The following is a 70,459-nucleotide window of genomic DNA, read 5'->3' on the forward strand; positions in this document are numbered from 1 at the left end:
ACCAGATATAGCTCTGATACTTGATCCTGCTGTTGCTCTAAGGGCTTATGATTTTTTACAGGATTCACGAAACATCTTGTTTGTTTTCTTAGCTAGTCACTGTTGTGATGCTTCATTTTAAGGCCACAAGACCATCTGCATCCTCAACATGACTCATATATCCATAACCTGTATGAAAAGGATTTCAACTTCATGCCAGCAATAAAAATCGATCACTGGAAAATGTATAATTTGAGACCCCATCACTGTCAGGTTAAGTGCAATAATCGGGTTCACTGCTTTCCAGTGCCAGCATCCTGCAGGTGCTCTGAAAGTTGGTACAGGCACAAAGCTACCATTACTCTTTTCTGAAACAAGTGACTCCTATCTTCTGTCTTCCTGCTCCTCTGTGCTGCTTATCCAAGAGTCACAGGTCATTAGGGTTGTGCTGTTATGGAGGTGGAAGTCCAGCTCTACATCACCCCTTTTTCTGATGATCCATTTGGTGCTGATACAGACATGTTGCTAATGGGCCCCTTTTTTGACAAAATCACTGTTGCAGATGCACATTCAAATCTCCATGTGAAATGCTTCCTGGCTCTGCTGGATGTCTGATGGAAAGGACAGCAGGTTAAATTTTCCTGAAATCCATGGCATTGGGCTTCCCAAGGTCTTCAGACTAACAAAATATTAACATTTTTTGCTTGACAGTGTCATCATACATCAGGGGTGAAATGTCTAATTTTAAACAGCATGTCGAGTAACACAGTAGACCTCTCAAGGCCTTGGAGACCTCAGTGATTTTCCTAGGAAGATACATTAATGATAAGAAAAGATCAAAATTCAGTTAAAATTTAGTTTCTCATGCCATATTGCAAGGTAGATCCAGGTATAATATGTTCCTGCAGGCTAATCTTTCTTTGGCCAGGAAGAAAAGCATGGAAAAGAGAGCCATCCTTGTGTCATTCATCTCCTAGCAAAAAAAAAACAAAAAAAACAACAACTACAACAGCATCAGGTCTGTAGACATTACTCTTCCACACCCATGACCATTCCTGGTGAGCTAATATGGTGAAGGAGTTGTACAAAAACGAATCTGCAATTTTTATGGAGAACTGCAGTGATGTTAATCAATCCAGTGTTCAAAAACATATTGCTAGAGTGAGCACCTCATAAATTTGAGGCCAGGTAACGACCAAATGCCCAGAGTTATGAGATGACAATTCAGAGGCTGACAACACCCGTAACAAATCAGGGTGCTAACTTGTTTCCAGGCCTGATGGTGATCAACATACCAGACCTTGAATTATTCCCATAACCTTTCCTCATACTGTAATTTGAGCAGCTAAAAACTAAAGAAATGACTGCATTTTACCCTACAAAAAACAGAATGTTGGCTTCCAGATGGTGTGATGCATTCACTTCCAAATTCAGCTGTTCCTCAGACAACAGCCACTAAAATCGTGTCACAACTGTACTGAAAGAAATGACTGTAATTGAAAAAGGTGACTTTCAAGGTTGTGTTCACCCACTGTTAATTCTTTTTTCCACTGCTGTCACCGCTTTGTTCAATGCCTGGGAGCGATTCCAATATCACAGAACAAAGATCTCCAGCCTTCTCACTGCATCTTTTTCCCTTTTGCTTCTTTAAAACAAAAAGGCCACTAGGTCTGGAGGCGCTGGGAGCAGAACACCAGCAAAGGCAGAACACTGCTTATGATACTGTAGAGTAGATACTCTAGTTTGAAGCTCTAAAGGGTCATAGCCCAGCTGCAAGAAAACGCAACTTTATCAAAACCAATCACAGCTGGGGAGGGGAGGAAAAACACATCATGCTCTCATCACAAGAAAAGCTACTTTGATCCACTTTCAAAACAATACAACAATCTCACTTGCAACTCTCATCACACAATGTACATAACTAAATATATTGAACAAACCAGACTATACTTGTCTTTCTCCCTCTCTCTGTTCAGCCCTTGCAAAGAAACATCTCATCAGTCCTGCTCTGTGGTGTCTGAAAGGATGTAGATTTTCTTCTCATAATTTAAAGCCTTGGAGGCAGTCTGCAGCTGTAAGAACAAGGCCTCCTTCCAGTGTAGGGATGATACAGAATAGACTCTAAGCATGGAGACAATTTTGATCCAGTGAACAGAGGAGACACGGGGAGCATGAGGTATGCACACAGGCCTCTTTCTGCACTTGAGACAGGGAAAGAGGCACAAAGGCAGCCTTGCTCCTAGTTCAGGGCTGCAAGCGTGGTAAGGATGTGGCTGCCTTCCAGTGCAGAATGGAGGGTGCCAAAGAGAGCCCTGGCCTCATTTCCCTGGCAGACTTCCAGAGCCTCTGAGATCGGGTACTGTTTATGGGTCCGTTGCCCTGATGAAACAAACAATTTTTGAACAAAGAGTCCCTGGCTGGTGGCTGCAAAGGTTCAAGGGGGCCCAGTTTGCTTGTTTCTCTGCATCTTTTCCACTGCAGCCACAACATAGTATGCAGCCCATTGGCATGACATGTCCACAGTGACTTCAAACCACGAGGGACATTCTTGTTGGGAAATCGTTCTGAAAGAGAGGAGAGAAATGTCAACAGGAAAGCATCCACAGAATGGACAATCAGATGGATGTAGCTTCAACGGAGATACAACCAAACAGCAACAACTTGTCAAAATGACCTTTTTCTTTCTGACAAGGGTCATTGTGGCTCATCTCCCTCTCCCCAAAAAATACAGGCTTGTCAGCATTCACTAGCCCAGAGGGGCAGGATGTTTTTCACCTGCTGGTATCCCATGTGACATTGTGTGTCTTTGACATGCATGGCACACATATCCATGAGCAAACACAAAGGGGAGTCTGTCACCTCACAACAATGCCCCTGAGGCCTCTGTGGAGTTCCTTGCCCTATAGGGGGCTTTTCACACCTAGACTCCAGGCTCTGCCCTCTCCTAAACTGGAGAGCCTCTAAGCAGGTTAGCAGCTCCTGCCTTTTGGCTCCCTGCTCAGCCTATTTGGATCAGCATCACCAGTCAGGGCCTTACTGTTTTCTTGGGATCCTTTTTCCTCTTCTTGTCAGAGGCATTGAGGTAGGCCTGCTCCCTGGCCCGGTATGAAGGGCCTCGGCTCAGCTCCCTCTCGCTGTACGGAGGCAGGGTGTCCTCCCCTTCTTCCTGCTCAGGTGGTGGTGTCTGCTGCTGCTGAGATGAGTCAGATTTGTAGGTAGAAGGTGGTGACCAGGCATAATACGTTCCCCCTCCTCTCTGGCTGGGCTGTGAGCTCAGCTTTGAAGGGGTTTCACAATGGTCACCGCTTTCATCATAGCTCCGGGACTTTCTCTCCAAGACGCTGCTGAGGTAGGAGTGATCATACTTCTGGCTCCCTCCGGGCGTCCGGCTCACCAGCCTGGGCAGGTGCTTCTCCTCATGGGCCCGTCTCCGAGGCGGGCTGTATGACCAGCCCCGCTCCGAGTCCGTCAGTGGCTCTCGGTTCCCTCTGCTGCGCTTAGTGTAGTACTCCTCCATGGAGCTATCCTGATGGGTCAACCCTCCACCACGGCCACTGCGTGACTCCGACCGCTCGAAACGCCGAGTATCCTGGCTGTCTGCCCGCCGGGCCCGCTGGCTGTAGGACTCTGCAAAGGCTGCCAGCTCGTCCATAGAGACGGCTGGAACTCCCACAGAGAAACTCTTGCGGGACAACATCTCGGATTTGGATCTCTGCTGGCTGGAAGAGAGAGAAAACGGTGTTAGAGGGTGGGAATCAGCTACACTCATCCTCTCGGGTGCCTTCACAGACAGTGGAAGGAAACAGGCACTGTTGGGACATGAATCATCTGACCTGCTTTCATCATCTCCTGTAGCAAGAGATGTATCGCATCCTAGAAGTGCCTACTTTTCTCTGCTGAATGTAAAGGCAGTCTATTGTGGATAGCTCAGACTCTACATGCCTACCCAAGATTAACCCCAGGATGCACGCCCCTTGTCCTTCACTAATCAGTGCTGGACTTGATTCCCCTTGCCCCCAGCACTTGCAAGAGCCCTTCTTGGGAAACCCAAGAACCTGGCCATAAAAACTCACAGGAGGTAAATTCTGAAACAGGTTTACAGTGAGTGAACTGGAACACTAGCCCAGTGTTGAGGGAAAGAAATCCCTGCCACTGCTTCTGGGAGACTAGGCTGCTGGCATATGAGGGAAAAGCACATGGCACCTCTCTTCTAGGTGCTAGAGTACAAGTGCTGTGATTCCTAATAAAGCACACCAGCACCAAAAATTGACCAAGAGATCAGGTACAAATCTGAATAGAGAACTATGGGAGCTCTGTTTCTCCTATTTATCTTGCTTTTGCATCCCACCTAGAATGGTATCAGTATCTAGCTTTGTCCAGCTTAGCAGGCTTTAAGCAGACTAGTGGAAATCAGATTCATGCTGTCCTCATCTAATGACATCTTCCCTTTCTATCTTTCTCTACAGCTGCAACCTCTCCATCTTGCAAGACTGGATGGGGGAAGGAGGAAATGGAGAAAAGCTCCCAGTACGTCTGTCCCTTCTCCTTTCTTTATCATTTTTATACAGCAGCCTCCAAAGACAGCACTCCCCACCTGTGCCGGAAGCTGTCCCTCTCATCTCTGTAATCAGAAATCGCCTGAGATCTCGATGTGCTGCCCCCACCGATGACTCCTGCCCAGTACTCAGAATCACCATCTAGGTCTTCTGCAGGAGGCAGAGGTTTCCTCCGTGCCTGGCGGTAGGACTGCCTGAAGTTCAAGTCATCCTCATGCAAAGAGCTGAGCTCAGAGACAGTGTTGTTATCTGCAGGAGAAGTTGTAGAAAATAAGCAAGACAGGCATCACCTAATAGCATATGTGAGGATGAGAGCACAGGAAGTCTGTAGTAAACCTGGCTACAGCTTTTTGAGAAAGAAGCTAAGCTGCTCTCCATTAGAAAAAATTCAAAATGGAACCCAAGGCTCTCCTCCAAATCCTTGTGTGATCCTGCCTAAGGCTCCTGGATCTCAGTTTGGAAATAGAGCTGCTGCCAAATCTACAGGTCTTCTGAGCTAGTAATCAGCAGCCAGATGGGATATTCCAAGGGTACGTCGAATGGCACAAGGTGCCTGCATTCAGACAGCTGAGTTCAGCCTTCAAGTAGAAATCCCTCCTCAGCCCAGATTCACCAACACGTGCGAGCTCTCCACCTCCCTGAGGTGGCACATGGTCACAGCAGTTGTGCCACCTCCCCGTTTCTTGGTGTGAGACAGGCTGGCTTTGGATTTGGTCTGATTTGCCCAGTTAAAACAAAAACAGCCCCCTCAAAAATAAAAAAAAATAAATAAAAGGATGTTTAAAAAGTGTAAGAGACTGTCTGAATCACTGTCAGTCTCTGCCTCATCAAGCACATTGACATCTGGAGGCCTGACACACCAATCTGGAGAGGTCTTTTTATAGTAAATCTTGTGGGTGGAGAAGACAGTGTACTAAGCAATGACTGTTTTAGAAGTACATATAATTTGTTAGTTATGCCTAATCTGTACAAAGCCTCAATTCAGTGTCATTCCCCAAAGCCCTTACCACCACTGATCTGAAAGATCTCACACGTCTGTTTTAAACGAGCCTCTACCACTGCTCGTCTGCATTAGTACTACATGAGTCGGGTGCTGCACGGAGGAACTGAGCCCCCGTCCTGCTGCTGTGCACTGTGCACAACACAGACACAGTACAAACAGCGGCACTGCAAGTCCTCCTCACAACCCTTCCTATTACAGCACCTCTGCCTCTTAATGCAAGGAAGATCCTCACTTAGGTTTGTACTCTGACACCCCTTAGCATTTTCTCAGCCTTTATTTATACAGCCTGCAAGAGACCATAGGAAAACAGAAGTTTCATGCAGATGCTTTCTTGTAGTCACTTTGCAGGGCAACAATCACTCCAAACGATCTGCACTGTTCCAGCCACGCTGCAGTCACTGGAGCCCATAAGACATAATTTCAATAAAATCATCCCTTTCCTATTTTGCCATGCTCAGAGTTTGGAGGCAGCCACGCTGTAAGACACGTAGAAATTCTAAGGGCTATATCGCCAATTATTATCACACCCCCAGGTTGTAAAAGGCTCGAGTACAGACCTGTCTTTTCAGACAATGATGATTCAAAAGTTCAGTGACTCAAGTTGCCAATTTTTGTAGTAGCTTGTGTTCCCCACACTTTGTTTACTCTATGAATTTGCAGAGTACTTTTCAGGTCAGTGAAAAAAAAAAATCAAACCATTCTAGTTCCTCACATCGCTCTCGCATCCTCCTTGCTGGGTCAAACTGAGCCAGCTCCTTCTCAACATAGTACAGCACTTTCATGGAGTCCCTCTCCTTGTCAGTCTGGATCCTGTACCCTTTGCGCACTGCTACGGAGAAATGAAAAACAATTAGGGAAAAATGCATTTAAGTTCAAGGAGACTTTCAGCCAATACTGCTTCAATAGCTGAGCTCTTGTCTGCAGGCAGGTAAGCTGCAGCCTCCAAAACAGTGAGTCAGTCCTTGCTTCAGGAGAAATTTGTCTGTAAGGTGGGATGTGAAATTGTGAGCAGCTGCATCATTAATAAAGTTTGCAGCAACAGCAAAAATGGCTTGTAAGTGCTCAACCTATAGGACCACATACATCAAGTGGTGACATTGCTGCAGTGATTCCACCTCCTACAGAAGATAGCAAGGAGAAAAGTAGCACTCATTTCCTTTCAGTGATACAGGAAGGATTTGTCATGGTACAAGAGAAACAGGCCCAGAAAGTCAGGCTGCTTCCATGCAGCAGGGGCAGCAAACCTGCAGGGGAAGCAGGTGGCTGAGCATTTGGGAGCTGTCAGTCAGCAGGACCAGCCCATCTCCCCACCCAAGGACTTCTGCTCACGCAGGTTGAAGAACATGTGGCAGAAGCTCCACAGGATACCAAAGGAAACAAAGTCCCGACACTGCTTTGGTATTTATACCAATTCCAATTAAGGGGCCAATCAGGTCATTGGGTAACTGGAACTGTTTCCTCTGTCGTTCTTTATGTTTTACAGAAAAGGTAGGTCTCACGCACGTGTTAAGCTCTCAATTGCTGGGATTACTCCATTTCCAGGGGAAGTATGGACACCTTTTTTTGGCTTTGCCATCTTTGTGTGCATAGAAAAGACACGCCTGGAGCTACAGCAGCTCTCTGGCTCCAAGCAAAATTTATGGCTAAACTGGCGACCTCAAGGCACGCCTACAGCTAGCAAGTAGAAAATATGCCTTTCTGGAACTATGAAGAAAATATGGTTTCTATTGCAGATTGTTTAGGAAAGGTCTCAGCCCAGAGCTACTCCAAGATGGACAAGAACGTGGGTCTAAGTCCAAAAGAGTGAACGTTCAAAGCCTCACTGGAGTACTGTCGTGAGGATGTCACTTATCACTACAAAATGAACCTGTCTGCCTTGCAAGGGGTTGGTACATTCCCCTGCACGAACACTGCAGTGTTGCACAAGCATACCTCTGAAGCACGATTTTAAAAAACAGCTGGATGGTGGTAATGAGCCAACCTGTTTCTTCTATGTTTTATTCCATACCTCGATGCACCATGCCTTAACATATGGGTTTGATAGTAACTGTATAGTATGCACTGTGTGGGTTGAACAAGGACTTGCTAGCAGTATTTTTAGGCACCTTCTGTCCTCAATGGCTTTGCATGTGTCTGTGCACTATTAAATAACCATGCTCTGCCTCAGAAATGGCTGTGCCATAGAAATGGGTGGAACAGTTCCTGTAATAATCCTGCACACTGCTGCAGAAGGAAAGTGCTTTACTGTAGGTTTTGACTGTGTGCATGTAAAGCAAATAATCAGATCTTGAAACATTTCCTTGTGTGTTTGCACTTGTAAAAGGTATTACAAGTTAAAATGTAGCACGGGTCTATCACAGTCCTGCTTTCAGTGTGTCTCCAGAACAAACCCAGATAGTTTAGCCAACAGCAGTCTGTGTTTTTATTATCACCACAAATGCACACCGTGTCTTACAGAACACGAGGAACCCTGCCTCTGCCTTCCAAAGCAGAAGGCCAGCATGACTCTCTGAGTGAGGCTGCCTCTGTGAGGAAGGGTTGGCACAGCGTGAGCAACAGCATGGCAAGTTCTCCACTTTGCCTCACCATTGTAGTTGAGCTCTGCTCTGATACAGTGCCAGGAAAGAGGCCTCATGCTATTCTTTCTACTATATGTCTCCTGGGAGCTCAGCTGTGCCACCACCTCATTTTTACACAGGCAACAACCAGCCATCAGCTGGAAATGACTCTGACCTACTAATAACCTTTGGGGACCTTGAGCAGCAGCTTCCAGACTCTGGCTCAGAGCCAGTGCTCATGCTGAGGCTGTGTCAAACATCTATTTGGGCAAAGTCTACAGCTCCTGAAAGTGATAGGAGAATTAGCTAGGTTTCATGCTAACTTCATGCTTGACTTGCTATTGCAGCCATGTATCAAAAGGAAAACTACTTTTTTTGTTAACTCTGTAAGCATCTAGAAATTAACTTTGGAATTAAATCTGCAAAGATGACCATGAGCAGCTCATTATAAGTATTTTCCATTATAGATAAGGCATATTTTGTCTCTAGGTTTATTTATTAAACACTTCCGGCAACAATTAAATCTCTTTATTATTCCTTTGTGTGAGAATCAGAGATGCTATTGCTTCTTCTTCATACCCTTCCTCTTCTACAAACTGCCAAAATCCTTTAATAAGGCCTGCATATTTTTAAGCCCATCTCAATTATATGGAAATGAAGACAAAGGAGTGGTGGTTTAACATCCCTGCAAGTCACAAGGAATAGAATGTTCTTCCCTGTTAATAGTGTATTTTCTTCTTCGGAGCAGTTTATGAATTTCTAATGTTTAATCTGTGTAACTACGGACAGCTTTTTTTTTAATTCTTCTGTGGGTGGAACCAAGTCAGACAAAACTGTAAACTGTTTTCCTCCCCTGAAAGGACAGCACTACTGTTTTTTCAGGCAAGCGTTGGGAATTAAATGATTTCTCATCCTTCTCATACTTCTACTTTTCATAGGAGAGGTCGGGAGTTCAGCTCTCGGATCAAAGACTTCCCTACATGCAAGGATTAGAGAATCTGTGCAAGAGTCTCCAGGCAACCATTACATTTAAAATAGGCAGAGCATACATCCTAAGTTCTGTGTTGCCAACCATAAAACTATGAGAACTGAAATTTCATTTTTCTGTTCAGACCTAAGTTTAGGACAGAGTTTTTAAGCTTCACTGGAGCTCTGTCGCATGGTATTTACGTAACTAACTGTAGGCAATTTTTAAAATATCCCCACACCTTAGTTTGCTCACCCGACCACCTCACAGGGGTTACCTACAAGCACAGGAGTTATCTAAGGCAAAGGCTGCCCTTTGCAGACTGGCAAGACAGGATTACAGAATCCTCCAGTCTCCATTCCACAGCACTTCTGATCCCACTGACCAATTTTAAATGAACCAGACAGAAGGAGGCTGAAGTCTCAAAGATACCAAGTTTTTTGCAAGTTTCAGATCAGACCTATCCTGGCTACATGGAAGATGCAGAAACTGTAATTAGTGCTTCTTCAGAGCAAAGACCTCTGTTACCCATTCAACCATTAACTGTTTTGTTCAGCTTGCTGTGTGGCCAAACAGCAAACACACAGTTTGGAAGAGCCACATAATTGTTTTCTCTTCTACCACATCTACTTAGAGGATTTGCTGGCATGATGGAGGAGCCTAAAAGGCAAGGAAGAGGATGCAGGTTGATACCAATCTTTCTTATCAGCACAGTTCTAGGAATGTACTTCATGCACAGCCCCCTGCAAGACAGGAGGATGATCCAGGCTAAGGGTTCATCCATACTACTACAATAAATACTAATTAGTAAAAATAAAGCTTAAGAAACTGTGCTTTCTCTCCACAACTGTTAAAACTCAGAGTAATAACAGAAGTATTACTACTACGGCAACACGTAGTATTACCTGTCAAATCCTGAGTTAAGGGCTTAAGTCTCACCACTTCATTTTTGGATTATATAATAAATGCATCTTTCTGTGCACCATGGATGCCATGAGCCACTCCATTTTGTTTCCAAACACGTCTATTGTTTTATATTCTGCATTTGTGCTCTGCTAGTAAAGCACAGCAGAGAAAGAGTATTGGGTCTGTGATGTGACTCTTTCAAAATCCCTCGGGTTCCTACAGTCAATGCCATGCTCTACATGCAGTGATGTTTAGCACAAGAGAAAAAGGAAAAAAAAAAAAAACACCAGGCTGTTATTCACTTTCCAAGAAAGATTTTTCAATTAGATACATTCTGCTTTGGATCAGTGACTGATGTATATCCTATTTCAAAATGTTGCATTCCAGGGCTCTGTTTTGATTTCTGTGGGGAAAAAAAAACTGCCTGACTGTTGAAGGAAAATACTTGTAGTGATTGTGGAAAGATTAATGCAATGACTGGGGCAGGGGAAGGCTGCAGAAGATTGTTCCAAAAGCTTAATTACTTGAGAATGCGAATGCTACTTGATCGTGTCTTTTTGGAACTGTCTTATCAACACAGTCATGAGTAAACTTAGCAATTGATAATTAGTGCAGTGCTTTAAAATCAGACGTGGCTGGGTCAATGGCAAACATACTGTTTCAATGCAGAGACTATCTTGCTAAGAGTTATTTCTTCTCCAGAAAGTTTGAGATCGGGCAACTACTCTGAACCTGAAATGCTTGATGTGGCTAAATACTTCATACATCCTGAAGGCAGCTTCCTTCATAACAGAATACAAGACCCTGCACCAAGACAGAGCCACTGTGCCAATACTCTGACATCAATCCCTAACTCCCTTCTAGTTAGAAGAATTCCATCACTCACTGTTCATAAATGAGAAGGCTAAATAAGCCAAGTGACCTACTAACTTCCATAATGTAAGGGAGTCTCAAATGTTCTTGGGTAGAAATGACAAAGTAGCATTGCTACAGGGACAGCGCAACATGCTACAGCACAAACTGCTGCGGGAGGGCAAGCAGTGCCCTACAGAGCAGCAAGAGCAGTTTACCAAGAAAGCAGAGCTTCTAAGGCATTGACTCTGAGAGGAAAACAGCCACTGCCTCTGCTCCCCTGAAACCATTCACCCTTTTTTACCCTTGCTCCCAGTAAGTAAACCGAATGCTGCAAATTACCATTTTGGTTTCCTCCGCCACTGTCACTTGGGGCCATGGGAGGTGGGTGTGACTTATCCATCAGCACAGCAGGAGATGGGACACCAGCTACAGGAACACTGGGGATGTAGTATGGACCTGGGATGGAGGAGACCGCAGGAGGGTACCCTGCTTTTGCTGCCTTGCCTGCAACATACACTGAGAAAGAAAAAGAACACCAGTCAGCATCGCACCAGCTTTCTCCAGACCCACATGTCACGTGACAGAAACCTGCAAACCACTGATGCTGGTGACACCCCAGCAAGAGACAACTGGACAAATGAAATGGCAGAGCCTCACCTGATTCTCTCCAAGCCTCAAAGGGCACAGGGGGAGTTTGAAAATGCATGTCTCAAGTGAACACTGTAAGATGTCCAGCAACTGAAAGACATCCAGCGTGTCTGAGACAGTACTTCTGCTGCCACAATTTAATGGCAGTTCAGCTTTTGAAATAACTGATGACTCAAGCTGCAGGAATGAGGCTCATGAAACTTGACAGGTCTGATTGACTGAGAACCTTACTGGGTTGCAAGGACTTTGCAGTGTTGCAGAGGGCAGCTGCTTTTCACTGTTGGGAAAACACCTCCCTGGATGGTCTTAGTTCTGCCCCCACAAAACTCACTGACATGATGACAACTTCGGAAGAGGAGCACGACACTATGGAGAAGCAGGCACAGCTGCCAATGTAGGGAGGGCTTGGAAAATTACATTTGTAATTAACTTGAGCGCTCAACCATTGAATAATAGGTCAGATGTTTCACTCCCCAGGAACTAGTTCTTCAGTTAGGCGAAGTGCTCAGGGCAAAGGAAGCAATATTCACAGATTCTCTTCCTGTTCTGCCAGGAAGCAGAAGAGGTAAGAAAGATCTGCACCAGCTTGGACGAGGTCACTCACATGCCCGCGGACAGCAGCAGGACTCGGGGCAGCAGGGGCAGCGGACGTAACAGCAGCAGCTGTGTGGACAGCACTGGCACCAGCAGATCCCGATCAGGAGGAAGAATAGAAATGCTCCCAGGATCACCAGGCCCACAAAGACCCACTCTGGAAAAAGAAAAGAGAAAAAGAAAGTTACAGGATTGCACATCACTGGGGAAAGGAATGGCAGTAACATTCTCCCTGTAGAGAGCACAGGGGTGGAACAGGCAGATGGGGCCTTTAGCAAAAGTGGGCTCCCTCCTGGCCTAGGACTGCATTGATACAGAAATGGCACACACAGTCAGAACCAGGCTACTGGAGCGTAGTCCCTTCCCGCCTGAGAAGGAGCAGCATGGTTGCAAGAGCTCTGTTTCCCCAGTATGAAATCCCTTTGTCCCAGAGCAGACCTACTGAATGCTGCAGGATGTGCTGCATTAGCATTTGGGTCTCATCTAAGACTCATTCTTCCTGCCCATGTTCATGCCCTGCTTGTGCACTTGTTCCCTAACTATATTCTAATTTTAATGGGACAAACGATGGTGAAAAGCAGGCTATAAATAGCCCAGTAAATGAGCCAGGCCTGCCCCTTCGCAACTAGGCCCACGCACACAATTATTCTTTTGAATGTGCGAACGAACATCCTATTCAGGCGCCGCAGCCAGCCAGGAAACCTAACAACCACCTTTTTTTTTTTTTTGTTATTTTTGCTAAAGCCTCAGATGAAGTCTGTAAAAGCAACGAGGTGGAAGAGCTGGCCACAAAAATCATGTGTTTTTGTCATCTCCGTTTACATGATGTCAGAAGTGGAGCAAGAAAAGAACCAGAACAAGACTGCTGGTAAGAGAAAACCTGCTGGGAAGGCCTCCAGAGGTTCCCAGGTGGTTGCCCTTGGAAAGCTGCGAAGAAGGCAAAGAAAGAAATGGTAGGGCTGCTCAGCTATGGAAAAAGCTTTCTGAACAGAATTCAAGTGTTCACTACAGGGCCTCCTGGTACACTGTTATTTAAGCTGCAGAAGGTTGCTACGATTCTTGTGAGCACAGAATCAGTGGATAAATGCAGTACCCCTCACCCAGGTCACTGAGCTGAAAAGGCCAGGAAAGATGTTCAGCTCAGAACAACCAAAATGCAAGATTTGTCTACTTCTTAGTTCTTAAAATGCAAAGACAAGAAATCTCATTTTTGATCTATCCAGAGCATTCCAACTGAACAGAAGTAAAATTGTTGCCTCTGTTGGCATTTTCCTTCATCTTTTTACAAATCGCTGCCTTTATTAAATGAAAGTTTTAATTTCAAAATTCCTTTAAAATTCCTTAAAAAAAAAGTCAGTGAAAGACCTGGCAATTACAAATCAAAACACTTCATTTCAGAAGTGTAAAGTGAAATGTTTTATGTTTTTTGCATACTTTGTTTTGCTCTTGGCTGAAACAGCTGAATTTCACTTAAATTTGCATTAATTTTGGTCCTTGTGGAATATTTTTTTGCTTAGTCTATGTCAAGAGAGAAAAAAACAGCTAATGAATAAGGGAATGGCTGGAGGGAAGCATTCATGAATGGAAAAGTAACAGGCGATAGGAAATTACCAGTCCAGTTCCTCAGGTACTGGTTCTAGGAACCACCTTATTGTTTTCCTGAATTACTTTGACAGAATATAAGAACATGCAGCTTGAGAGTAAGAGATAGTGAAACACAGTCAACAAAGACAAGATTGGAGGCTTGCCGATGTGACTCCCATCTTCAAGAAAGGCCGTAAGGAAGACCCGGGGAATTACAGGCCTGTCAGCCTGACCTCGGTATCAGGGAAAGTTATGGAACAGATGATATTGAGGGAGATCACACGACACGTGCATGGCAATAAAGGGATCAGACCCAGCCAGCACGGGTTCACCAGGGGCAGGTCGTGCTTGTCCAACCTCATCTCCTTCTATGACTGGGTGACCAGACAGGTAGATGAGGGAAAGGCTGTTGATGTAGTCTACCTGGACTTCAGCAAGGCCTTTGACACGGTCTCCCACAGTATTCTCCTAAGGAAACTGGCAGCCCGTGGTGTGGACAGGTTCACTCTTCTCTGGGTGGAGAACTGGCTGGAGGGCCGTGCCCAGAGGGTAGTGGTTAATGGAGTTAAGTCCAGCTGGCGTCCTGTAACGAGTGGTGTCCCCCAAGGGTCAGTTTTGGGGCCCATCTTGTTTAATATCTTTATTGATGACCTAGATGAGGGAATTGAGTGTACCCTCAGTAAGTTTGCAGATGACACAAAGCTGGGAGGATGTGTCAAACTGCCTGAGGGTAGGGAGGCCCTTCAGAGGGATTTGGATAGGCTGAACAGCTGGGCTGAGCAAAATGGGATGAGGTTCAATAAGACCAAGTGCCGGGTCCTGCACTTTGGCCACAATAACCCCATGCAATGCTATAGGCTTGGGGCAGAATGGCTTGAAGAATGTAGAGAGGAAAAGGACCTGGGGGTGTTGGTTGATGCTCGGCTCAACATGAGCCGGCAGTGTGCCCAGGTGGCTAAGAAGGCCAACAGCATCCTGGCCTGTATTAGAAATAGTGTAGCCAGCAGGAGCAGGGAGGTGATCATCCCCCTGTACTCAGCTCTGGTACGGCCGCACCTCGAGTACTGTGTTCAGTTTTGGGCCCCTCACTACAAGAAGGACATTGAGGCCCTGGAGCGTGTTCAGAGAAGGGCAACAAAACTGGTGAGGGGCCTGGAGCACAAGTCTTATGAGGAGCGGCTGAGGGAGCTGGGATTGTTTAGTCTGGAGAAGAGGAGGCTCAGAGGAGACCTTATTGCACTCTACCACTTCCTGAAGGGGGGTTGTGGTGAGGAGGGGGTAGGCCTCTTCTCCCTGATAAGTAATGACAGGACGAGAGGGAATGGCCACAAGTTGCGCCAGGGAAGATTTAGATTAGACCTCAGGAAGCATTTCTTTTCTGAAAGAGTGGTCAGGCACTGGAATGGCCTGCCTAGAGAGGTGGTTGAGGCACCATCCCTAGCGCTGTTCAAGAAGCGTCTAGATGAGGTGCTAAAGGACTTAATTTAGTAGTTGGGTAGAGATAGTGATAGGAGGATGGTTGGACTAGATGATCTTATAGGTCCTTTCCAACCTTATGAACTTATGAACTTATGAACTTATAAGACTGGGATGTCTTGCAGCAAGGGCAAGTTGTCCTTGAGCCTACAATAGCAATCACGAAACACAGTAATATGCTGACTTTCAAGGTATGCAACAAGAATTGCAGGGTTGCATGTTCAAGGACCAAGGACAGCTTCTGCATTGATGAGGACCGCATTACTTGAAAACAACCAAAAAAGAAGGGACTAGTCCACCACAGGACAACTGTATGATGCTTACGTTATACATCCACAAAAAAAAGCAGAAGTAATCCAATGCCCCATAGAGGAAGAATTTTCAGGAGTGTTCAGGAATGCTTTTATACAAGGACTCTGTGCAACTCCATCTGAAATTACTGACATTATACAATTCTGGTCATCTTTGTAAATGAAAAGATTGACTCAGGCTGGAGCTGATGCAAAGCAAAGATTCAAGAGCGATGAAGGGATCTGACAGCCTGCCTTGCACAGTGAGAGCAGAAGCTTGCTGCATAAGTCCATCAAAAACAAGGCTGAGAGCAGGCATACCGGCTGCCTGGAAATATGCTAGGAGGAAAAATAGGCATTACAGTTTAAGGTCCTAAATAAACAAGCGTAAACAGGCTGTGAGCAATGCAGATGGAAGCTAGCAGCAGTGTATCAAAGGAAGACATCCAATGGGAAAGAGAAAGGACAAAATTAGGCTACTCTTAAATTTGCTAAGCTTTTGAGAGTCATAAAATTACAAGGTGCTTAGGATAACAAGTAAGATAGAGAGCCAGACTACTTTTTCCAGTCCTGTGTTTACTAATCTATGCCACTCTGAACAGGAAAACAGCTCAGAGGCTTCTTTTATCATGTTCCTGTTGAAAAACAACACTGCATGATGGAAGTGGCCACTACACAATGAAGAGCAGGTGTCAGTTCTCCAGAGCTATTAGTGAACTCTTCACTAACAAAAGATAATATGACGAAAGCCCCGGAAGAGGAAAAAAAACAGCAAGTTTACTGTAGTTGTCCTTCTGAGAACGTTCTAGGAGTACAAAAAGATGTCTGATCAGTACCTGCTTTATGCACTGCAATATTTTCACTCAGCACCAGAAGATATTTGAAATCCGGTCACAGGGACCTATGAGCTAGGATTTGATCTCGCAGAAGTTAGACCATTTGCCCCTGTGGTAAGGTCAAGAAAGCAGTAGAGGAGCTCGCTGGCTCCTCCTTAATGCAAAAATCTGAAGTTCAAACAGCTCTACCTTCAGTTCCCTAACGCTTGATGTAACACCCATTACCTTCTCTAACAGCTCCTCCAGAAACCATTGCATAACCCTGAGATTTAAACATTTACCAAGCTGAAATGCTATGTGGCCTCACTGTCTGAAAACAACTGGCTTATGTTTAAGAGTATCTGATTTTGTTTACTTAGATGATGTGTGATTTGCCACTGCCTTTTATGCTTTCTTGTTCATACACATGCAGTGGGGGTACCAGAGAATTACCTGGTCAACCCATAGGAATTTTATACCCATTCAGTAAGACTGTAATCAGAGAAAAATAGTGTTAAGAAACAGAGAATCAACCTCTACCTATGCTGAAAACATCAATCTCTCTCCTGCCACAATGAGCTTCAAAGGAACTTTAGGGTTACTTCAGAGATGGGGGAGTTATCTGTCTTCTCTCCATTTGCATCTTTGGGACAGCTTTGAAAATAGCTGCACACATTTAGGTGGAGATATATTTTTGCAGACGTGTGAAAGAATGCCTTCTTGGGCACTGTCGGGGGATGATCATGACTCTAGGGCTAAATGTTCCCACAGCTCTTCCCTTTCAAGGACAATGTGTTGCTGTTTCTTCTTTAAGGAGTGCTAGAATTGGCAGCTCTTGTTAGTATGGCTTGTGAGGGATCTGTCATGAGCATAGAGCTCTCACAGCTGGTCCAACCACCTGGTGTTACCTAGATAATGCCCTGACCACGTAACACAAGAGGGACTGTACCACCAACGTGGCACTAGCCAGTGCTCTATTGCTAGCACCTCCTGTGCTACCATCTGTGGTGATGGCTGTATCAGCACACGCAGCACAGAGCTAAGCAAGGAAAGCTCCTAGCGAGCTAGAGCTGCTGACATACAGAGACATATGGGCACATGAGGCTTTCAGGGTCTTCATAGGCTAGAGCAGTGTTACCTTTGCCTTAGCAGAGAGCTTGATACAAAACCTCTTCTGAACAGTGCTGGAATTTCTGCTGTCACACTGATCCTGGCAGGGCATTAACATCTCTATGGGTCACCTCCCTAAATGCCTGTTCCTCTCCCAGGTCCCAGATGCACTCCTCAGTTTTCAACCCAGCACACATTCTCAGTAAGCAACAAGGTGTTTTTTTCTTTTCTTCCCCAGATAAAATACACATGAGTGAAATGCACACCACATACAAGATGCTGCAGAAGGATAACAGACAAGATGACAGAATACTGGGTAGTTAATGGGTGAAATGGCTGAATACCTGGCATAATCTCCACAGCAAAACTGGGCAAGAGATCAGCAAGCAGCCCTGTTCTGCCTAGAAAAGACAGAAGGAGGAGAACAAGGAGAGAGGTTACTGCAAGAAAAACACACTTCCCAGCCCCTGCCTCAGCTTCCAGCCCCCTTCCTCATCAGCCCACTTGCACTCCTGTCAACCACAAATGTCACCACAGTCAGTGCCTGGTGTCTACCCCTGCACCTCTTCCATTTCTCTGGCCTTGCACTTTGTCTTCATCAGCAGAGCTGCATCAGGAGGAATAATCTGGAGAGGAGTTGCTCTGATTTAGGCACAAAATGACAAGAATAGGGAGGTCTCCTTGGCATAACTACAAGGCAGAATCTTGCTGGAGTTATATGCTCTGCACACACAAAAAGCTTCTGGACATGCACAACCACCCTCAAACAGAAGAATTTTGTTTACTTTAAAATTATACAGATGTAGTTTAAATGGTGTGAAACATCTTTAACACAAGGCCCTTGACAAGTCAGTTTCATGTGTTCGACACCTGTGGGTGGAGCTCTCCATGTGGGGCTCTGCAGCTTCAGAGACAGCTCCAGGAAAGGAGTCTTGAAGTATGACTGCGAGTATGTGCTGTTTATTTCACGATGCACAAGCAACTCGATGAGACTGTATGAAGTCAGTCCTCAAGTGAAGCAAATTAACCAGGGAAGGATTCCTATACAATGTCATGGAATCACTTTGCAAAAGGAAAACAAAGCAAACTAACAAAGAATTTGATTTTTAATTTATAAGTGAATACAAAAAAATCCAGGCTCCGTGGCAGCTTGAGGCCTATTTGTTTTGGCACTGAGTGTCTGGGATATTTCTAATACACAGCAAACATCCTACACAGTGTTCAGCTAATTTACACACATCTATGCATTGGCAGAACATGACCGTGTGCATCTGTGCTTTGTGCTCCTTTAAACTGCACCAGGTTTGTGCTTGGCTTTTTAACTACATATATAAGGTAGGAGAGTTGCACTTGAGAGAGATGTGTGTTGTGGATGGACAGTAGCAAAGGGTAGCTAAGGACTAGCCAGTGCACAGGCTACCCCACACATACTTCAGGTCCAGCACTAAGCAGCGTTCAAACACAATGATGAATTGGATCCCAAGTTCCCTGGTCTCTAAAAGATTGCCACCCTCCATTTTCCTTAAATGCTTCAGCAGAGCTTCAGTATATACAAAAAATCCACCAGGACGCCTGCTGGAGCCATAATAAACATCCTCTGAATGTAGGCAGTGCTTTGCAAACAGTTGCAACTCATCAAAGCTGTCTAGTGCTAACTGTAACACCATCATGGGTGCTCCTGAAGCCTTAGCAAAAGATACAATGCTGAGCATTCAGATAGTTGTTTCTCATTTACTACTTTGAAAAGGACTCCTGCCACCAGCACACTGCAATATTTTCATCTACAAATAGTTTCAAGACATTGATAGCAGAAAGGATCTACTGTCCAAACTGCTCACAGCTAGCTCATTATACAAAGAACTTATGTATGTTTTCTTCTCTCTAAAGATGGGCGTGCACGTAATACATGCAGGGTAGGTCCTGTGTGTTACAGTCCAAGACCAACAGCAGGCATCAATGGACAAACAACTAGAGGTGAACAGCTAATGCAAGGCCGTTCACCTTGCAATTCTAGTGGTAAGGTAGTGATAGCACCATAGAGCAGAAGCTCCATCTCTCAAGTCCAAGCAGCCATGCCTTGTTTTGAACCTACCCTGAAAGTTAGTGAGGCACTGGAACAGATTGCCCATAGAGGTAGTGGATGCCCCATCCCTGGAGACACCCAAGGTCAGGTTGGACAGGGCTCTGAGCACCTGATGGAGCTGTAGATGTCCCTGTTTATTGTGGAGGAGATGGACCGGATGGCCTTTAAGGGTCCCTTCCAACTCAAACAGTTTCATGATAAAAGCCTCAATCAAGGGCTTACAGTGCCTAGCAATCTTCTAGGGGAACCACACACTCAAGACAGAAAAGCATTCCCTAAAAACAACAGTACTGTGATAAAGAAAACCAAAGCAGTTTTCCTGTGCTACCTATATCAGGTCACTGTTTCCATCTGTGCAGCCTCAGTCCTGCTGGGGAAGTTGCTGTCCCAGTCCTGTGGGCACTACTGCTACCTGTTAGGGATACACAAAATCCTCATAGGAGGGATGCCCCTCTGGGTGGCTATGTTCCCACCAGCTTCCACTACATCTCAGCACTCCCTGTTTCTCTCCCGGATGAATTCCCTGATAATCCTTCCCCCTGCTGCTGCTCTGCTCGGGGCCAGAAAGGCCAGGCCTGACCATAGGGCAGGTTGCCACAGTGACGGGAGGCTCCAGGTGGTGCCCCTCACAGAGGCTGACCTCCCTCAGCACCAGCAGCAACAGGCATCCAGGAAGGGACCACAGCTGCTAAGCTACAGCATGACTCCATCCACAAGGACTATGTCTTCCATGCAAGCTCCCAGCACTAAACTCCCTGCAAGCACCATCAAATGAAAGAAGGAACAGAGAATATAGAGGACCGTTCTGTTTACTAGGGTCGTCCCAGGCAGCTCTGCTCGAGCCAAGACCTTGTCCTCATGCGAGCACAGATCTGGGACTTGTTCCCATTTCTGTTCCCACAGTAGGCACTCACACACATCAGGGCTCAGCCGGTCCCAGCACAGAGGCAGGCCACCAGCCCCCAGCCTGCCACAGCACAGCACAGCAGGAGAGGTGGAGGAGGGATGGGAAGGGATAGCTGAAGGGTGCAGAGCAGGTCCTGATGGTGTGGAGGTACAGAGGTGTGGGTGAGGACAGAAGTTGATAGGCAAGAGAAGGGCAGGCTAGAGTAGGAGGACACAAACAGTAGTGAAGCAGGGAGAAGCAGGAGTCAAGCAGTTACTCAGCAAGAGTCTGCATTGAAAAGACGTGAAAATAATGAGGATAAGTGCTTAGCCAAAAGAGAACAATGGCAGGAATAAAGTAGGCGCAGGTGCAGTCAGAAGCACAGCAATTGGGTAAATATGAGAACATGGTAAATACTGGCTCCTGCATCAATGCAATTCGTATCTGGTAAATGCAAGAATAACCAATGAACTGGCTTCCTGCTGGGGGCTGCCTCTGCAGCTCCACCTGCGGCTGCGGGACCACAGGAGGCAGCAGCTGGACAGGAAGCAATTTCTCCCTCAGAGGCAGAAGGATCTGCCAAGCTGTGCCACAGCCAGAGGCCGTGGCACAGGACACAACCCCAAGGAGGCCAGAAAGCACCAGAGGGGAAGCGTGGCACTTATAAATCCATCGCTTTTCCAGGGAAGCTGCTGTGAGATTTATTGGGACAGCACGGCTCTCTGCAGCAAGTTCCTCCGCACTCGTCTGCTCTCAGTAAACTTCACTCTTCCTTCCCATCCTTCCCTTCCTGCTGCCAACTGGAGGGGGAACAGTAGCAGCCCTTCTTGGAGATCAAAGTTTTAGCAGGGAACAAAGACCTCCAAGGAGGCTGTTGCCATGGCGACCTTAGTAAGGGAGGCCTTTAATCACACCAGCCTCCTTTGTGACCAGCATGTGGCTGTCGCTGGCAAATAAGAAGGAAAAGAGGGGTATAAAAACCTAGGCAACAAGTAGCACTCCTAAATGGTGTGAAATAAAGAACTAGGAGTAGCCTGGCCTGGGACAAGCAGGAGAGAGAGGATTGGAGCTGATTACAAAGAAGGCAGTGCCCAAGGAGGACTGCGCTGGGGGTGGGGAGGCTAGCAGCCTTCCTGGTATCCCTTTGCCAGCTTTCCCAGCGCTGTGCCCCTGCCTGCTGGCACTGCCCACCCTCAGGGTCAGAGAGCCCTCGCTATGAAGGTGCCCACGGACACCTCCTGGCTGAGACCTGGCCTTCTCATCCCCAACACACGGCTGGCAGCACTGTGACCAAGTGCTGGCTTGGATGCTGCCAGAAACCTTTCTGCCAAACAGAGCAAATCCAGAAACAGCCCTCTCATCAGGGAAAATTCTGCCAAGAACTTTTCCATCTCCAAAACCACACCAACTTTTATTACACGGTCTCTCCCGGCACATAACCTGCTTATATTTGTATCAGGTATTGAGTCATTTTTCTAAGTAAGAGCCATCTAATTAGCAATGCGTGCCATACACATATGTCCCAGGGGAGATTTATCCTCTCTGAAAGCTGATGCTCATCTCTATTAGCACATCAGGTACTGTGCAATATGCAGCACATATTTGTGTCTACATCTATTCCTACCTACAGGTATTAGACATGACAAATTTTGGTTTTAGACTATGAGTACTGGTTGGTCATACAAACTGCCAAAGATCTCAAAGATGATAAGTGGCCAGGAGCATCTCTCGTATGAGCAAAGGGTGGGAAACCTGTGACAGCTCAGCACAGAGAAGAGAAGGCTGAGGGGAAGGATCTCATCACTGTTTATAAATATCTAAAGCACAAGGAGTCAAGTACATGGTGCCAGGCTCTTTTCAGTGGTGTGCAGTGACAGGACAAGGTGTAACAGGCACAAACTGCAGCACAGGAAGTTCCATATAAACACAGGGAAGAACTTGTGAGGGTGACAGAGCCCTGAAGCAGGCAACTCAGAGAGGTGGTGAAGTCTCCTCTGGAGATATTTCAAGACCTGTCTGGACACTTTCCTGTGTGCCCTGCCTTAGAATTTAGCATGGGGGTTGGACTGAATGATATTCAGAAGTCCCTTCCAACTCCTATGGTTCTGTGATTTCAGTTTACCCATCAGATAAATTTTTAGCTTAATTTTTCTTAATTTTTAGAAATTAAGAAAAACTCATGGGCTAATTGAAGTTTTTTGTATTTTTTAAATATAATATTGTAGAAGCTGAGGCTAAAGCCTCTACAAGATCAATTATAATGTAATATTTCACTAATATATCATTGATGCTGCACTGCCTGCTGAACTGGTTGGAGAAAAAGTAGGCAACAGCTGTTTTCAAAACACAAAGTTCACTAACCAAAGTATCAAACCAACAACTGAAATTAGCAGATCACTTTGCTGCCTCTCCAAGGAACTTGAAATGTTCCTGGATTTTAAGCCATTGTGTCTTAAAGCATGTCTCTGGAAGCATTCAAAGCCAAGCCAGATAGGACCCTAGGCAATCTGATCTAGTGGGTGACTATCCTGCCCACAGCAGGATGCTCTGTTATCTTGTTATGCTTTCTATCACATCACAGGTCCCTTCCAAGCCATTCTGCATCTAAACTATGCACAGTCTTGTAATGCAAAACATTCCTGAGCTTGCATAGACCTATGCATTTCATGGGAGCTGCTGCACCTGGCTACACTTACACCACTATTCTATAGGGTAACATGTTGCCTGGGAAGGGAGTTTTGCAGTGCCCTGCACCTGACGTGCAAATTCTGTCTCTCAGGTAAACTTAGTAGGTTCCATGCAATTAAGCTTGACTGCTTCCTGATGTGAGCTGAGTCACCTAGGATGGAAAGCTCCTGATGCTGTGCTTCTGATTTGAAGGTAACTCCAGGCACCCTGCATCCATCCACTGGTGCACTTGCCATTTCCTTCAACAAAAGCTGCACTGAATGATTTTAATAAAGACCATGGACATGCTCATATAAAAAGCAGTGCACAAATGCTATGAATAACGATGTGATTAATAGCAGTGTATGTTTCAAGAACCAGGTCACTCAGCTGCTAGTGAAGAGACTGTGAAATTTAGGATTCAGCTTTTTTTGGTTTAATCATATATCAGTTTAAAAAAACCAAAAACAAAAAACTATGAAGTTGCAAATGGATTCACTAGCCCAGCTGTAATGTCAGCAAAGAGTTCTAAAATAGCAATAAGATAGGAGTGTGGAAAACATTGTTTGACTCCTATTCAATTGCTAAGCTCTAAATCACTAATTAGCAAAAGTAGAGTTCATACCATTTCTAGCAGGTTAGACTCTGGAGATTCCAAACCAAAATACAAATGTTTATTTAATAAAAGTATAATACCTTAAATTGAAATGATTTCCTTTCTCTACATTACGTTCACCCTCTTCCTGTTCCTGAGGCACAGAGGTTACTATACTTTTTCCCTCACATGCACTGATTTCCTTATAAAGGGTTGAAGTCCCTGACAAAGCAAAATCTACTGAACAGTTTTTTCAGCAAAGTATATAAGTACATGCTTAACATCAGGTATGCTTTATAAATCCTACCAGCTTTGCTGAGTATGATTGGATGTACATAAACGCTTACATGTTTTTCTGAACTAGGCTTGAAATGAAGATAGAGCATGGGATTCTCTGATGCTACCCTATAGCTGTCCAGATTGTGCACATGCCAGTGTGATATGTACACGTGACAAAGCTCAATACGCAATCCTATCATGGCCTAGGTGAACTGGCAACAGAGACTCCTTTGGAAAAGTACAAAACAAACTCAGAATTGCAGGAGTCTCAGCATTTTTTTTCTCTACAAAAAGAAAGGAATATCGTAATTTAATCAGGCATGGGATTTGGCCCAAAGTTATGACAAAGCAGCTTTTGACCAAATTCAATGTTGTGTTTCACTGTGTAGAAGCACCATTCCCTACATCTCAGTAAGTTTCTCCTCATGTACTGTCACTACCAATCAGTATCTACCTTTTGATTCTCCAACCTTCAAGGTTTCTAAATGATGACAAGCAGCATCTTTCTCTAACCTAAATGCACTTTACATCTTAGCATTAACAAGAAACCAAGAAACAACCAGAAATGTTTTCTTTTCTGTTCTGATTTTTGTCTCTGTACTCTGATTACGTATATCTACTCAAAATTCTAATCTAGGCATAAACCATGCAGAAGCACACAAAGTAAGCAGTGTAAATAACATTTGAAAGACCATGGCAAGCACAGAGCAAACAGTAACGTGTGGTAGGAAGGGCAAAGTCTGCAAGAGGCACTATCTCTGCTGCTCCACTGTCTCTAACAAAGAACCCAGGTTCCACTCAAAGAGCAGCAAAAAACCCTCTTATCACATATCCCCTAGGACTACTCAAGTTCTCAAATCTACACCTATATCACTATCTCTGCAAGTCACCAACATCTCATGGAGCAATGAGATCATACACACACACACAAAAAAAAAAAGTCCTAGAAGATTGCAGAATATTAAGGAATATTGTATTTCACCACTGGCAGCCTTCTCCACCCCATCTTCCTCTAGCTCCCTTCCCCTCTGGGGAGAAGTAAAAGAAAAAGAAGAAAAAAATGCCAGTACAGGTAGGAGAAGACTACAGTGTGAAGGAAGGAAGATAGGTGGGTAACCTGGACTCACTCTGAAAGCTGGAAGGTTACCTCTATACACATTACCCATGAGAAGAAATACACACAAGCTGTGCCAAACAGCACGAGGCAGAACAAAGTATGCCCATAGTGAGTATGCCTTTATGCTGCTGCCAAACTTAGCAGAGGGATGTGCAACAAGCAAGGTCAGACCCAAAGGCTGTCACAAACAGAAAATGAGATGCAGTCAAGATAACACAGCCTAACCTCCATGTCTCTCCCAAGATAAACACAATGAAGTGCAGTCAGAGGGATCATGAGGCCAGTTTCAGAGAAGGGAATTTCTCTGTTCTCCCTCCACCCAGTCTTCCGTACGTGCTGAAAACCAGATTCTTCCCGTTACCATGGTACTGCATCATCACTGGTGTCTGAACACAATCATAGATGCAGATAAGACACCAAAAGAAAGGTGAAGAAAGGACACAGTTCAGCAGTCCACCATCACACAGTTACAGTTTAGACTATTTAATAGCTACAACTTCACATGGTAGAGACCCCCACACAAACTAACACAGGTTACTCTTGGATCTGGTATTAATTAGTATATGACACATAGTCATAGTGTAGGTTTAGAAAAGAGAATTAACATTTGTTTGAGAGATCCATTCTGTCACCTGACTGACATCTGAAGGGATGAGTAGAGGAGATGGCACCATCCCTAACCCAAACCATTCAATCTGCTTTATTTCGCAGTGATATTTTGCAGCTCTAAACATAAATGTCAAATTATCACCTGAGCCTTGTTGGTCTCACGTTCTACTGTATGCCTTTAGGTATCACAATGAACTACAGGCCCAAGCTTTCTAATGTTTCCTTCACAGGATGTGCACGTTCTGTGAGCCCAAAAACTCATACAAACATGCTGACCAGTCAAGCATATACTGGTGTCAGCAGATCTTAAGGCAAGTAGAAAAATCTGGAGCAGTACAGTACTACAGCTGGCTCAAGCAAACTCTACAAACACCCCCAAGAAGTCCAACTCCACTAAGCATTCCTCCTATAGCTGGAATGGGTGCTTTCTTTTGAATTATAAAGTCAACTGGACTGCTGAAGCCATAGCTGAAAGCTCAACTTGCAAACAGGTAAAAACCTGATTCTGTTGGCCACACTGCACAAGGAGGCCTAAGAGATGCACACACAGCCCATACTGCAGAGAGGACAGGTCCTTTTAATGGCAGTACTAGCTTAGACCTGATTGGGGTGATCATAAAACTGTACCTCTAAGTGTGTAAGTCCAAGTAAACAGGAAGAAAAATATCCCAAATTGCCACTCTCAAGCAGATAAACACAGTGCTCCTTGGCATTCACACAGCTCAGAAAAGTATGACCAAGGGAAGCTTAAAAGACTGCAAACACATATGATTTGATGTCTTCTGAGGGAAAGACTTGGTCTCAAATGTTCACTTTGCTACAAGTTTATTGTTTTATGCCTTAAAAATAAGGGTTCTTGCTTCCTCAAGACCAGCATTTTCTGTAGTCATTTACACCTGTTTGATGTGTGAGCAGCGTGGGCGTAAACATTACTATTCTGGTTTGGCAGCACTTGCCACCCACTTTGCCTAGGTGTGAATGACTGCACAAGGTGCAAGGCAATGGTGAAGGCACTTTAGGGACTGTTTTACATAGATTATACACCCATAGTAATATAGTGCACAGATATGTGGAGGGAGAGCAAGAGAGCAGAAGGAAAGACACACGAGCTATCTGCTGAAGATGCAATCTGGCAAGAAAGCTTACCAAGTACAAGCAGCTCCACTGATTCTTCATTCTTGCCCTCCACATCATCTGGTGTGATAATAAGGCAGTAATAGAGCCCACTGTCTCCCCACATCAGCTTCCCAATCTGAAGGTCAGCATCTGAAAGTCAAAAAAGAAAAGTCAAGGTTCCCCTCCAATGCCAATTGAACAAGTGAGTCCACCTTCAAGTCTCAAAACCAATTCATTTCCTTACGATGGGTGGTTAACCTTATCCAGAACATCCAAGAACTCAGGAAAAAGTGGAACAAGATCAAGACTCTGTGGCTGTAAGTGGCGACACAGATAGTGCCACAGAAGTTCATTCTGCAAGTACCAAGAGCAGAAAAGGTAATCAGCATCATTATGCCTTTCCCACCATGTAGGGTCCAGGGTCCCAACAGTATTTGTGCTATAAAGTGAAGCACCAAAGATAATCAATGACCTTTGGGTTCCAGGGCTGCTTGACTGAATCCTCAATTCCTGTCACACAAGAGCTCCCCTCCTGACACCTTTCCTAAGGGAATTAACTCAACAACTACTTCCAGCCTCCGGTACTCCAGATTGCCAAGACTTATTTCCAATCCCCACCACAGATCACCAGAGTAGGAAAGTTACCATGGACAATGCTGACATCTCTTTCCTTATAGAAGTCCCCTATAGTGACGGCAGATCCTTGCTTGGAGGCCACGACACGGACTGTCCTTCTACTGTCCACACAGTCCAGGTAGGGATCCCAGTCCAGGTTCCTCTTGCTCATTGTTTGTAAACCAGAAGTTACCATACCTAATGCTTCTCCCATCCGGTCCTGGCAGTAAGATTTATACCTCCACTGTACCACAGCTGGTTGGGTGGAAGAAGTAGAGAAATGGCAGCGAAGCAGAGCAGGCTGAAACAACATGGCCACCTTCTTCTTCTCAGGCACAGTGACTTGCAGTCCTTCCACTTCAGCTGAAAGACAAAAACATTAGTGTCATATGCCTTGGCACAGCTTCAAGAGGGGATTATGGCACTTTGTCATGTCGTCATTCTCCCCACGTGCACAAAATTGAAATGATCATCAGTTTTGCTAGGGTGCAATACTCCTCAGCATATGTAAGCAAAGGCTGTCAGCTCACTCCCTGAATAAGTAACAGCCACAAGGAAAAGTACTGCACAATAGGACTGAACGCTCAACAAAAGTATCCTTATGCTCTGTAGTGACACCAACATAGTGTTGTGCATACTCACACTTCTATGGCATTTTAATAGGTCGGGAAGAGGTATTTCAGGGATATATTCCACTTCAAGGTCAGCTAAGGGGTCAGGTTCCAAGTTCACACCAATCCTAGTGAAGAATAACTGACCCTCTCCTAATTTCAGTGTCATCACATTTATTCTCTGAAGGTCATGCAGCAAGCAGCACCACCCTCAGTACAGTGGTGCTCAACAATGCTGATAGCTCAGCCAAACTAGAGACACAGGAAAGAGTAGATCCAAATAGCATAGCTTCTGCCACAGTTGGTGTGCGGCACTGAGAGGAACTGATCCATGTGGGAGGCATGGAGAAAAATGGTCCAAGCATCCACATTTTCCACATTCCCATGGAGGAGATAGATCTCAACGCATGCTAATGGAAAAGCTGCATTTTGGAGCTGATTGTATTAGGGCCTGAGAGAAGATACATGGGAAAGAAATACATATGGGATTGCTGCCACATCCTTGTGTAGCTTTAGAAGAAGCCAAGAGATGGTGAGCAATGCCAGCAACGAGCACTTAGAATAGCAAGTTACTCCATCTACCCACAGTGAAATGGCCAAAACCTCCTACGCATGCCCCTCTTTGCTTCCTGGCCTCCTGCACTGCAGGCAGGGATGACTGAGGAAGCAGTTACACAACACTGGAAACATATGCAGCCACCCCTCCAAGCCTGGATGAGCCAAGCAGTGGAGGCACAGAAACAGCCCTGCAGCAAGGGGAGAACTGTGAAGGAACAAGTTTGTACCTACGGGCACTCTCTGTACCTGAGGGACAGCAGGGCCTGATGATGACAGCTCGTGTGGAAAAAGGAAACCAGTTTCAGTATGGTGGCAGATCCCTATGCACAGCAAGGATATACCCTGAGGCACAGAGCACACTGAAGAGAACAAGCCACAAGGAAACATTAAAGGGAAGAAGGATGAAGAGGAAACCTACATTGCATCATGAGGGACTGCTGGACTTAGGTGAGGCTTAGGGAAGAACACACAACTGAGAACATAGCAAGACTTCCTTACGGGAGGAAACAGTAGGAGGGAAGAGCAAATGACAGAAAATAAGAGAATAGAGTAAGGCTAAAGCAGATTTAGGGTAAGTAGATGGCTTATGCAGAACAAGGAAGTTTACATTAATTGGGAAGGGCTGAAGGTGTCTTAGCCTAGGTCAAAATAGTCTCAGAAGGCTGAAGCCAGCTTACAGCAGATTAAAAAGATGCAAAAGGAGAGGAAATGGAATCAACAAAAATATACCATCCACAAAAAACGCTGAAGAGGAAGAGAGCTTGCAAAAGAGTCTGAAATGACAGATGTCCTTAGGATAGGGAAAGAACGACAAAGACGCTAAAGCAGTATAGTTGAAAGCAGAGAGAGAAGTACATCAAAGGAATGACAACAGTAGGCACGAAGGGACAGAGTCCAGTTGGAGACAGTTGCAGACCTGAAAAGCAAAAGCAAGCAAATATCTCGTGATCAGGAGTCATAACCAAAAGAAAGCGAGAAGCTTAAACCAATACCACATATAATTTCAAAACATTATCAACATCCACAGTACAAATCACAACAAAGCCTACAAACAGCAGCTGGGAGATAAAAATCACAATATGGACAGCCCCTAGGGAGAAAGCTTACTTCAGAAAGAAGAGGTAGTCACTGATACTAACAAAGAGTTACTGATGTAGGCAGGATGTGACACTGGGGACTACTAAGTGAAGGTCTGTGGTGCACAGGAGTGCTATGGCATTTGTAAGAACATTGTATTATGCACGTAATGAATGCATGATATTACACATATAGCACTTGTGCCATATTGAAATTGCAGAGGAGATGTCACTAGTTTTGCTAGAAGTGCCTGGACTCAAATCCAAATGCTTAAGCGTGTGCTCTCCAGAGCACCATGTACCACAGTTGAGGTCCCAGCAAGACACTGCCACAGCAGAGGCAGGGAGAAGAGGCCTGAGGTGTAGGCAGAAATAACTCCAGCAGCACCAGCTGGAATGTTTCTGCTGGGCCTCGTTTCCAGGGGCAAGAGGGACAGAAACATGGGGCCATGCAGCACTGGGAGAACGACACCACTTGGTTCTCATGGTGATCCAAGTGGTGATGTGATCTTACTCCTTCCTCTTCAGAGACCCATGCTTCCCAGGCTGCATCTGTATTTAAGAGACACGACACCTTGAAAAAATGAACGGGTACAGGCTAGACATGTATCTGTCGGCTCTGCACTTGACCCCAGGCAGCCTGTGGCCAAAGCCAACACGTGACATGAGGTGACCAAGTGACTCATCATATTACTTCAGCTTCAGGGATAAAGCACTGACACAAGGAATATTTAAATTTTTCCCTTGTAAACGAAGTACACTACTCAGTAAACACAGTGCTTTCAGCTATCCATGTGCTGCAGCAACTCCTTCCCTGTTAATGAGATTAATGAGTTTGGTGAGCCAGGGACTGCTTTAATAAATGATTAGCTGAGCTTTAGCAAATTCTCATCTGACTAACTTTCCCCACCCCATTCCCATGTGAATGTCTATATTGAGAAAAGAAACTTGCAAGCAGCTTTTGGGAAAACACAAGATTTCCTTTTCTATTCAAAAGCATTTGGGAGATGCGCAGTAAGTTATCTGGCATCTTCTGCATCTTATCCCAAGGTCTTTCTTAACTTGTAAAACATTCATTTCGGACCTTTTCCAGAAATAGCACCTGAGAACAACACAGTGCCTCAGACAGAGACCAGACCAGTGGAAACTCTCGATCTATTTGAGTCAAATTGTATATAATTACATAGGGTTGGACTGGGAAATTATACACCTGTTACTTCCTCTGCCAAAAAAAAAAAACCCAACAAAAAGAGCATCTAAATCTATTCACACAATACATCGCTGCTGTAACAACACCCAGCAAAAGGACAGCAGGACCCCAGGCTGCCTGGTGACAAGATGGCAGCTCTGCACCTACCACAGATGTCTGTGCACACACGGTATAGAAGCCTCCTTAGGAATTCCTCAAACTCAAGAAGCAATTGCTGAGCTCAACGATCATAAAGAGACTATCCAAGATGCTAGAAGCCTCAGGACAGAAATCTGGGCTGCTTACATAGCAGAGCACAAAAACAGTCAAAGATATGAATAAGGATGACAAGCTTGGTGACAGCAGATTGCAGTGGCTCTGTCGAGTTTAATATTAGCAGGATTAAAAAGAAATGGAGCTGTGCTCTGCTGTGTTTTGATAAACATGGGCAGAGCAAGATGAGCCATTATTTCAAAATCATTACAGAAACAAAATGCTTACACTTCAGAGAGCCAACCTGTTTACTGTGAATTTCAAAATGTTTGAACTTTCACAAGTGAAATCAAGCTCATGGGAGCCACAGCACCATGTGACTATTTTATTCCTCTTTTTCTTTCTCCCCTAAATCCCCAGAAAAGTTCTGCAAATATTAATCAAGTACACCTTAAAAACACAGATATCCTGACCATCAGAAAGTCAGAATCTATTTGTATCCATATTTTCCTCTGACTGTATCCTCACACTATCCTTAGATTACGTGTGCAGACTACACAGTCAACATTATATACATCAATTACTAACACATTTTACTGCTGATTAAAGAAAACTCCAGGAAGTGATTATAGAGGGGGGTATCCATATGGGCATATTTGAATCTCGTGAGCCTGATCTTCCTAAGCACCTTCCACAAGTCAGAAAAAAAGGAAGGGTAATTGAGAGGTGCAAGCTTTGGTTCTTCCTTTCAGTTGTCCTTCAGACTTAAAAAGACTATACTTCCCCAAGGTGAGATGGTTCCCAGGAAGATTCAGCTTCATTACCCAGCCTTAAGCTAGCCTTTATGAATAGAATACAGCCAATCTGAAGCACTCATCTCTGTAAATAATGACAAAGCCAAATACTGTAGTTCAAGGTAATGTGTCTGCATCCTTCTAGCATATAAGAGTCAACCCCAAGAGAAGGCTGTACACATAATTTGTCAGGTCAGCACCTTATCTGTGTATTAATCACATCTCTTTCTTTGCCGTTATCTGGCCCACATTTGAATCGGCAGCAGGGCTGATGCTGAGAAACTACAGAATGACACCCCACAATCTTAGGCACCTTTACTGATATGAGTACCAGAGGTGCAACCAGGAGAAGGACCTTGGGCCCTAAACCAGGCACCTCATTAAAACTACTCCTAGTTTACAGTTCAGGGCTTTGGCAGAAAAGCGAAGTCCATAGGAAAGAGACACCACTCCTAAGCTAATTTGTATCACTTCCCCACACAAAATACACTACTGGACAAAAGGATACTAGATCCCTTAAGTTGGATATCAAGAAAATTTCTTCTCAGAAGGAGTAGTGAGGCACTGACACAGGCTGCCCAGGGAGACAGAAGAGTCATCATCCCTGGGGGTGCTCAGGAAAAGGATAAACATGGCACTGAGCAATGCGGTTAGTGGGCACAGGATGGCAGTTTGGATTAGACTATCTTAGTGGTCTTCTCTAACCTTTATGATTCTATGATTCTCTTCATCGTTCCTTGACTACTGCACATCAGCTAGAAGTGCTCTCTCCCCCACTGCTGAACACAGACAATGCTTTCAAATGTGGATCCAGGCTAAATCAGAAAGTCTGGATTCTGAGAATCAGAGATGATACGCAGAGATGCAAGCACATGAATGGAGAGCCACTGCGACCAGTAAAACTGTGCTGTACTGACTCCTGTCAACTCAGGCAGGATTACACTGCGCAGTTAACCAGCAAAATTCATGCAATCAACCAGCAAAGCCACTACCATCAGATTGAGTGGTTTATGGGAAATGCATTGCACATCTTGTTCTATCTGCTATCAGACTCATGTTCTTAGCTCCATGGCCACTAATTGCCAACTTCTATAGCCAGCAGGAAACAATGCCTAAATAGGTCAGCTTGCAGCACTTTACACAGTTCCAAAGCAAAACAGCTTTTCCCAGACTGCTTAACCTGGAATGGAGCAAAACAAAAGTCACAGGAAAGCAGAAGCAGCACTCACATCACAGAACCTCAATATGAAAATTCTCCACATGGGATACAGCTCAGGCTCTGCATACTGGCTACAGTAGACTCAGATTTCTTTACTCATTCCCATTCCCTGTGGTGCTGTCAACCCTGATGTCCCGTGCTCCCGACTTCACTGGAGAAGTCCATAGCCCTGAAATACCGAAGACTGCGTGTCACGTGGCAGGGAGGTTGCTCTGTAGGCCAGGGAAGGGTTTGCATAGCATGCTCCAGCCCCTTCTGAACTGTGGCTGGCAAAATAAGAGTGGGAAATACCCTTGTGTTACAGTATAGCATTGCAGTGGCCCTTCTGCACAGAGAAGTAAACAGGTACTGAGCCACTAAGTTACTGGGGAAAAAAATGACTATACAGGAGGGAAGCCCAACCAAACCCACTGCACTTTACACGGGATTTTTTGAGCTTGCAGTAAGAAAATCACAATGTGCAAAAGAAGACAAAAGATGACAAAAGATAAATGCAAGAGCTAAAAACTAACTACAAAGGGCGGACAGAAAAAGAACAGTCGCTGGGGGGGCGGGGGGAAGGAGCTACGAAAGCCGATTGGGAATTTCTCAGCCCATCTCGACGGGGGGAGGAGAGTGATGGGGTGAGACCTCCCTCTCCCTCACTCCCTTTTGTCTCCCCGTCCCGCTCTCCCAGCCTCAAGCTCCCACCCCCACTCCTCTATGTCGGAGCACAGCTACTTCCAGCGAGGTGCAGACTCTCAACTCGAGCCAGACCTCTCATTCCTTTGCACAGCCATCCGTCAATCCTGAATCCGTGTTTGCCAGCCTCTCTCCCTTGCCTGTGCACGCATACACACATAGCCCTTTGCTTATTTGCTTGCTCTTGGCTGAGCAAAGCACGGTGCCTGCTCCAACCCTGTGCAGTAACCTGTTGCCTGCCTGGCGGACCGGGGAGCCCGGGAGCCCTCCTGCTCCGTACAGACCCGGCGGGCTCCGAGCAGAGGCTGCCTTCAATGGCGGGGAAAGGTGTCAGCAGGCTGATGGAGAGGTCCTGATCTAGCCAGACGTTTGCAGATAACGAAGCTCTTTAAGGAGAGGGAGGAACGTGAAGTCACGTCTTGTGTGCCCCTGGATGCTGTTTATCAGTAGCTACGGCGAGCACTGAAGAGCTCGACTGGGGGACACTCGGAAGTGGCCATGTGGAGGGGAGGGAAGCAGAAGGGGGGGGCGACGGGCCGGGAGCTGCGAGGCCCCAGCTGAGGCCGCGGAGAGCTGGGAGGGAGCAGCAGGCAGGCAGGGGATGACTCAGAGCCAGAGAGCAAGGGAAGAGGTGGGTGGGCGGTGGGAGAGAGGTGTTATGACTAAAAGCCGAATTTACCGCCTGCGAATCCTAAATCTGAAGAGGAAGAGCCCGAGGTCTTTTCTGTGGGATACACAGCGGCGGTGTGAAATACCGGTGTGAAATCGGGAGCGCTCTCGCTCCTTCGCCTCCCCAGCAGCCAGCCTGCCGCAGCCTCCTGTGCCCGGCTCGGAGCGGGCAGAGCGCTGCCCTCCGCCCTCTCCTCTCTGTCCTCCCCGACCCTTCGCAGCCCCTTCCCGGCCCTTTTCCAACGCCGGAGCCCCTCTGCTCCCCCGCGCCCGTCGCCCTGGGTCCGGGGCAGGGGCACGGGGTCCCGTCCGGCGCTCGGAGGCCAGGGCACAGTCGCGCTGGAGGCGGAGGGCAGGGCTCTCGTCCCGCACCCCGCCGGGCCGAGGAGAAGTTCATCCAATTATTCCCGGCCGCCGTCCCCACCGCTCGCAGCCAAGGACACTGCGGCCCCCCCGGGCTCCCGCCGCCGCCGCCGCCGCCGCGCTCCTCTCTCTCCCCGCGGCGGCAGCCGACCCTCGCACCCCGAGCCGGCCCCGCGCCCTCCCGGCCAAGTCTCCGCAAACTGCCCCGCGGGACGGCCCCCGGGCCCCTCCGCGCTCGGCCGCGCGGCGCCGCTCTCACCTGCGAGCCACAGCAGCACGACGCAGCCCAGGAGGCGCCCACCCATCTTCCCGCTGGCCGGGCCGGGCGAGCATGCCGCGGGGCGGCGGGAGAGACCCGGGACTATCCCGGGCAGCCCGGAGCCAGCGGCGAGGCCGCGTCGCGTGGCCGCGCTCGGCTCCGCTCCGCTCCGCTCCGCTCCTCCCCCGCCGCGGGCTGCCGGCTGGGGGCCGCCTCGCGGGGCCGGACCGGGCGGGGACAGCGCGGGCGGGGGGCGCGGATCCGCGGGGCTGGGGCCGAGGGAAGCGGCGGTCGGTTGCAAGGAGCTCCCTGCAGCGCTGCTCCTCAACTCCCCGCGCCCGCGGCTTCGCTGCTAAAAATGTCCGCTCCCATCATCCGTGGCCCCGAATTAACCGCGCGTACCTCGGGAAACGAGAACAGACGGTTGCAGCGCCGCGTTTCCCTGGGGCTTCCACTTGTCACCGTAACCAATCGCTGCGATTTTAGATCAAGAGAGGAGATCCAACTTTACGCGAGGAGGAGGTGTTCTGGCTGTTAGAGACCGACATCTGAGCCGTGGGGCGCTGGGTGTTGGTGCCAACACGATGTTGGACGGGGCTGGAAGTTTTCAGGGGGGAGCTGCCAAGTGGAAGTTGCTTGATGTCGACTGTCTGAACGGTGGATGTTGCTGTGCCATGGAACAGCCCTGACCAACACGGGCCCAGATGCGTACACTCTGTACTTCTTTCAGGGGCTCAGCTTGCATTTGGAAGCAGAGTTTGGATTCTGTGGATGTCGAAGATCCACGTGGGAGCAGGGAGCAGCCTTCAGCCTCCACTCCTCCGGAATGTACCAAAGAACACAATCGGTGCTGATTTTCCAGCGCTGTGTTGGGCCCAGAGGGGTTGGTGCTGGGTGTGCCCTCCACTAAGGGCAGGGTGCAAGTGGTGCCCACAGTACGACCCTAAGATATACTTCCAGCAGGTGTTTACCAGTTGCATACCTTTCAGATTCTGCAGGCAAAACACACTTTTTTCAAAAACAGCAAATAGAAATAGATCCCTGATTTCCAAGTGAAGAAGCAAAACGACACATTTGCTATGATAAAAGCCATGCTGAAACATTTGGGTTGTTTTTCTGAATAGTTGTAGTCCTTCTGTTGATGTAGTTGAATTGGAATGGGGCGAGGAGATGATCCCCAGGCACAGCCTGTTTTTAAGTGCTTTATTCCCAGCAACTCAATGTTATTTAAAGATACTTTCCACGTAGTTTGTTTTTATTCAGTGTTGCTTATAATGAAATACACACCCATGCCCAAATAGTGTTCCAATCTGTTGGGGGTCAGAAGGTCCCTCTGACCTGATACATCATAGAATCCAAAACATCACAGAATGGTTTGGGTTGGAAGAGACCTCAAAACCCAACCTATCCCTAATCCCCTGGGCTGCCACCCACCAGAGCAGGCTGCCCAGGGACCCTTCCAACCTGGCCTCAAACGCCTCCCAGTACGAGTTTAATTGCTTTGCAGTGTTAGCTAAAGGCCACGATGAAGAACTGAGACTCTTCCATGCTAAATAAGGCACATAGGCCCAGTGCTCGGGACTGCTCTCCTTCAGCCTACAGGGACCAGACACCCGATGGCCTTCCTGCATACTTGCAGGTGAAAGGCAAAGTAGGAACTCTTCTTAGGGCCACAACTTCAGACTCAGGAAATACACAGAATCAAGAAGACTCACATGGATACCATGATGACTCAGATAATCTGAGGGTCCATCTCATCAGGATTAAATGCATTTGCCATGTAATTCATGAAAGTTTGTATGGGCTCCTTAAAAGTGAACATGAAGCTAGCATTTCACTTCCTCCCTCCCTCAAGCATTTTTCCTAATAACCCTCAATGTTTCAAGTTGCCTTTTTATGACTTAATTGGGCAGGAGGCCGATCCAGTTTCCTGAGACAATGTTGATCTGGAATTATCTCATACGTTTAAAGCTGGGAGTAGCACAATCTCTCATGTGTCACTATTGTTAGGACTCCAGCTTTTCCAAATAAATTTGGCATATACAACAGCTTAGCTACACTTTTGACTCACAACAAAGGAAGGAAAGATTTTCAATACATGGAAGCACCATTGTTTTGCATGTAACGTCGGTTTTATAGCTGTTTTGAAATGTTCATATACTAAAACATGGTGTACGGTTCTTTTTAATGTAACGTGAGCTGTCATTTGTATATACACACGTACGATGGATGCCTGAGTCTTGAACAGATGTTCCGGATCTCCGTAAACCCTTGATCTAAAAATGACAACATCTGAACTGGCAGATAATGTAGGGATGTTGCCCTTCATTTTAGCCTGTTCTTGGAGACAGAAAGTTGCACAGTTTAGCCTCATTTCACCTTCAGACAGCAGGTGAATTCCTAAGGAATTAGCCAGATCGCTTCAACCCACTGCAGGGATTACCTGTGCTCTGAAGAAAAAGCATATCTTAGGCTTCAATCTTCACCCCCCTCCAGCCTTGATAATGGATGACCAACTTCCCCATTCCTGTCCTGAAAAATGTAGCCTGAGAGTGACCACTCTACAACACCGATAGGAAGGATGCCTCGACACTACTTGCAGCAGTTCCGCAAACAATGGTATCGTGAAAACATAGCTGAACAATACAGAAACAAATTCTCTTCTTGTTACTCATGCTGCTGTTAACCATAGCTCTTCTGTCCCCTGGCCAACTACTTAATTCCCCTTCCTCCTTTGATCTTCCAGTACCAGTCTTTAGGGTCGTTTCCTCTGTTGATAAGCAGTCAGCTTTTTAATGTTTCCAGCATCTGGAATGACACATGCCAGCACTTTGCTCAGAATGATCCATCCCAGCAACATACCGGAAAACCTGACATGTTGCATGAGAGCGCTTTTCTTCGTGCACGTCCATTCAGTCCCCTGGATTTCTATGGTAGGAATTTCCATAGAAACAGTGATTTCGACAGCTTTCTGGGATGTTGTACTAGATTCAGCCATTAGGCACTGTTCACTTGATTTAGTACTGAGACCAGCACACTGCAGAAGCTATTACATGATACATCATCAAATCAGAGCATTTACCGAGTTTTTTCAGAATAGTTACTAATTAAAACTTCTCCTCAATTTCTTCGTTTCTCCAGAGTCTCGTGTTAAGTGCTGATAGCTTCACAGCAAGACATCACTGAAATACACGCACTCTCTCTGTACATTTTGGTTTTCAGTTTCTCAACTGCCTGGATACATACAGTTGCACAATAATACGGAACTTTAACTTCCCATTAACATCAGAAGTGGGTGAAATATAAACTGCTTTCCTTCTTAGCCATGCCATTTGTACCAACTAACATTCAAAATATTTAATGGGGAAGCTTTATTTTCTCATTCTAATGAGCCTTGATTTCTATAATATAAATTCAGCACTATAAAAAAGAAAACAAACCTCTTTCAGTAATTTTCACTCCATATAAGTTTATATATTATAAGTTTATATATAATATAAGCTGCTCCCAATTCTTTCTTAGACATGGTGTACCTCTGCTGCACTTTGAAAGGGAACCTGAAATTTTCACATAAGAAAAACAATAAGTGTAAATGAGCTGTAATGTTTTGTGAGGTTAGTATGCAGGTACATACTCCCAGCTCGTAATCTTTTGCATGTCACTAAACTCAAAAATACACAGAATAGGAATAAGACACACTCTTATTGCATAGCTACAGAGAGAGCCAAGAAGATAACAAATTGTTAAACTGTCTGTGATTGTTGGCCATAGATAAACTGTGACAACACAAATGCCTTCATAGAATCATAGAATCATAGAATCCTAGGGGTTGGAAGGGACCTCAAGAGATCAAGTCCAACCCCCCTGCCAAAGCAGGTTCTCTACACCAGGTCGAAGCTGGAATTCACAAAATGGACTTCTGTGACTGTTTAATCCAACTTTCTTAATAAAATAGGCCAGATCACTTTGTGATCACTACATCCTGTTTGAACTACAGCGTATCTGTTAGAAAAAGAACTACAAACTACTTTTGGTTCTGAGGGACTTCATCCTGTCCCTAATTTTGTCTAACTTCAGCTTCTAAGAGTGCCATTCCAAATGGAAGGCTCTTCTTAAAGGATTTCTGATAAAGGCAATGACTGTGATCAAAGCGCCATTTAACGCTCTCTCTGAAAGTTCAACAGATTTGGTATTTTTCTATACTCTGAAGCTAATGCCAGAGCTGGAGAGAGCACCCCAGGCACAGCTGCTGAAAGTAAGAAAGCAGAAATACTATGTCATCATCACCACTGCCTGATATTTCTTTGTTTATCCTTCCAGTGATTGCACTGTTAGTCCTTTTAACATGGCATCACATGGAGACACCCAGTTTGATGGATGGACATTTTGCTCTGTTTTAACTTATTTACTGGGGACCAGATTGTCTCTAGATCATTCTTTTTCCTTGATTTAGTGTTACATGGTCGAGTTAGGTGCCTCAAATGTGTCTGAATGCATTACATTTAGTAACCACACTTAATATCTCTTTGATGCAATTAGAAACAAATGTGACAAAAAATATTTTCTTCAAATCCATTTGATTGACATTAATTACATTAGTTTTTTTCCATTCATTATTGAAGCAACTCCTGTGTCAGTGATTCTCTTCTTTTGCCTGGGATCCCTGTCAGTCTGACAGGTCTGTAATCACCCATGTCACTCTATGTAAGGCCAAATCCAAAAGAAGGCTTTGGAAAATTTTTAGTACCTAACTGTAGAACTATAGTTATAAAACCCCTCATTCAACAGGAACCGGAGACCAAAAGTACACATGTAATTTAAAAGTCAGTGCAGTTAGATTTCTGCTTCTCTATATGCTCAGACTGTCCTGAGCATGAAGGTGTAAAAAAGCACCAGAGGTAAGGCTCACATACATGTGGGTTGTCCCAGTCAGGTCCCTGCTAACCACCTGAAAGCTTAGCTGTGGTCTTATCAGATATAAAGGATTTGTCTAGGATACTGGAACAAGTTGTTGATTTCACTGGAGGCATGACATTCAAGATATGTGCAATATATGGCATGGAAGGGTTGCAGCTGCAGCCCTCATGGACAGCTGGTTGACAGTTAAGGGTTGAGTGCTTCTGGGACAACCTGGTCAGAGGGGATACAGCAGATTACTGGCAAGTCCCATGCATCCCATAGTCATATGACCTGATGCCAGGCAATTCCCAGCTCAAATGCTAATATTTCTGGAGAGCGGACAGAAGCATAGCAGCATCCACTTGAGCCCCCTCAGAAACAGGGAAAAAAGATGCCAGTATCACCACAAAGCCTGATCTAGGACATTCACTCTGATCCCTGCAAAGACAGGCAGGGCCTGTTTGTAAAAAGGCCTCCTGACTGTGAGATGTTCAAAGTTACATCCCCAGTCACACAGCTGAGATGAATGGCTTCTTTTGCAGTTGAGACAGTATTCAGAAAGAAACTCAAGATTCATTAGGTCAGGAGTGAGACCAAGAGAAAGCTTCTATAGCTTACTGTAAGCCATTGTCTGGGGAAGGGGAAGCTTGCAGTTTATTATTATGATTCCTGAAATGCACAAGCATTACATATGAAACAATAACAATTATTGGGCTAGAAAACCAAAGTCACCTTTCTCTATCACTCACCACGAAGAAGAACATAAATCTAAAATCTCTGTAACCAGGTTGAGGAAGACAAACTGCAAAATTATGTGGTAAAAGTTCACCTGCACACCCACAGGGCAGTTGCAGATAGATAATGTCATGGGCATAGCCAAATAATACCCTACCCAGACTGCTCCCTGGCCCGTCACAAAAGCCATCAGCTCACTGAAGTCCCCCTGCACAAGTCCAGCAGAGCACAGGGACACAACAGCAGGTGGAAACACAGATTAAAAAAAAAGGGAAGGGACTACTTGTCTGAACCCGAGCAGATCCAGTCCCAGGGTTCAGGCATGAAATCTATCAAGTCCACACCACATCAACTTTTGGACTGAGAGAGGCTGCATACTAGGAATAAGCAGAAAAAGAGCGTTTCAGAATTGAACAGGACTTGCTGTGGGGTGCTTAGGGGAAGAATCAAAGGAGAGAAAGTGAAGTAGCTAGGTGATTTGGGAAGGAACAAGTGTGGGAAAACAGGAATAAGGAGGTGATGTGCCCCGGGAGCCAGGTGGTGGAGGTAAGACCCCAGGAGAAGCATGCTACTGGATCTTGTCTGATTCCCCTATTATAAACACCAAACATTTCACTTTAGAGGAACGTGCTCAAGACCCAGTGTAGTGGATCACTGGGCAACATTAAATGGAATTGCTGCCATGTTGTTTTAGAATAACTTTGTTCATCCTTCTGATAAACTGCTGTAAGAGGTTTCTTGGAAAGAAGGTCATTGCCACAAATCCTGAATGAATGAAGCAGCATTAGTGGCAACAAAGTTCCTGACAGTTTTTCAGTGTACACTGACCATATTTTGTGACATGCAATTTTTTGAGACATGTAATACATACATGGATGGGAAAGCACAGGTCTCCAGTTCTGGAGCTGGATTTCCAAGCCAGAGATCTAATAGTCAGGTGTTGGTATATTGAGTAATTTCACTGAATTAAGTAGTTAGTGAAAAAGTAACGTATAAACATTGGCACAACGCTTGCTTCTATCCCCTGGAACGGCCCCAATGCTGCAAAAATTATTTACAAATCAGCATAAATGCTTTAAAGGCCTCTTCTGCCAGCTAAGTTAAACAGCAGGCAACTGCATACTTAAAACATGAGTTTCTAGTTCAATCACAGGGAGATTTTCCCAGGGCCAGGGCTAGGAACACTGATGACACTGTGCTCCAAAGATGATCTCTGCCCTCTTTTTTTTCTCTTCCTTAACCTTATGTAGGAAAAACCTTTCCCTCCTTGTTGCTTATTCATTTTATTTTTCAACCACACATGTGGCCCTAGGAGTGCTATTACTGCAACCTTGTCCTTTTCAGAGTTGATGCACACATTATCTGAATTTTTTAAAAGGATGGACTGTTAAAGGGTGGGTCACAAAGCTGCACGAGAGAAAAGCACACTGTGAAAGAAACGAAAGCAAATGTGCACAGGTTCACTTCTAGCAACACTCACACAGTAATACAAAAGAAATATTCACCTTTGGGGCTAAAAAGCTAGATTCTGCAAAAGTTTGTATTTAAAAGATGAGTTATTTCTTGCAGTCTCACTTGAGACATTTAGTATTAATATATCAGGAACTAGTCTGAGGTATAAATGATTTTGCACAAGAGTGATAGTGACTTTAAAAAGTTATTCTCGTTAAATTCACATCAAGATTTTATATGTTTTTAGTAATGTCATTGGCTCTTCCCATAAATTTAAGAGCAAACCCATTCAGTGGTTCACAAACAGCATAACATAAACTGTTTAATTGGATTTGAACAAGATATAAGAGCCTCCAGAAGACTGAACTGCATCCGCTTTTTTTAACCGTCAGAGAAACCAGCCACCAGTGAGATGCAAAAGCAATCTGATCTGACCTTATCTGCCAGCAGTTCCGGCAGTGACAAACGCAATTAGCTAAGTTAAAGATTTAAGCCTAGACAGCAGTTACCTCCTTTCAAGCTAAACAGACTCAGTTACCTAGACAGAAGATAAAGAAAGAAGCTACACTGAGGGGAAAAGGCAAAGTTGTCCTTTGGAAACACATGGAAGTCTTTAGAAGTATTTTTGATCCTTGTGTCTAGGTTTACAGTAAATTCACTCCGTGGTAGAAGATTGGAAGGAATCTTCCAAGCCAGAGCTACATTTTTATTGAGATTTCTGGGACACCTTCAGTTAAGTTGGCTGCATGAGAAGCAGTGAGCTGGCTCTTGTTCTGCTACACCACGCAGGCTATGCAGGAACTGCAACCACATCCTGAAGATGATTCCCCATCAAGGTGGTCCCCATAGGTAAAGGGAACAGCAAGCAATGTGGCAGACATCACACACCTAGGAGAAGAAAAATCTGGCTAGAACTTAATCAGATCTTATGCTGACACTGCCATTTCAGTTACCCTGCTTCAGATCAAACTTACAGTCTTCCATTGCAGGCAATCATATTTCACAATCCCTTCTGGTAACAGATTAAAATTTTCTTCTACAGTTAATTGTGGTTGTTGCTCTGTTAATTTCCTTTTAGTTTTTAATTTATTCTGGCCAGTGACAAGTACTTTGAGAGAGATCAATAGAAGGCTTAAGGGAGGAAGCAACTCATGCTGCTCACCATGATGATATACATCTGATTGTTTCCAGCTTTTATCTTATTTGAACCGTGGCTCAGCATGCAAATTTTCAATGAAACAAGTATCAGGTACTCGATGAGATATATCAAAACAAACAAACAAACAAAAACCCACAAGAGTCTATACAGATGTCTCAGTTTTGTAACAGACAGCATCATAGAACGGTTTTATCCTTAAAGGTCATCCAGTCCAACTCTCCTGCAACGAACAGGGACACCTCCAGCTCCATCAGGTGCCTGACCTTGGGTGTCTCCAGGGATGGGGCATCCACCTCTCTGGAAAACCAGTTCCTGCTTCTCACCACCCTTATTGTAATAAATTTCTTCCTTATATTCGCTCTAAATCTTTTAGTTTGAAACCATTTCCGCTTGTCCTATCACCACAGGCTCTGCTAAAGAGTCTGTCCTCCTCCTTCTTACAGCTTTAGATAGAGAGGTCTCTCCCAGGTCTCCCTGGAGCCTTCTCTTCTTGGGGCAGAACAGCCCCAGCTCTCAGCCTGTCCTCATAGGGAAAGCATTCTATCCCCAGGAATCTTTTTGCGGCCCTAAGACATGAGCTCTCAAAATATTTTTAATAACTAAGCTTGCCTTTCCAAGCAAATGCACGCCTTCTCAGCTCCTCCACACTCCTGTTACGTATCTCAAAACCAAGCTCGGGCCACGAGGCTGCCCCCCAGGCTCGAGCTTCAACGAACTCCAGCTCAGGGCGGCGTCCCAGGGCCGCTGCTGAGGCCGTTAACTGCCTTTGAGAGCCCTCAAGGCCTTCGGCAACTCTGCACCTGCAGGAGGCGGCACTACCCACACATTAAAAGGAAAGCAGGCGCCCTCTAATCCGCCGTACTCCCTCCCCGCCAGCAGCGCCCCTTTGCAGCGCTGTGGTGGTGTGGCTGTGGAGGACGAGGCGTGTGGCCGCCATGTCTCGCTCGCAGCGCTCTCGCAGCCCTTACTATTTCTTCGTGCGTGAGCATCTGCCCCTGCTGCGGCAGCGCGGCCTGCCCGTGAGCCGAGTGAGCGATGGCATTCCTCACCTCAGCCAGGAGTGGGCGGTGAGGGGAGAGGGCTGTTGTTCAGGGGAGAGGGCTTGGGGAGAATGGAGGGCGGCCTCAGGGGAAGACCTCTGTGGGATGGCAGCGCCTTTGGGTGCTGAGGGAGCGTGTGCTCGTGGGGTGCCCTGCGTTGAAGCCAAACGGCTTTGTGAGGGAGTTATGTGAGAATTGACAGACTCCGTTTGGAAGCAAGGAAACGTTGATTTGTGGGGTTGCTGAAGGGAGAGGTACAGAGGCATTGATGGTTCTCTTTGCTTCAAGCTGCTGACAAAGGAGGAGAAGATGGTCTATGCAGAGAAGGCTCTGAAGTGGAAGGAAAAGAAATCCTTGCAAGCTGCAGCCAAGGAGGTAAAGGTGCAGGAAGGAGCAAGTGGTGTTTGCATCAATGGGGCTAATTGCTCATTCTGAGTACTGTAAACTGATAATTATCAGCCCTTGTCAGGCAGAGACAATTATCTGGAATGTGAATGTGGATGTTACTCACACTTTATGCCTAGATTGCATCGTGTAAGCCTCTGAGGTTTCTGGGCATCTGCCCAAATCTTTTTGCTGCCCTAAGAGCTCACTGTTCGTGTATGGATGTGCAGGACTTTATTAATAGAACTGCAACTCCCTCTTGGTCTCATAGCCACAGAAAAGTCTAGTTACTCAGGGATTTATCAGCTCAGATGAATACCTATCCTAATCAAAGGCAAATGAGCGTTTTGAGGTTTCTTTATCAAAGTTGTGGGAATTGTTGAAGATTTCAGTCTGAAAACTTCCTTCTATGCATCATTAAGTTGAACAAAACAATTTTTTTTAATACTTCTATTACACTTCAGAAGCTTAGCTGAAATTCCTTCCAACTGTGTGTTGATTGAGGTACTAAGATAACCGTTCTCTGTTAGTATTCTTGCCTTAGCCTTCAAGTCTTCAGGCACTTGTATACACACTAAGAATTTGTTCCACTTAGCCATAATGAGCAGTGGACATCCTGTCTTTCTTTGGTAAGAGGTGATGAATTTCATTAGAGTTAGTTGATGGAGTTTTCTCATCTTTTCTAGGGCCCTAAGAATCCAGTACCTGCTCACGTGACTACAGAGACGTACAGAGTGACATCTCTTCTTGATGCCTCTGCTATATCATGGATGAGTGATCAGGGTACAGTGATCTTACAGTAGCCGGTGCTGTTAGATAAAAGCTTGCCTTCTAAAGATATTCTGTGTTGTACCCGTACGAAGATAGTTTTCATTTTGGCAGTAGTTGCCTTTGTCAGATGTGTGCTTGTTCTTAGTGATGGTGTAGGCCCACGAAGACCTTTCCTCGTGTAGTTGGTGCAAATGCTCCTCTGCATCCCTTGAAATAATTCCACTACCTGTTTTTCTTTTAGCTTAATGGGTGTATTGTTACTAATACATTACTTACAGTTCCCTCAGGGCTTTTTGCTCTGACATTTGTGATTTACAAGGCCTAATCCAAGTTTGGGATAATAGAATGTTCGTACTGAGATCCAAGGGCAAGAAGCTCAAACTAATCTAACACCTATATAATATAAATGATATAAATGGGTAAGTACTTGGTCAGTACCTGTGGGACATCCTGGCTAGTTTCCACGTGTCTTGAAAAGCAAGCTTTTTACCATCTGTACCTTGTCTTCAAATGGATGTTTGGATTAGAATTAAGTAACAAGCATGTTTTATTGTGGAAAATGATAGATGGTGACACTTGCAATAGAAGTTAAACAGCCAGTTAATAGAAGCTGTATCTGTGCTGTTTGGTCAAGTTTCTGCTCAAGCCTTTTACCTAACCAGTCTCTTGAACATGTCATAGTTATGCAGGCTCAGAAAATAGTAGCTCTGTTGAAAAAGTGTAATATCTGTTAGCTTTCTCACTGCCAGAATCTATGCTCAGCTGTTGCTATAATGTAAACTTGATCAGGTTGATGATGGTGACTTGAGCTGGCATAACTGATCTTTCAGCTGAGTCCGAGATGCGTTTTATGATCTTGCTCCTTAATATTTCTCAGTGAAAGTCTTGCGTGGTTGCCCATACCGGATTCATTTTTTTTCTTTGTGAAAAGAGCTCCACTCAGGAGGTCTGTCTTCCTTTCCCACTGCAGCTTGTGGAAATCAAGATCCATGTAAAGTAGTGCCAGAACTTAAGCTTGGGACAGGTGGTGCTGAGTATCATAGAATCTAGCCTACTACATCATTTTAGTAGAACAAATAAGGTTTTTGTTTACTTGTTTTGATGAGGGGCACAGTGTAAGGGTGGGTACTATCTTTAACTTCAGAAACAGCATTATGTAGCGTTTGTGACTGTTAGTTAAAGTATTGTTTGGTCATTCAAAACCAATAGAAGATACTTTATTTTCTAATTTTAATTAAAGTAACAAAATTATATCTCTTTTTTTCCTTTCAGCTGTGGTTGCAGACATCTTCTATTTCCTGGACATCTACAGTCACGGCAAGCTGCCGTCCCACTGTGATCAGCGCTTCCTCCCTTGTGAAATCGGGTGTGTCAAGTACTCCCTGAAGGAGGGCATAATGGCTGACTTCCATCACTTCATAGATGCAGGTGATTTCCAAGGAAGGGGGGTAGCCTGGAAGTAGTTCATCTTGCTCTGGGTTGAGAGGGAAGTTTTCTAGTGCCAGTTGCTGCTGTGCTCATTAGATTTCTGATATTAAGATAGGTTTCTTTCTTTAGCTACAAGCGATTAGACTTCTACTTTAAATAACTGAGCATTGCTGTTTTCTGCTTGCTTTTGAACATCTACTTAAGTACTTGGTCTGCATGAAGCTTTGTAGAGGGCAGAATAAATCCAAAGGGCACTTCTGATGTTTGTGCTTTATTTCGTGCTGAGGAATGTTTGTTCTGGGCTTAACTTATAAATGCAATGCAATATACTCTTCAAATGAATGCAACTGAAAATATTTGTTTTCAAGAATAGTTGTGGTAGTTGTACAAGGCCACAGGGGAAGGTGAAGCTGCTCCTTTGTATAAATAAAAATCTGCTGCCTATTTCAGAGTTAAGGATCTGTCACTGTGGTGATGGATGACGGTTGTTTCTTTTTCTCCCATTCCTCGTGTTTTTCTGCAGAAGTACCACCACTTGGTTTTCGGTATCACTGCCAGGCTGCTAGTGAGTATCAGTGGAGGAGAAGAAGAGTGCTATGCAAGGCTTTACAGTTTTGGATTCTGCTTATCTGTTCTATATCCAGTTGTTTTGTAAGTCTCACCTGGAAGCTTCCCCTTCTGGGGACTTCCTGTCATCTTTTGAAGAGAAAGGGGTGAGAGGACAGCTTGCTGCAGTCACCTTGCTTATTTCTTGTACCCTCAAACAGCAGAGCTCTTCACTGCTGTGTTTCCCTCGTGACTCTTAAGCAGTGTTTATAGATTGTCTCTTTCCGTTAGTACAATTACTCCCCTTGTGTGCACAGGGAACAAACTTGGCTTATGTTATCCTACGTCAAGTATTTAGATAATGACCTCTCAAAAGGGGTAGATGTGCATGCATCTGCTCACAGCCCAGATTGCTAGCCTTTTTCAGGAAATAAGGTTTTCGTAGCTTCAATTACACATCTTCTCTGTAGGGAAAGAGAGGCATTGTTTTTAAGTATAGATGTATATACATCAAATTACAGAGGAGGGCAGATGGTGGTTTAAGAAACAAAATTTCTCATAAATTAAAATTTTATCCTCTTCACCTTTTGCTAGGTGATGCCACTCATAAGATTCCTCTGTCTGGATTTTGTCTTTCGCGTACTTGCTACCCAGTTGTCATACGTGAACTTCTTAAGTTTGCCCAGCCAGCTGGAGGTGCTTGTCCTCGTTTTTACTGCAAGGTATGATCAGGGTGTAAGGGAACTGTTGAACCACTGATCACCTGAGGTGAGCAGTGAGGCAGCTGTGGGAGCACAGGTGAAGGCAGTGCACCTGTATGACTGGAAGGGGTGGTGTCTGACTCCACCTCTCCCGGACCCCATTTAAGGGCTGACCACCATCAGGGAAGGATCTCTTGTTGCAAGAGATCCCTCCCTTGTGGAGTTTCTTTTGCGAGCTTCAATCTTTGGAAACAGCTGAGTGTTTCTCTTCTTATCAATTGTCTGTTTAGAAGGATTATCCAGAAGATAAAGTATACAATCTCTTTTGACTAACTATACCATTTGGTATTAGTAATTTGTCTTAACCTACACAAGGTCAAAGTAAGGCACTCAAAATCAAAACCTGAGTTCTCTTCCAGTGGGTAATCAAGGAGAGACTTTGCTCTAATGCGCATTCTGTGTGCAAATGAGTGATGGGGGAGGTTGGGACGATGACACACTCAAAGTTTTCTTCCATTATAGAAAGAAATTACCTTACATAAGTTTGGCAGTTGAAACCTGTTTTTTTTGTTTCCAGCTTTTTGCAGGAACTAAAAATGATATGGAACCTAAATAAGCAAGCTTCCTTTTTTGTTCTTTTTCCTTCCACACCTAGCCACACATACAAACCCCTGCTCTGTTAGAGAAAGAAGCTAACCTTTCCAGAAATGAGCGACACAATTTCTGCCTACTTATTCACAGCCTGCGTGTCTGGCTCTGTCTATTGATGAGCATTTCAGACTGTTCTGACACTGTTTGGAATTTTTAAGATTGTACTTAACTTGAGTGTACTGGATAATAGTTGGGTAATCTCGCTTCTCTGAGGATGTTTTTACACTTTAATGACTTTTCACGTGAGAATGCTGTACATCTTATTTTTGCTGAATTGCTGATGAGTGAAATAAAACACTGAGGTTCAGAGGAATGTAAGCATCGTGCCAACTATATATAATTTTTTTTATTCCCCTTGAGCCTAGTGCTAGTTAACTCATAAAAGGAGTGGAGGATCTAGATCTTGGGCTCCATATATAAATACAAGTGCTGTGCATGGAGGGAAAATAACATACAGCAGTTAGTAGAGATGGCTGTAGTATGAGTTAACAGTTAACTTGTCTCCATGTATTAGCCCAGAATTTCTCCTGAGATTTGGTTGGAAGACTGCCTTGGTATTTGATTCCTCTTCAAGGTAATTTTCCGGGAGGTTGTATATAAACATGGACTTTTGTTTTGGGAATGATTTTTTTTAAGTGCAGCCTGAGGTCTTGCAGATATTAAATTATATACTGTACTTATTATGTTCTTGAATGTGACTGAGATTTTCTTTTTCTAGTCTGATGGCAGATTCCGAATCAGCTGGTGTCTTGAACGAATGGCTAGTGTAGCAGGTGGGAAAACAGTTGTTTTTGGCTTTTGTTTCTCCAAGAAAGGAGGGTTATCTGATCATGGACTGCTGTATTTGTCAGAAGGAGTTCAGGTCTCAGGAGTTTCATAAAAGCTGATACTGATAGCTAGAACTGTTGCGTGTGCTTCTTCTCTTCCTCCCCATAAATGCTGCATGGTTAGTCAGCTAACCGGCTAATGAGCAGATGAAGAGTACAACCAGAAAAAGGTGCAGAAGCAGTGAGATTACTGAGAAGGTGAGTGTAGGGGAACAGATGGGGGAACTAGCAGCTTCTGAGGAAAGATGGCCTGTAGGTAGGATATAGTGGAGTAAACTGAGAGAGTATAGGACCTGCCTTGATAAAATGCCAGATATTATTAATATCAGTGGCAGAATAATTTGTTGAGGTTTACGTGACTGTAGGGATAGAAGAAGATGAAGAGTGAACAAAGGCTGGCTGAAAAGAGTGGATGTTATGCTGATGTGGATTTCCTCTGGGCTATAGGTGTTCGGAGATCTCTGGAGCTTCTTACTGTAGAAGACCTGGTAATAAAACTGCACCAGAAGGAATGCCAAAAGGAGCCATCCAACGCTTGGGTGTTTAGAGAGCTAAATGTTGTCCTGTGGGATTTTTCCAGTAATACCAGGTATGTTGGTTTCTTTTTCTGTGGAAATGGGTATTGTTCTGATGTGTCTGGGTGCCTTAAGTGCAGCTTGTGCACAGCTAGGCTAAATTCTTCAGGAAACCATCTCATCAAAAGATTTCTTATCACAGCGTGGCTAAAACAGGAGATGTGCGTTGCTATCTTTCAAAAAAAAAAAAAAAAAAAAGACCGGTGTCTCTAATGCTGAGTCTGGAGCTTGATTTAAAGGACAGTTAAAAAAAGAAAATATATTGTGATACTTGAAGTCATAGAAGTGAGGAGATTCAGAGCCTTGAGAAGCTGGATTTTAGTATGTACCTCACACTGCAACTGTGATGATGAGCTAGATGTGCTTTCTAGTGGCAGAAAACAAGCTCAAGAGTCAAGTTACATCTCACACTTTCCTGAAGGAATTCTTTTTATAATGCTAGAATGCATGTATTTCATAGGATTGTTTTTCTTCTTTTCCTTACATGTCTTGAACAGTAATGTTTTTACTACTTTTGGATCCTTGTGTTCTATTATATAGTACCTAGAGGCATTGCAGAATACTTAGCACTGATACAGTTAACAGTGGAGAAAAGCTGAAGTATGCTTCTGTTATAAAGAAGAATTAATAATTTGATCTTAATTCTATTGAATTTTTTGTCTACTAGCACTTATCCCTGAAAATCTGCTTATGCTATGGACATCTAGATCACTGAGTAATCACTGCTGTTTCTTTCCTTCTGAAAGAAACTACTACTTCACAGTAGAGGAAAGCATTAAAGAGAACGGAGGAAAAAAAAGTACTTCATAACATTTGCAGAATGAAACGGGGATGGTTGTATTAAGAGGGATTTTCGTTGTAGTGGGAAACTTAAAGATAATCAGAATTTAATGGGGTTTCCTTTTGTCTCTGCCACAGTGTCTGGAAGGTTGCTGGCTAAGTGCAGTTCTCAACTCTACATAAGTCATCTAGATCTGTTAGTAAATGTTGGTCATCTGTGTAATTTTAAATGGATGATCACTGAGACAAAAGATAACCTTTGATGTTTGCTCCTGTTCCTTCTGATCAGGCCAACTGTTCGCGTTGATTAAAGATGTAGATACTTAGACAGTAAACCTCCGTTTCATTTTATGTAGGTGCAAGTGGCATGAAGAGAATGATATACTTTACTGTGCTTTGGCATCCTGTAAGAAAATGGCGTGAGTATTTCACAGGAGTTGTCTGCAGTGTGATGGCATTTCATTTTGTTACACACGCTTTTTGGCCCCGATTGCTTTGAGCACGGTGATTCTGAATCTTGAGTTTTATTTATTTCTTGCACTTCCAGGACTTCATTCTGTTTTCACTTTAGTTTTTGTATTAATACTGTAAAGCAGTATGCTGCTGTAGCAGTTTGGTATAACGTGATGTCTATGATAATATCCATCACTTGGTCATCACTACCTTCGCTATTGGAGAGCTGAAAGAAATGTTCTTTGTTCAAATTCAGTGTTTTTCTTCAGAGGTTTACTAAGCTTCAGTTCGATGGGAAATTCTCAGTATATTTTAGTCCATCTCTAGAAATTTGTATACTGTTTTACATATAATGTAGATACGCAAGCTTCTCTTTTTTAGGTTGAGGGAAGGACAAATAGTTGGGAAAGAAATGCAGTTTAAGATCTCAGTCAATAGTAGTAATATTATTTGAGAGAAATAGTAATTAATTTTTTATTAAAAAAAACAACCAGTATTAAGCAAATTTCCAGTGATGGATTTAATGCTTATGAGTGGTTACATTTGACAGCATGGGGAAGTGACTGTGTTAATTTGATAGAATATGCTGGTGAACTTGGAAGCATTCAGGGTTGTTAGCTGCTTTGACAATATCCTTTTGCCCTCTGTCATCTCTGCGTCTTGATCTGTGGTGGCCTTGTCAGTTGAAGATCTAAGAATGCTGTGTTTCTGTATATAAGCATTACAACCCTATTAACAAAGCTTTTCTTGATTTCTTTATTTCCCTGGTCAAGTTATTGCATCAGTAGATCTTTCGCTGGTTCGTATGGAGTCTCACTGACAGCTGCTCACCTGCCTCTTGAAGACTTGTATTTCCGCTTCAGTCACAATCTGAGGCAACTGATACTGGATGCTGCACGTTTTCAGGTCAGGTTCTTCAAATTGTTTTCCTGTGTTATTTCAAGTTAACTCAAGTCTTCTAGACAGAACACACTTGGTAATTTCGGGTTAGCCATCTTCTGTTTTGGATGCTTTTTTTTTTTTGAGGAATACTTGGTAGACTGAGAAAAGGAAAATAATCTCTAGCTGGGCAGTTTCTTGTGGTGTGTTATTTATTACTACTACTCACAGGTATCACAAATAGTTACGCATGCCACTTTAGAGAAGACTTCTTATTTTGAATGCTTATTTCTTTCTGCAGGAAATGAAGGCCAGGGGTTCTGGAAGGGGTAAATGCATCCTTTCTCCAAGTCGAGTTCAAGATCTTGTCCCTTCTAGATGTGAGTTCGAGATTTCCTCATTTGTAAAGGGAAAGAGAGTATTTAAACATAATCCAGTTGCAGCTTTTTCAAATTTCTGGGCTCAGAAGTTACTGTCTGTCAGCAGCATAGAACTCAGCTCTGCGTGAGCTAGGTTTGTGCAGATATCATTGAATTTCTCTAGATGAAATAACTACACTGTTACTGGACCAAAAACTGTGGTCAGTAGGTCTATACAAAATCAGATTTTTCTCATGAATGCTGCTGTTTTATAACACCTTATTGTTTTGTCATATTTACTTCTTTCTTGCATGTTTAGATGCTTTGAGGCAGGGCAACCTTTAAAATACCATCTCTCTTCTGGAGTTGTACCATTTGACTCTGCACATACTTCTTGCAAGTATTTTGTTACTCCTGGATTTATAAAAAAAAAACTTTGCTCCAAGTCCTCTTCTTGGAGCTAAAATCTTTCTAATATAAAGTATGTGCACTTGATTCATTTGTGCAATATGTGGCTAACCTTCAAAATGGAACAGAATAAGGTTTGCAAGACAAATAACTGTAAGAACTCTGAGTTTGCACCTTATGTTTTTGCGTGGATAACACACACTGAATTAAATGCTGAAACTGTTCTAAATATAAATCATGAGATCTTACATGGACTTGGTGGTTATGGAGGGCAGAACCTGTTTCTCACTTTTCCTGTTAGAAATACTGAACACATTCCACTCCACAGCATATAAAAGAAAATTCCATTAGTTTATGCAAGCTTCAAGGATTTATTTCATTTGTAAACTATTTCATTAGGTGATTCTTCACTCCTTTTGAAGATGTCTTCTTATGGAACAAGTACCACACGCGGAAGAGGAGTCACTCGATGGCTGGAAAATACACGTGACCTGAGCTCATCTTTCAGCCACTGAAAATCTTCTTTACATCTCTATCTCTTTCTTTTTCTTAAGGAAATAAACTGCTGTCTGTCTGGAGAAAATGTTGGTTGTCTTTTCATCTTACGTGCAACTTTTGATTGTTCAAGTTCTTGTTGAAATGATGAAACTGTTACTTACTGGACTTAGAGAAGATCTACTGGAAGATGTTTTGAAGTTGTGTCCTCTCTAAAAAGAAATGCTATGGTAGTTCTGTTTCTTAATGGATGGAGTGCAAATTCAAGAGTGATTAGCAACATCATTGAATTAGAAATTCTTTAGTGGCCACTCCAGCTTTAAACAAGTGCTGCTTTATTTTTTTTCTTTAGTAACCCCCTTCACCTCATCTGTATATGGAAGATAAAATTTCAGTGTAACTCTCTACAAATGGAGAGAGCAGTGGAGGTATGACAGGATGCACTGGAGAGTATACAGTGTCATGGTCTCAAAGGATTGCTCAGAATTGGTTTCTTCCACCCACTGAGAACTCGAGTAGTCATTCGATGCAAAAAAGCAGATATTCTATGAAAAAGTGTGGTGACAGTTTGTCAAACGGTTTACGGGCAGGTTCGGCCCGGTTCTGTGACGATTGGTGCGGGGGACCCACGCCCCAGGGAAGGGGGAAAGGGAAAAGGGAGATGGGCCTAGGAACAAAACAGCGGCAGCGATCTGAGGAGGAAAGCTAATTTACTAAATAAGATATCGGAAAGCAAAATAACACAATGTAATACAATATAATTGGAATTAAAGCTAATAAATCAAATAAAATGAGCAAGAGAGAGTGTCCGATAAACCGAAGGCCTTACGCTAACGCTGAAGGCGGACGGCAGCGAGCACCCACTGCTGAGTCGATCCCAAAAGGAAAGAGGGTGTCCCGTGACCGCAGACAGTTTTTATCTTTCCCTCTGTGCGTAAACACGTAAGAACGCAAAGCATCGCAAAGTCCTCTGGGGAATGGAGTTGTTCTTCTCTTCTGAGACAGGTATACCTGGAACTATCGATGATCCACGGAGCTGGAGCATTAACTCTTTAACTCTAAATGCACTACGTGATGTTACGATGTGGAATACCAGTACCAAAAATCATAAAACCATGACATTCCACCCCTTATTCCACATCACTACATCATGTTTGATATATATGTATAGAAGAACAGTGGTTAACATGCATTATATACACACACACACAACATATATAAGTATATACATGGAATTACCGACTGCACTCGCCCAACATCAAATTCCCTTGTGGTACACACTGAACATCCCCATTCTTCTGCATCACCCACCAAGTGGACCCAGGTCCCTGAGCAAAAACAGTTCCACGGAGAGGTTTGCCCTTTCCAGAAGCTGGAAGGACCCAAACTGCTTTTCCCAACATGTTCTTTACGTGTACTACAGGGACCTTATCTCCCTCTACAGTAGGTAGAGATCTGGATTGGGCAGGACCATCACGATTGATGGATCCTCGAGTGTTGACCAACCAGGTGGCTTCTGCCAAATGCTTCTCCCAGTGCTTAAATGTTCCGCCACCCATTGCTTTCAATGTGGTTTTTAACAACCCATTGTACCTTTCAATTTTACCAGAAGCTGGTGCGTGATAGGGGATATGATAAATCCATTCAATACCATGATCTTTGGCCCAAGTATTTACAAGAGAATTTTTGAAATGAGTTCCATTATCGGACTCAATTCTTTCTGGAGTGCCATGTCGCCACAGGACTTGTTTCTCGAGCCCTAAGATGGTGTTTCGGGCGGTAGCATGGGGTACTGCATATGTTTCAAGCCACCCAGTGGTTGCTTCCACCATGGTGAGCACGTAACGCTTACCATCGCGAGTTCGTGGCAAGGTGATATAATCAACCTGCCACGCCTCCCCATATTTATACTTTTGCCATCGCCCTTCTTCCCAAAGAGGTTTCATTCTCTTGGCTTGTTTAATTGTGGCGCACGTATCACAGTCATGGATAACCTGTGCAATAGCATCCATAGTTAAGTCCACCCCTCGGTCTCTAGCCCATTTATATGTTGCATCTCTTCCTTGATGGCCAGAGGTCTCATGGGCCCAGCGAGCTAAAAATAATTCACTCTTGTGTCGCCAGTCCAAGTCTGCTTGAGCCACCTTAACTTTGGCAGCTCGATCTACCTGATGGTTATTTTGTTGTTCCTCAGTTGCCCGGCTCTTAGGAACATGAGCATCTACATGGCGCACCTTTACAACCATATTCTTTATTCGGGCAGCAATGTCTCTCCACAGTTCAGCAGCCCAAATAGGTTTACCCCTCCGTTGCCAACCATTTTGTTCCCGTTGCTGTAACCACCCCCATAAAGCATTTGCCACCATCCATGAGTCAGTGTAAAGATAAAGCACTGGCCACCTCTCTCGTTCAGCAATATCTAAGGCCAGCTGGACAGCCTTTACCTCTGCAAATTGACTTGGTTCTCCTTTTCCTTCAGTGGCCTCAGCAACTCGTCGTGTGGGGCTCCACACAGCAGATTTCCATCTGCGGTGCTTACCCACAATGCGACAGGATCCATCTGTGAACAGGGCATATCTCTTTTCATTGTCTGGTAGTTCATTATATGGTGGGGCCTCTTTGGCACGTGATACCTCCTCTGCTGGTATTGTTCCAAACTTTTTACCTTCAGGCCAGTCCGTGATCACTTCTAGGATTCCTGGATGACTAAGGCTCCCCATCCGAGCTCGCTGTGTAATCAGCGCAATCCACTTACTCCAAGTGGCATCAGTAGCATGATGGGTAGAGGGAACCTTTCCTTTGAACATCCAGTTCAGCACTGGCAGTCGAGGTGCCAGGAGGAGCTGCGTTTCAGTACCGATTACTTCGGAAAGCAGCTCGAACCCCCTCGTACGCGGCTAAGATCTCCTTCTCAGTTGGAGTGTAGCGCTCCTCAGACCCCCTGTACGCCCGACTCCAGAATCCAAGGGGTCGGCCTCGGGTCTCTCCAGGAGCTCTTTGCCACAAACTCCAAGTGGGACCTTCCTTTCCAGCAGCAGTGTAGAGGATGTTCTTTACATCCTGTCCCGTCCGCACTGGCCCCAGGGCCACGGCACGGGCTATCTCCTGCTTAATTTGCTCAAAAGCCTGCTGCTGCTCAGGGCCCCACACAAAATCATTCTTCTTCCGCGTCACCCGATAGAGAGGGCTCACAATGAGACTGTAGTTTGGAACATGCATTCTCCAAAAGTCCACTACACCCAAAAAAGCTTGGGTCTCTGTCTTACTGGTGGGTGGAGACATGGCAGTGATTTTGTTAATCACATCTGTAGGGATGTGACGACGTCCATCTTGCCACTTTATACCTAGGAACTGAATTTCCTGTGCAGGCCCTTTCACTTTGCTTCGCTTGATAGCAAAGCCAGCTCGCAGAAGGATCTGGATTATTCTCTCTCCTTTCTCAAAAACTTCTCCTGCTGTATTGCCCCACACAATGATATCATCAATGTATTGTAAGCGCTCAGGAGCACCGCCCTGTTCCAATGCAGTTTGGACCAACCCATGGCAAATGGTTGGGCTGTGCTTCCACCCCTGGGGCAAACGGTTCCAGGTGTACTGAACGCCCCTCCAGGTGAAGGCAAACTGTGGCCTGCATTCTGTGGCCAAAGGAATTGAGAAGAAGGCATTAGCAATGTCAGTGGTGGCATACCACTTGGCTGCTTTTGACTCCAGTTCGTACTGGAGTTGTAGCATGTCTGGCACAGCAGCACTCAGTGGGGGTGTGACTTCATTCAGGCCACGGTAATCTACCGTCAGCCTCCGTTCTCCACTGGCTTTACGCACCGGCCATATGGGGCTGTTAAAAGGTGAGTGAGTTTTGCTGATCACTCCCTGGCTCTCTAGCTGACGAATCAAATTATGAATGGGGAGCAAGGAATCCCTGTTGGTTCGGTACTGCCGTCTGTGCACCGTTTTTGTAGCAATCGGTACCTGTTGCTCCTCCACTTGGAGCAACCCCACAACAGACGGATCTTCTGATAGGCCAGGCAAAGCAGACAGCTGCTTAACGTTGTCTGCGTCCACAGCAGCTATTCCAAAGGCCCATTGATACCCTTTGGGATCCTTAAAATATCCCCTTTTGAGGTAATCAATACCAAGTATACATGGAGCCCCTGGGCCAGTCACAATAGGATGTTTTTGACAGTCTTTACCAGTGAGGCTTATTTCAGCCTCCAACATGGTTAACTCTTGGGAACCCCCAGTCACCCCAGAAATATAGATTATGAGAATGAGAAGGCTGCCTGATATCCTTGCAAAGCTGTTCTGTCCTGAAAAGGTCTCAGAAAGCATGAGAAGTGTAACAGTGGATGGAAGGCAAATATATTGCACCTATCTGCCGAAAGACAGTCTGGGGAACCATAAACTGATAAATTCCCGTGCTTCTTGGAAAGATCGTGGCTTGAGCCCTCTTGGAACACATTTTTTTGGGTATGTGAAGTAGGAGGAGAAGAGTGGCAGCGGTCAGCGTGGATTTGCCAAGCCAAAATCATGCCTCACCATCCCACTTGCCTTCCTTGATAGATTTGTGAGTGAAACAAGTATAACAGTGGCCATTTGCCTTGACTTTGGCTTGCTGGATTGTTGAAATGGACTTCTTTTTTTCCTTTGTACACTTCATTACACACGAAATAACTCCTAGATTTCCGAGGTACTATTAGAAGGAGGAAAAAATAATATATAAATATCTTAGCAAGATTTCTTTCAGCAAGCGTACTATTAATGATTTATCAGAATAATACTGTTCTGTTCTTCCCAGTTTGGCGAACAGATCTTGGTAGTCCTGCAGATGGGAAAATGGTTTGTGAGCACTTAAAATCTGGTGTTCTGTTGTTGCTTTCTTTTTCATGCACAGATAAAGCATATGCGTGTGTATTCTTCCGTCTGAAAGCTGAACATAACCAAATAGAAATATACTATTGACTGTCTGGAGTGCCACTCCATTTCTGCTCAGTTCCCATCTTGCGAGGGGTGTGAGTATCAACGTTAGGTATGTATACATTAATTCCTAGGAATTCATTAAGTGTTGTTCACTTCCCCATCTTCTCCCCAAATGTGTTGCAGGCACTGCTTTAGTGGATCACTGGGCAACATTAAATGGAATTGCTGCCATGTTGTTTTAGAGTAACTTTGTTCATCCTTCTGATAAACTGCTGTAAGAGGTTTCTTGGAAAGAAGGTCATTGCCACAAATCCTGAATGAATGAAGCAGCATTAGTGGCAACAAAGTTCCTGACAGTTTTTCAGTGTACACTGACCATATTTTGTGACATGCAATTTTTTGAGACATGTAATACATACATGGATGGGAAAGCACAGGTCTCCAGTTCTGGAGCTGGATTTCCAAGCCAGAGATCTAATAGTCAGGTGTTGGTATATTGAGTAATTTCACTGAATTAAGTAGTTAGTGAAAAAGTAACGTATAAACATTGGCACAACGCTTGCTTTTATCCCCTGGAACGGCCCCAATGCTGCAAAAATTATTTACAAATCAGCATAAATGCTTTAAAGGCCTCTTCTGCCAGCTAAGTTAAACAGCAGGCAACTGCATACTTAAAACATGAGTTTCTAGTTCAATCACAGGGAGATTTTCCCAGGGCCAGGGCTAGGAACACTGATGACACTGTGCTCCAAAGATGATCTCTGCCCTCTTTTTTTTCTCTTCCTTAACCTTATGTAGGAAAAACCTTTCCCTCCTTGTTGCTTATTCATTTTATTTTTCAACCACACATGTGGCCCTAGGAGTGCTATTACTGCAACCTTGTCCTTTTCAGAGTTGATGCACACATTATCTGAATTTTTTAAAAGGATGGACTGTTAAAGGGTGGGTCACAAAGCTGCACGAGAGAAAAGCACACTGTGAAAGAAACGAAAGCAAATGTGCACAGGTTCACTTCTAGCAACACTCACACAGTAATACAAAAGAAATATTCACCTTTGGGGCTAAAAAGCTAGATTCTGCAAAAGTTTGTATTTAAAAGATGAGTTATTTCTTGCAGTCTCACTTGAGACATTTAGTATTAATATATCAGGAACTAGTCTGAGGTATAAATGATTTTGCACAAGAGTGATAGTGACTTTAAAAAGTTATTCTCGTTAAATTCACATCAAGATTTTATATGTTTTTAGTAATGTCATTGGCTCTTCCCATAAATTTAAGAGCAAACCCATTCAGTGGTTCACAAACAGCATAACATAAACTGTTTAATTGGATTTGAACAAGATATAAGAGCCTCCAGAAGACTGAACTGCATCCGCTTTTTTTAACCGTCAGAGAAACCAGCCACCAGTGAGATGCAAAAGCAATCTGATCTGACCTTATCTGCCAGCAGTTCCGGCAGTGACAAACGCAATTAGCTAAGTTAAAGATTTAAGCCTAGACAGCAGTTACCTCCTTTCAAGCTAAACAGACTCAGTTACCTAGACAGAAGATAAAGAAAGAAGCTACACTGAGGGGAAAAGGCAAAGTTGTCCTTTGGAAACACATGGAAGTCTTTAGAAGTATTTTTGATCCTTGTGTCTAGGTTTACAGTAAATTCACTCCGTGGTAGAAGATTGGAAGGAATCTTCCAAGCCAGAGCTACATTTTTATTGAGATTTCTGGGACACCTTCAGTTAAGTTGGCTGCATGAGAAGCAGTGAGCTGGCTCTTGTTCTGCTACACCACGCAGGCTATGCAGGAACTGCAACCACATCCTGAAGATGATTCCCCATCAAGGTGGTCCCCATAGGTAAAGGGAACAGCAAGCAATGTGGCAGACATCACACACCTAGGAGAAGAAAAATCTGGCTAGAACTTAATCAGATCTTATGCTGACACTGCCATTTCAGTTACCCTGCTTCAGATCAAACTTACAGTCTTCCATTGCAGGCAATCATATTTCACAATCCCTTCTGGTAACAGATTAAAATTTTCTTCTACAGTTAATTGTGGTTGTTGCTCTGTTAATTTCCTTTTAGTTTTTAATTTATTCTGGCCAGTGACAAGTACTTTGAGAGAGATCAATAGAAGGCTTAAGGGAGGAAGCAACTCATGCTGCTCACCATGATGATATACATCTGATTGTTTCCAGCTTTTATCTTATTTGAACCGTGGCTCAGCATGCAAATTTTCAATGAAACAAGTATCAGGTACTCGATGAGATATATCAAAACAAACAAACAAACAAAAACCCACAAGAGTCTATACAGATGTCTCAGTTTTGTAACAGACAGCATCATAGAACGGTTTTATCCTTAAAGGTCATCCAGTCCAACTCTCCTGCAACGAACAGGGACACCTCCAGCTCCATCAGGTGCCTGACCTTGGGTGTCTCCAGGGATGGGGCATCCACCTCTCTGGAAAACCAGTTCCTGCTTCTCACCACCCTTATTGTAATAAATTTCTTCCTTATATTCGCTCTAAATCTTTTAGTTTGAAACCATTTCCGCTTGTCCTATCACCACAGGCTCTGCTAAAGAGTCTGTCCTCCTCCTTCTTACAGCTTTAGATAGAGAGGTCTCTCCCAGGTCTCCCTGGAGCCTTCTCTTCTTGGGGCAGAACAGCCCCAGCTCTCAGCCTGTCCTCATAGGGAAAGCATTCTATCCCCAGGAATCTTTTTGCGGCCCTAAGACATGAGCTCTCAAAATATTTTTAATAACTAAGCTTGCCTTTCCAAGCAAATGCACGCCTTCTCAGCTCCTCCACACTCCTGTTACGTATCTCAAAACCAAGCTCGGGCCACGAGGCTGCCCCCCAGGCTCGAGCTTCAACGAACTCCAGCTCAGGGCGGCGTCCCAGGGCCGCTGCTGAGGCCGTTAACTGCCTTTGAGAGCCCTCAAGGCCTTCGGCAACTCTGCACCTGCAGGAGGCGGCACTACCCACACATTAAAAGGAAAGCAGGCGCCCTCTAATCCGCCGTACTCCCTCCCCGCCAGCAGCGCCCCTTTGCAGCGCTGTGGTGGTGTGGCTGTGGAGGACGAGGCGTGTGGCCGCCATGTCTCGCTCGCAGCGCTCTCGCAGCCCTTACTATTTCTTCGTGCGTGAGCATCTGCCCCTGCTGCGGCAGCGCGGCCTGCCCGTGAGCCGAGTGAGCGATGGCATTCCTCACCTCAGCCAGGAGTGGGCGGTGAGGGGAGAGGGCTGTTGTTCAGGGGAGAGGGCTGTTGTTCAGGGGAGAGGGCTGTTGTTCAGGGGAGAGGGCTGTTGTTCAGGGGAGAGGGCTGTTGTTCAGGGGAGAGGGCTGTTGTTCAGGGGAGAGGGCTGTTGTTCAGGGGAGAGGGCTGTTGTTCAGGGGAGAGGGCTGTTGTTCAGGGGAGAGGGCTGTTGTTCAGGGGAGAGGGCTGTTGTTCAGGGGAGAGGGCTGTTGTTCAGGGGAGAGGGCTTGGGGAGAATGGAGGGCGGCCTCAGGGGAAGACCTCTGTGGGATGGCAGCGCCTTTGGGTGCTGAGGGAGCGTGTGCTCGTGGGGTGCCCTGCGTTGAAGCCAAACGGCTTTGTGAGGGAGTTATGTGAGAATTGACAGACTCCGTTTGGAAGCAAGGAAACGTTGATTTGTGGGGTTGCTGAAGGGAGAGGTACAGAGGCATTGATGGTTCTCTTTGCTTCAAGCTGCTGACAAAGGAGGAGAAGATGGTCTATGCAGAGAAGGCTCTGAAGTGGAAGGAAAAGAAATCCTTGCAAGCTGCAGCCAAGGAGGTAAAGGTGCAGGAAGGAGCAAGTGGTGTTTGCATCAATGGGGCTAATTGCTCATTCTGAGTACTGTAAACTGATAATTATCAGCCCTTGTCAGGCAGAGACAATTATCTGGAATGTGAATGTGGATGTTACTCACACTTTATGCCTAGATTGCATCGTGTAAGCCTCTGAGGTTTCTGGGCATCTGCCCAAATCTTTTTGCTGCCCTAAGAGCTCACTGTTCGTGTATGGATGTGCAGGACTTTATTAATAGAACTGCAACTCCCTCTTGGTCTCATAGCCACAGAAAAGTCTAGTTACTCAGGGATTTATCAGCTCAGATGAATACCTATCCTAATCAAAGGCAAATGAGCGTTTTGAGGTTTCTTTATCAAAGTTGTGGGAATTGTTGAAGATTTCAGTCTGAAAACTTCCTTCTATGCATCATTAAGTTGAACAAAACAATTTTTTTTAATACTTCTATTACACTTCAGAAGCTTAGCTGAAATTCCTTCCAACTGTGTGTTGATTGAGGTACTAAGATAACCGTTCTCTGTTAGTATTCTTGCCTTAGCCTTCAAGTCTTCAGGCACTTGTATACACACTAAGAATTTGTTCCACTTAGCCATAATGAGCAGTGGACATCCTGTCTTTCTTTGGTAAGAGGTGATGAATTTCATTAGAGTTAGTTGATGGAGTTTTCTCATCTTTTCTAGGGCCCTAAGAATCCAGTACCTGCTCACGTGACTACAGAGACGTACAGAGTGACATCTCTTCTTGATGCCTCTGCTATATCATGGATGAGTGATCAGGGTACAGTGATCTTACAGTAGCCGGTGCTGTTAGATAAAAGCTTGCCTTCTAAAGATATTCTGTGTTGTACCCGTACGAAGATAGTTTTCATTTTGGCAGTAGTTGCCTTTGTCAGATGTGTGCTTGTTCTTAGTGATGGTGTAGGCCCACGAAGACCTTTCCTCGTGTAGTTGGTGCAAATGCTCCTCTGCATCCCTTGAAATAATTCCACTACCTGTTTTTCTTTTAGCTTAATGGGTGTATTGTTACTAATACATTACTTACAGTTCCCTCAGGGCTTTTTGCTCTGACATTTGTGATTTACAAGGCCTAATCCAAGTTTGGGATAATAGAATGTTCGTACTGAGATCCAAGGGCAAGAAGCTCAAACTAATCTAACACCTATATAATATAAATGATATAAATGGGTAAGTACTTGGTCAGTACCTGTGGGACATCCTGGCTAGTTTCCACGTGTCTTGAAAAGCAAGCTTTTTACCATCTGTACCTTGTCTTCCAATGGATGTTTGGATTAGAATTAAGTAACAAACATGTTTTATTGTGGAAAATGATAGATGGTGACACTTGCAATAGAAGTTAAACAGCCAGTTAATAGAAGCTGTATCTGTGCTGTTTGGTCAAGTTTCTGCTCAAGCCTTTTACCTAACTAGTCTCTTGAACATGTCATAGTTATGCAGGCTCAGAAAATAGCAGCTCTGTTGAAAAAGTGTAATATCTGTTAGCTTTCTCACTGCCAGAATCTATGCTCAGCTGTTGCTATAATGTAAACTTGATCAGGTTGATGATGGTGACTTGAGCTGGCATAACTGATCTTTCAGCTGAGTCCGAGATGCGTTTTATGATCTTGCTCCTTAATATTTCTCAGTGAAAGTCTTGCGTGGTTGCCCATACCGGATTCATTTTTTTTCTTTGTGAAAAGAGCTCCACTCAGGAGGTCTGTCTTCCTTTCCCACTGCAGCTTGTGGAAATCAAGATCCATGTAAAGTAGTGCCAGAACTTAAGCTTGGGACAGGTGGTGCTGAGTATCATAGAATCTAGCCTACTACATCATTTTAGTAGAACAAATAAGGTTTTTGTTTACTTGTTTTGATGAGGGGCACAGTGTAAGGGTGGGTACTATCTTTAACTTCAGAAACAGCATTATGTAGCGTTTGTGACTGTTAGTTAAAGTATTGTTTGGTCATTCAAAACCAATAGAAGATACTTTATTTTCTAATTTTAATTAAAGTAACAAAATTATATCTCTTTTTTTCCTTTCAGCTGTGGTTGCAGACATCTTCTATTTCCTGGACATCTACAGTCACGGCAAGCTGCCGTCCCACTGTGATCAGCGCTTCCTCCCTTGTGAAATCGGGTGTGTCAAGTACTCCCTGAAGGAGGGCATAATGGCTGACTTCCATCACTTCATAGATGCAGGTGATTTCCAAGGAAGGGGGGTAGCCTGGAAGTAGTTCATCTTGCTCTGGGTTGAGAGGGAAGTTTTCTAGTGCCAGTTGCTGCTGTGCTCATTAGATTTCTGATATTAAGATAGGTTTATTTCTTTAGCTACAAGCGATTAGACTTCTACTTTAAATAACTGAGCATTGCTGTTTTCTGCTTGCTTTTGAACATCTACTTAAGTACTTGGTCTGCATGAAGCTTTGTAGAGGGCAGAATAAATCCAAAGGGCACTTCTGATGTTTGTGCTTTATTTCGTGCTGAGGAATGTTTGTTCTGGGCTTAACTTATAAATGCAATGCAATATACTCTTCAAATGAATGCAACTGAAAATATTTTTTTTCAAGAATAGTTGTGGTAGTTGTACAAGGCCACAGGGGAAGGTGAAGCTGCTCCTTTGTATAAATAAAAATCTGCTGCCTATTTCAGAGTTAAGGATCTGTCACTGTGGTGATGGATGACGGTTGTTTCTTTTTCTCCCATTCCTCGTGTTTTTCTGCAGAAGTACCACCACTTGGTTTTCGGTATCACTGCCAGGCTGCTAGTGAGTATCAGTGGAGGAGAAGAAGAGTGCTATGCAAGGCTTTACAGTTTTGGATTCTGCTTATCTGTTCTATATCCAGTTGTTTTGTAAGTCTCACCTGGAAGCTTCCCCTTCTGGGGACTTCCTGTCATCTTTTGAAGAGAAAGGGGTGAGAGGACAGCTTGCTGCAGTCACCTTGCTTATTTCTTGTACCCTCAAACAGCAGAGCTCTTCACTGCTGTGTTTCCCTCGTGACTCTTAAGCAGTGTTTATAGATTGTCTCTTTCCGTTAGTACAATTACTCCCCTTGTGTGCACAGGGAACAAACTTGGCTTATGTTATCCTACGTCAAGTATTTAGATAATGACCTCTCAAAAGGGGTAGATGTGCATGCATCTGCTCACAGCCCAGATTGCTAGCCTTTTTCAGGAAATAAGGTTTTCGTAGCTTCAATTACACATCTTCTCTGTAGGGAAAGAGAGGCATTGTTTTTAAGTATAGATGTATATACATCAAATTACAGAGGAGGGCAGATGGTGGTTTAAGAAACAAAATTTCTCATAAATTAAAATTTTATCCTCTTCACCTTTTGCTAGGTGATGCCACTCATAAGATTCCTCTGTCTGGATTTTGTCTTTCGCGTACTTGCTACCCAGTTGTCATACGTGAACTTCTTAAGTTTGCCCAGCCAGCTGGAGGTGCTTGTCCTCGTTTTTACTGCAAGGTATGATCAGGGTGTAAGGGAACTGTTGAACCACTGATCACCTGAGGTGAGCAGTGAGGCAGCTGTGGGAGCACAGGTGAAGGCAGTGCACCTGTATGACTGGAAGGGGTGGTGTCTGACTCCACCTCTCCCGGACCCCATTTAAGGGCTGACCACCATCAGGGAAGGATCTCTTGTTGCAAGAGATCCCTCCCTTGTGGAGTTTCTTTTGCGAGCTTCAATCTTTGGAAACAGCTGAGTGTTTCTCTTCTTATCAATTGTCTGTTTAGAAGGATTATCCAGAAGATAAAGTATACAATCTCTTTTGACTAACTATACCATTTGGTATTAGTAATTTGTCTTAACCTACACAAGGTCAAAGTAAGGCACTCAAAATCAAAACCTGAGTTCTCTTCCAGTGGGTAATCAAGGAGAGACTTTGCTCTAATGCGCATTCTGTGTGCAAATGAGTGATGGGGGAGGTTGGGACGATGACACACTCAAAGTTTTCTTCCATTATAGAAAGAAATTACCTTACATAAGTTTGGCAGTTGAAACCTGTTTTTTTTGTTTCCAGCTTTTTGCAGGAACTAAAAATGATATGGAACCTAAATAAGCAAGCTTCCTTTTTTGTTCTTTTTCCTTCCACACCTAGCCACACATACAAACCCCTGCTCTGTTAGAGAAAGAAGCTAACCTTTCCAGAAATGAGCGACACAATTTCTGCCTACTTATTCACAGCCTGCGTGTCTGGCTCTGTCTATTGATGAGCATTTCAGACTGTTCTGACACTGTTTGGAATTTTTAAGATTGTACTTAAGTTGAGTGTACTGGATAATAGTTGGGTAATCTCGCTTCTCTGAGGATGTTTTTACACTTTAATGACTTTTCACGTGAGAATGCTGTACATCTTATTTTTGCTGAATTGCTGATGAGTGAAATAAAACACTGAGGTTCAGAGGAATGTAAGCATCGTGCCAACTATATATAATTTTTTTTATTCCCCTTGAGCCTAGTGCTAGTTAACTCATAAAAGGAGTGGAGGATCTAGATCTTGGGCTCCATATATAAATACAAGTGCTGTGCATGGAGGGAAAATAACATACAGCAGTTAGTAGAGATGGCTGTAGTATGAGTTAACAGTTAACTTGTCTCCATGTATTAGCCCAGAATTTCTCCTGAGATTTGGTTGGAAGACTGCCTTGGTATTTGATTCCTCTTCAAGGTAATTTTCCGGGAGGTTGTATATAAACATGGACTTTTGTTTTGGGAATGATTTTTTTTAAGTGCAGCCTGAGGTCTTGCAGATATTAAATTATATACTGTACTTATTATGTTCTTGAATGTGACTGAGATTTTCTTTTTCTAGTCTGATGGCAGATTCCGAATCAGCTGGTGTCTTGAACGAATGGCTAGTGTAGCAGGTGGGAAAACAGTTGTTTTTGGCTTTTGTTTCTCCAAGAAAGGAGGGTTATCTGATCATGGACTGCTGTATTTGTCAGAAGGAGTTCAGGTCTCAGGAGTTTCATAAAAGCTGATACTGATAGCTAGAACTGTTGCGTGTGCTTCTTCTCTTCCTCCCCATAAATGCTGCATGGTTAGTCAGCTAACCGGCTAATGAGCAGATGAAGAGTACAACCAGAAAAAGGTGCAGAAGCAGTGAGATTACTGAGAAGGTGAGTGTAGGGGAACAGATGGGGGAACTAGCAGCTTCTGAGGAAAGATGGCCTGTAGGTAGGATATAGTGGAGTAAACTGAGAGAGTATAGGACCTGCCTTGATAAAATGCCAGATATTATTAATATCAGTGGCAGAATAATTTGTTGAGGTTTACGTGACTGTAGGGATAGAAGAAGATGAAGAGTGAACAAAGGCTGGCTGAAAAGAGTGGATGTTATGCTGATGTGGATTTCCTCTGGGCTATAGGTGTTCGGAGATCTCTGGAGCTTCTTACTGTAGAAGACCTGGTAATAAAACTGCACCAGAAGGAATGCCAAAAGGAGCCATCCAACGCTTGGGTGTTTAGAGAGCTAAATGTTGTCCTGTGGGATTTTTCCAGTAATACCAGGTATGTTGGTTTCTTTTTCTGTGGAAATGGGTATTGTTCTGATGTGTCTGGGTGCCTTAAGTGCAGCTTGTGCACAGCTAGGCTAAATTCTTCAGGAAACCATCTCATCAAAAGATTTCTTATCACAGCGTGGCTAAAACAGGAGATGTGCGTTGCTATCTTTCAAAAAAAAAAAAAAAAAAGACCGGTGTCTCTAATGCTGAGTCTGGAGCTTGATTTAAAGGACAGTTAAAAAAAGAAAATATATTGTGATACTTGAAGTCATAGAAGTGAGGAGATTCAGAGCCTTGAGAAGCTGGATTTTAGTATGTACCTCACACTGCAACTGTGATGATGAGCTAGATGTGCTTTCTAGTGGCAGAAAACAAGCTCAAGAGTCAAGTTACATCTCACACTTTCCTGAAGGAATTCTTTTTATAATGCTAGAATGCATGTATTTCATAGGATTGTTTTTCTTCTTTTCCTTACATGTCTTGAACAGTAATGTTTTTACTACTTTTGGATCCTTGTGTTCTATTATATAGTACCTAGAGGCATTGCAGAATACTTAGCACTGATACAGTTAACAGTGGAGAAAAGCTGAAGTATGCTTCTGTTATAAAGAAGAATTAATAATTTGATCTTAATTCTATTGAATTTTTTGTCTACTAGCACTTATCCCTGAAAATCTGCTTATGCTATGGACATCTAGATCACTGAGTAATCACTGCTGTTTCTTTCCTTCTGAAAGAAACTACTACTTCACAGTAGAGGAAAGCATTAAAGAGAACGGAGGAAAAAAAAGTACTTCATAACATTTGCAGAATGAAACGGGGATGGTTGTATTAAGAGGGATTTTCGTTGTAGTGGGAAACTTAAAGATAATCAGAATTTAATGGGGTTTCCTTTTGTCTCTGCCACAGTGTCTGGAAGGTTGCTGGCTAAGTGCAGTTCTCAACTCTACATAAGTCATCTAGATCTGTTAGTAAATGTTGGTCATCTGTGTAATTTTAAATGGATGATCACTGAGACAAAAGATAACCTTTGATGTTTGCTCCTGTTCCTTCTGATCAGGCCAACTGTTCGCGTTGATTAAAGATGTAGATACTTAGACAGTAAACCTCCGTTTCATTTTATGTAGGTGCAAGTGGCATGAAGAGAATGATATACTTTACTGTGCTTTGGCATCCTGTAAGAAAATGGCGTGAGTATTTCACAGGAGTTGTCTGCAGTGTGATGGCATTTCATTTTGTTACACACGCTTTTTGGCCCCGATTGCTTTGAGCACGGTGATTCTGAATCTTGAGTTTTATTTATTTCTTGCACTTCCAGGACTTCATTCTATTTTCACTTTAGTTTTTGTATTAATACTGTAAAGCAGTATGCTGCTGTAGCAGTTTGGTATAACGTGATGTCTATGATAATATCCATCACTTGGTCATCACTACCTTCGCTATTGGAGAGCTGAAAGAAATGTTCTTTGTTCAAATTCAGTGTTTTTCTTCAGAGGTTTACTAAGCTTCAGTTCGATGGGAAATTCTCAGTATATTTTAGTCCATCTCTAGAAATTTGTATACTGTTTTACATATAATGTAGATACGCAAGCTTCTCTTTTTTAGGTTGAGGGAAGGACAAATAGTTGGGAAAGAAATGCAGTTTAAGATCTCAGTCAATAGTAGTAATATTATTTGAGAGAAATAGTAATTAATTTTTTATTAAAAAAAACAACCAGTATTAAGCAAATTTCCAGTGATGGATTTAATGCTTATGAGTGGTTACATTTGACAGCATGGGGAAGTGACTGTGTTAATTTGATAGAATATGCTGGTGAACTTGGAAGCATTCAGGGTTGTTAGCTGCTTTGACAATATCCTTTTGCCCTCTGTCATCTCTGCGTCTTGATCTGTGGTGGCCTTGTCAGTTGAAGATCTAAGAATGCTGTGTTTCTGTATATAAGCATTACAACCCTATTAACAAAGCTTTTCTTGATTTCTTTATTTCCCTGGTCAAGTTATTGCATCAGTAGATCTTTCGCTGGTTCGTATGGAGTCTCACTGACAGCTGCTCACCTGCCTCTTGAAGACTTGTATTTCCGCTTCAGTCACAATCTGAGGCAACTGATACTGGATGCTGCACGTTTTCAGGTCAGGTTCTTCAAATTGTTTTCCTGTGTTATTTCAAGTTAACTCAAGTCTTCTAGACAGAACACACTTGGTAATTTCGGGTTAGCCATCTTCTGTTTTGGATGCTTTTTTTTTTTGAGGAATACTTGGTAGACTGAGAAAAGGAAAATAATCTCTAGCTGGGCAGTTTCTTGTGGTGTGTTATTTATTACTACTACTCCCAGGTATCACAAATAGTTACGCATGCCACTTTAGAGAAGACTTCTTATTTTGAATGCTTATTTCTTTCTGCAGGAAATGAAGGCCAGGGGTTCTGGAAGGGGTAAATGCATCCTTTCTCCAAGTCGAGTTCAAGATCTTGTCCCTTCTAGATGTGAGTTCGAGATTTCCTCATTTGTAAAGGGAAAGAGAGTATTTAAACATAATCCAGTTGCAGCTTTTTCAAATTTCTGGGCTCAGAAGTTACTGTCTGTCAGCAGCATAGAACTCAGCTCTGCGTGAGCTAGGTTTGTGCAGATATCATTGAATTTCTCTAGATGAAATAACTACACTGTTACTGGACCAAAAACTGTGGTCAGTAGGTCTATACAAAATCAGATTTTTCTCATGAATGCTGCTGTTTTATAACACCTTATTGTTTTG

General features: G+C 44.2%; 3 protein-coding genes across 8 annotated transcripts in view; 2 read left to right on the plus strand and 1 right to left on the minus strand.

The window, feature by feature from the left end:
• Window positions 1-1,815: 1,815 nt before the first annotated feature.
• Window positions 1,816-36,708, minus strand: ILDR2 (immunoglobulin like domain containing receptor 2). Of its 6 annotated transcripts, none has more exons than XM_065741910.1 (10): window positions 36,656-36,708; window positions 27,339-27,671; window positions 26,724-26,843; window positions 17,686-17,742; window positions 12,077-12,223; window positions 11,164-11,340; window positions 6,251-6,367; window positions 4,574-4,784; window positions 3,017-3,698; window positions 1,816-2,543 (listed from the first exon to the last, which is right to left on the minus strand). In XM_065741910.1, the coding sequence occupies exons 1-10, from the start codon at window positions 36,696-36,698 to the stop codon at window positions 2,508-2,510; spliced, it is 1,923 nt and encodes a 640-aa protein (XP_065597982.1). In that variant the 5' UTR covers window positions 36,699-36,708; the 3' UTR covers window positions 1,816-2,507. The 6 variants fall into 6 exon arrangements, with proteins under 6 accessions (XP_065597982.1, XP_065597983.1, XP_065597981.1 ...); XM_065741911.1 differs by lacking the exon at window positions 36,656-36,708 and adding an exon at window positions 35,343-35,480; XM_065741909.1 differs by lacking the exon at window positions 36,656-36,708 and adding an exon at window positions 34,941-35,097.
• Window positions 36,709-44,120: 7,412 nt separating this feature from the next.
• On the plus strand, window positions 44,121-53,502 carry LOC136053335 (protein maelstrom homolog). Its single transcript, XM_065744098.1, has 12 exons — window positions 44,121-44,252; window positions 44,514-44,600; window positions 45,296-45,392; window positions 46,653-46,808; window positions 47,332-47,373; window positions 47,949-48,076; window positions 49,425-49,479; window positions 49,981-50,122; window positions 51,245-51,307; window positions 52,115-52,247; window positions 52,522-52,600; window positions 53,387-53,502. The coding sequence occupies exons 1-12, from the start codon at window positions 44,121-44,123 to the stop codon at window positions 53,500-53,502; spliced, it is 1,230 nt and encodes a 409-aa protein (XP_065600170.1).
• A 7,991-nt stretch (window positions 53,503-61,493) lies between these two features.
• LOC136053336 (protein maelstrom homolog) overlaps window positions 61,494-70,459 on the plus strand; it is a 9,599-nt gene continuing 633 nt past the window's right edge. The window contains exons 1-11 of the mRNA XM_065744099.1: window positions 61,494-61,625; window positions 62,107-62,193; window positions 62,889-62,985; window positions 64,246-64,401; window positions 64,925-64,966; window positions 65,542-65,669; window positions 67,018-67,072; window positions 67,574-67,715; window positions 68,836-68,898; window positions 69,706-69,838; window positions 70,112-70,190. Of these exons, the coding sequence (XP_065600171.1) occupies window positions 61,494-61,625; window positions 62,107-62,193; window positions 62,889-62,985; window positions 64,246-64,401; window positions 64,925-64,966; window positions 65,542-65,669; window positions 67,018-67,072; window positions 67,574-67,715; window positions 68,836-68,898; window positions 69,706-69,838; window positions 70,112-70,190 (1,114 nt within the window). The remainder of the gene's footprint in view (window positions 61,626-62,106; window positions 62,194-62,888; window positions 62,986-64,245; window positions 64,402-64,924; window positions 64,967-65,541; window positions 65,670-67,017; window positions 67,073-67,573; window positions 67,716-68,835; window positions 68,899-69,705; window positions 69,839-70,111; window positions 70,191-70,459) is intronic.

Source organism: Cyrtonyx montezumae, unplaced genomic scaffold (genome assembly GCF_038088225.1).
Source record: "Cyrtonyx montezumae isolate F1298 unplaced genomic scaffold, pur_monq_1.0 scaffold_3, whole genome shotgun sequence".
NCBI lineage: Eukaryota > Metazoa > Chordata > Aves > Galliformes > Odontophoridae > Cyrtonyx > Cyrtonyx montezumae.

What these genes read in the sequence shown, in the direction of transcription:
- ILDR2 (XM_065741906.1), bottom strand. Translation starts at nt 33,809, where the DNA reads ATGTGTGTATGCGTGCACAGGCAAGGGAGAGAGGCTGGCAAACACGGA. An exon ending in CTGCTGCTGTCCGCGGGCAT is followed by an intron (nt 11,341 to 12,076) that starts GTGAGTGACCTC and finishes TTTCTTTCTCAG; the next exon opens with TGTATGTTGCAGGCAAGGCA. An exon ending in AAGGAGGATGCGAGAGCGAT is followed by an intron (nt 4,785 to 6,250) that starts GTGAGGAACTAG and finishes CTTCTCCTGCAG; the next exon opens with ATAACAACACTGTCTCTGAG.
- LOC136053335 (XM_065744098.1), top strand. Translation starts at nt 44,121, where the DNA reads ATGTCTCGCTCGCAGCGCTCTCGCAGCCCTTACTATTTCTTCGTGCGT. An exon ending in TGCAAGCTGCAGCCAAGGAG is followed by an intron (nt 44,601 to 45,295) that starts GTAAAGGTGCAG and finishes CATCTTTTCTAG; the next exon opens with GGCCCTAAGAATCCAGTACC. An exon ending in AGATCTTGTCCCTTCTAGAT is followed by an intron (nt 52,601 to 53,386) that starts GTGAGTTCGAGA and finishes CTATTTCATTAG; the next exon opens with GTGATTCTTCACTCCTTTTG.